Here is a 72,089-nt window from a genome sequence, read left to right as displayed (position 1 = left end):
CAGTGCAAATTTACTTAGACTTTAGTATTTCAACAACTCTTCTCTTCCAACTTGTTAGGCAATCACATGTACCTACGGGGGAAGGATGGCCAGCCACACAGGAGGGTGATTTTCACTAAGGAGGAGGAGGAAGCCGTGCTGACTGAGATGCATGCTGGACATTTCGGAGTGAAGCGCATGATTGCCAAAATCAACCTACGCTTCTTCTGGTGTGGGATTGTCAAAGATGTGGACAGCTGGGCAAGTGAAATAACATTTTGTTTATTAATACATGCTATTATATCTGAAATGATTATGATTTCAATGAATGTCATATCAGAGCACACACAGTGTTTCAATTTGTCACTTTGTGCTTATAGGTCAGTACCTGTCTCGCCTGCCAAAAGTTTGAAAGGGTGAAGACTGTGGTGCCAGAGTTGAAGCCAATCAATGTTGTTTCACCATGGCACATGATCGGTAAGTGTGTCACAATTCAAATTTTGCATTGATAAGTTATTTTGTAATGGTTGCTTTATTTGACCCCAGCAGAGTTCAGGATTATAAAATGTTTGTGTCAGTATCCTTACAAATATGAAAACTGCATACTGTATGACACAGATACAGAATAAAGTAATCTTCTCTCTAACACTTTAAATGTTAGGGGTGGACCTCATCGGACCCTTCACGAAATCCAGGAATGGCAACCGCTGGTGTCTGACGGCGACCGATTACTTCACCAAGTGGATGGAGGCAATACCCATTAAGGTCAGTAAAGGAAGAGGATGTGCTTAACTCTAAATTCCCTTCTGTAACCCATTAAAAAGGGTGCTTGGAACCAAATATTGATTTTCATGTTGTATAATACCCATCAAGGACAAGACTGGCGAGGCCACCTCCAAGGCGATGATGGACATCTTCAACACCCACGGTACTCCTGAGGTCATCTTGAGTGACCGAGGTCGTGAACTCTGGAACAAGGTAATAATATTATAGGCTATATTATGTCACCAACTATAAAATAGCCAAGTTTATTTACTGATGTGCGATTTTCTTTAGACCAACAAAGCCTTGTTTGAGGACTGGGGGGTGAAGCACTGGGTCTCATCATCCACAGACCAACGGTTTGTTTTTGTATTTTTACCATTTGTTTTTATAGTTTTTTCATGGTACAGACAAATTTCAATATCTTACAATGTCAATAGATATCCCTTTCCTACCCCCTCCTCCAGGTTTGGATGAACGGACCAACCAGACACTCAAGACTGCCATGGGCAAGTCTCTTGACGTGGTACTAGAAACGGTGGGAGGAAAACCTGAAGGTAATTCTCTTTGCCCACAACAGCAGTGTCCAGGCCTCCACCAAGTACTCGCCCTATCGCCTGCTGTACGGCCGGGAGCCGCAGCTGTTGACTGAGGTAAACAAAGCAATCGTATATACAATTATATCAAATTATTGCATATACTGAAGTCATTCAAATTTGTGATTGACTTAATGTGTTATTGTTTGTCTATTGCTATTTTTGAATAACATACTTTCAGATCACTGAAACTCCACCTGATGTGGTGGAAGTTGTCGAACCAGATCAGAATGACTTTGAGGACTTTGTTCAGGCATGGGCTGAGAAGGACGCTGGGGTCATCATCCATTAAGGTGAATATAAAAATCTCAGATAATAACTATTTGAATTTGCACACAAAATAACCTGAAGCTAGTTTAAGTTTTCCTAACACTGCCATTTATCTCTTTGTCTTCATAAGGGTTACCTCAGTGGAAGCCAACAATCTTCTCCAGTTGGACGGTCGACCACTGACAGCCCTGACGCCCTACACTTCGGTAAAGCCTGTGAAAGAAAGTATGTTAAACTTTGGTTGACATTTGAGAAAGCAAGAAATGGTAGTTATGCTGAGCTCATAAAAATGTACCTCTTCAATTTACAGTTGAAGTCGGAAGTTTAAATACACATTAGCCAAATACATTTAAACTCAGTTTTTCACAATTCCTGACATTTAATCCTAGTAAAAATTCCCTGTTTTAGGTCAGTTAGGATCACCACTTTATTTTAAGAATGTGAAATGTCAGAATAATAGTAGAGAGAATGATTTATTTAAGCTTTTATTTATTTCATCACATTCCCAGTGGGTCAGAAGTTTACGACTTGCCAAAACTATAGTTTGTTAACAAGAAATGTGTGAGTGGTTGAAAAACGAGTTTGAATGACTCCAACCTAAGTGTATGTAAACTTCCTCTCCAAATGACTTTAGGACCATCGACTGTCCGAGCCACCCAGGAGGTATCCCGTCAACCAGAGAGGGAGTTCAGATCAGTCTGATTCTCTGTGCTCTGAGTCGGAAGGGGACCAGCTTGAGGTAGGCTATACTTTCAAAAACGGTTGAAAAGTACATATCTCCCCTTCATAACACTGCACTAATCCATCAAATGTTCTCACAGGTGGCTTGTGTCGGACTGGAGGAACAGGGGCAGGTAAGTCCAGTCACTGGACTAGAAGACACTAGTGAGGTTCTCATCACTAGTGTCCAACAGGGGCAGGTAAGGCCAGCTGCTCTCTGTGGCCGGATGGAGGACCTTCGGGGGGGTCATTCTTCCGTCACACTCCTGGTTAGACAATTTTACAATTGATCATGTTCAAGCTCTTTTGCAGGTGCAGCATCCAGAAGTAGGAGGCCTCCTCGCGGTGGGCAGCATCACCATGCTGTCAGCAGTACCAACACTGGCCCAGGGGTTTGTCCAAATAGTCAATCTCAAGGCTAACCACTGGGTCACGGTAAGTAACCTTCACTGCCAGGTAGGTACTGTTAAGGTGTATGACTCCAGTGGTCATGACACCACCCCATTGAAATGTAATTTTTATAGTTGAAATAAATACTTATTTTGTTGAGCTTAGAATGTATATTTAAGGGAATTTAATAAGGGAAAATATTTGTTTTGGGGATTTTCTAAATACTTTCAATATTATTAATTTCCATGTCTGCACAAAGTAGCAAAGGATCCCAATTTCAAACTCCAAAAAAGTGTTTAAAATTCTACAAACTGGCAATAATGGATGAAAAATAGGGGTAGGGTTGAAGAGAATCGAAGGACCATGAATGTAATAAGAAACCTTAGGTACTGGCTTAAGGCCGATAGCAGAATATCCGGATGAGGCGGATGTCCAGGTTAATGGGAGTTTAATTGAAGAAGATGTCCACATTAATTGCAATTCATCTGATCACTCTTCATAACATTCTGGAGTATATGCAAATTCCCATCATAAAAACTGAGGCAGCAGACCTTTGAATCTTGGTCCACTGACCTTTCATAGGAGGGCATAAAAATGTTTATCCTAGGCTTCCCTGAATTCCTGTGTGCGTGTGTGTGTGTTTGTGTGTGTGTCTTTGTGTCTGTGTGTGTGTCTCTGTGTTTGTCTGTGTCTGTGTCTGTGTCTGTGTCTGTGGGTGTATGGCTTTGTGCATTTCTCTGTCTGTCTACCGGTCTCAACCTTTTGAGTTCTTGTATTAAATACAACCACTAGATGGAAACATTGGCTTTTGAATGATGAAGCAAGAGCCTATGGTTGCGTCTGTGCTCCTTCCATGTACTGTAGTCTGTAAAGACCATAGAGATGGGTTGGTCAATCTTTTGCACAGTGGATCTGTCTAACTTGGGGTTTTAGCATTAAATGTTCATTATTTGGCTAATAATAGGGCCCTAAGGAAAAAAAATGGGCCGGTGTGGGGTCCTCAAGATAAAAAATGGGCTGGTGTGTTAAAAATGCCAGGGCCGATTTCTGGTTCCAATCCGTCCCTGGTTACGATCTCTATACATCTCTATGGTAAATACTTTCTCTCCCTGCATCTGAGTTTGTCATCAGACAGAGCTCACTCTACTCTATTAACTGATAGACAGTTCCCTGAGCCCCGTACCCCCTGAATGTCCCCATCGTCCCCTGTCTGCATGGAAACAGACACAGCAGGACCATAGTGAGGTCTGCTCCCTATCTGTCCCTCTCCCTCAGCATTGAAACATCAGCAAAGCCATGGTTAAAGTCATCAGAGCTCACGCTAAGCTCGGTTAGGGTACAGTATTGTTCCCTGGGATACAAAAATATTACACTCTCTACTACCAGTTGATATTGACAGTTGTCGACAGCATCCCAAGTTTCCCTCAGTTGACTGTGTTCAAATCTTCATATGAACGACGCAACGCGGAGTAACTGGAGTAACTGGATACAGCCCTTAGTCGTGGTGGTTCTCTGACAAATGGTTTTAGTGAATACTTTTAATTATCTGATTATTATATAATTATTTCATTTTATATGTATTATATTATATCCAGTTTTTATTATTTATTTTGGATCCAGCGACGCAGATAGCCACAGTGCTGGGACCGCTAGATTTGTCCCTGGATCCTATTAGTAGCCTATTTGGCTAGCAAGCGAAATGGCTGAATTGAGTAAAGTGTGTTCTCCTGCTTCTACACATAGCAGTGAAAACTCCCTTGACTCTATCGCCGACCAAAAGGCCATGAAATGCATTTTATGTGACATGTTCACAGTCATCCCAGTGAAGGACTTTTCTGAAAACTTCACCTGTGTCAAATGGCACAAACTAAATGCTGCCAAGAAGAGGATCATTACTTTACTTGAGGAAATTAAACATCTGGATGAGCGTCTAATTTTGAATTAGGACCCCTCACGTTTAACCGCATTTGTTGATGCCTCTTTTCAAAGAGACGACTGTAATGGAATGTTTACGGAACTTGAGCATTTCCCTACCTTACGGCCTTCTGAACCAAGCCAAAAGTCGGATGCTATCAGCTCTACCCCTGGTGGGCATGAATGGAGTGTGATTGGATCAAGGAGGAGGAAGAGACCCGAACCCCAGCATTCCGTTTTTTTTCTCTCAGCGTTGTGATATTAAACTCTCAAATCGTTTTGAGCCAAATCGTTGTCTTCCTCAGGGCGTATGGACACCGGGTACGCAGATGCTGTAGCTTCTACACTGACGACTACCTCCACTACGAGCTACACTATGGGCTCTCGTGTTCAGGGTGCCGGGCGGCTGGCGACTACCCCACGGCAATCGGGATCTATGCGGCCTTCTCCCCAGCCGATTTCCTGTCGCTGATCGGAGATACGGTAGCGGGGGGATCCGACCGACGCTCATCATTGGAAGCTCAATGGTAAGGAATATCTCCTTGCCAGGGATTAGAACCCTATGCTATCCAGGTGCAAAAGTAAAGGATATCACTACGCTACTTCCTGGAGCCATAAACCAAAATCCACAGATGGATACTGTTATAGCACATGTGCGATTTAATGACACTAAGTTGGCTAGCTCTGAACTGCTTAAAAGTGACTTCATGGAAGTAATTGCAAAACTGAAATACCTAAACAAGCGTCCCATTATATCGCGTCCCATATCCACGATGAGACGTGGATATGGTAGATTCAGTAGGTTGCTATCACTTCAGGTCTGGCTAAAGAGCTATTGTCACTCTGTCAATGTTGTCTTTATTGATAACTTTGACACTTTTTGGAAAGAGAAAAGATTCTACAAAGAAGACGGAATTCACCCAAACTATCTTGGGGCTTATACATTGCATGGCCATTTTAAGGCTGCTCTGAGAGACTGACTGGGATATAACCTGCACTCTACCCAGGTTATCACAACCATCATTACACATAAAATTGTTTCTGATGTTAAATACTCTAGTCAAGTCAAGGAAATCTACATTATCCCTGTCTTAATTTCAATAGGATTTAAACAGCCACCAAATATATGCAGCCGCAGGCCCGTCGGGGCAAGCTTTGATAACTTAATTTCTATTCCTATGAAATCTCCTGACTTACTTATTGATCAAGTTTATAACGACCTGGTTAGGGTAAATATGGACACCCCAGCTGTTTTTAAGTCTCGCAAAGGGCTGGGTTTGTTACATTTAAATGTGCGAAGTATGATGTCAAAGATGGACTTTATCAATATCTGGATGCATGACACGAACCCAGACATTATTGTTTAATCAGAGACTTGGTTAAATTATTCAATAATGGATAAGGACATTGACATTGCTAATTACAACGGTATATTTTTTACCCAATAATTTGAATATAAAGGTACAATAATCAGACTCACTCTAAAAAAAAAGGGGTACGTGAAGGTACATTTCTGTTTCCCAGGGTACAAACGTATTTGCGTACCCTCAATAACCTCAATAACCTCAATACCATAAGGTACAATGACGAATAAGGTACAATGACGAATTTTAACTAATCCAATCAGTGTCACGCCTACTCCTGCTCCCTCCCTCCGGCGCTCGACCTCGCCGGTCTGCTAACCACCGGTCCTGGCAACCCACATTGCGCACACCTGACAACCATCATTGCGCACACCTGCTCCCCATCGTTAAGCACACCTGGACTTCATCACCACCCTTATTTCTCTCCCTTCATATAGCCCTCAGCAGCCTCAGTCATCAAGCAGTATTGGTTTTGGTTACGTTCAGTAAGTGTCTCCTGTTTTGTATTTGTTTATTATTATTATTATTAAACTCACCTTGTGCACCTGACTCCCTGCATATACGTTACAATCAGTTAGTTTGATTTTTTGCACCGGTTACTGAAATGGTTGTTCCAGTTAAATGGCTTAGTCTCCTTACAATGTTTCTAACCCAGTTATCCTAACTCTGGCTGGATTTCAGTAGGACTTGCACATCACTTTACAAGCCAGCATAATGTGACTTGCAGGTAGGGTTGCAAAACTCCCAAACGGGAGGGAATAAGCAGGAAATCCTTCAAACAAAATTTCTTGAAAATCTGTGAATGATGGGAAAGTTACCATAATTTTGCAACCCTACTTGCAGGCCTGATGTGGCTTGTATAAACCATGAGTACCAGGCCACTGTATTAAGGTTAAACTAGGCCTTAAAATAAAGCCTTATGAGATATGTAATGTATTGTCATAGAGTTTCATTTGAATGATAACTTACGCCTAGGAACTCACTTGGTGAAGGCCACAGGACTGAAAATGAATGAATTCAACAACCATGTCTCTGTTACTATCAAATACGGTCATGGGTGGTAACTATACAATTCACTCGAAAAGGCAAGAAACACTGCACAATTATATTGTAGGTGTGGCTTAGTGGGGGCATGGCTTTCAGTTAGTTATTTTTGGAGTGGAAGTGTACCAGTTTAACTGGTCTATGGTATAGGTACATTTTTGTCACTTACTAGGAACATACAGTGCATTCGGAAAGTATTCAGACCTCTTCCCTTATTCCACATTTTGTTACGTTACAGCCTTATTCTAAAATTGAATAAAAAAATAATAATCCTCATCAATCTACAAACAACACCCCATAACGACAAAGTGAAAACAGGTTTTTAGAAATGGTTGCTAATTTATTAAACATAAAAAACAGAAATACCTTATTTACATAAGTATTCAGACCCTTTGCTATAAGACTCGAAATTGAGTTCAGGTGCATCCTGTTTCCATTGATCATCCTTGAGATGTTTCTACAACTTGGAGTCCACCTGTGGTAAATTTAATTGATTGGAGATGATTTGGAAAGGCACACACCTGTCTATATACGGTCCCACAGTTGACAGAGCATGTCAGAGCAAAACCCAAGCCATGAGGTCGAAGGAATTGTCCGTAGAGCTCCGAGAGAGGATTTTGTTGATGCACAGATCTGGGGAAGGGTACCAAAAAATGTCTGCAGCACTCCACCAATCAGGCCTTTTATGGTAGAGTGGACAGACGGAAGCCACTTCTCAGTAAAAGGCACATGACAGCTCACTTGTAGTTTGCCAAAAGGCACCTAAAGGTCTCTCAGACTATGAGAAACAAGATTCTCTGGTCTGATGAAACCAAGATTGAACTCTTTGGCCTGAATGCCAATTGTCACATCTGGAGGAAACCTGGCATCATCCCTACAGTTAAGCATGGTGGTGGCAGCATCATGCTGTGGGGATGTTTTTCAGAGGCAGGGACTGGGAGACTAGTCAGGATCGAGGGAAAGATGAACGGAGCAAAGTACAGCGAGATCGTTGATAACAACCTGCTCAGGACCTCAGACTGGTGCGAAGGTTTACCTTCCAACAGAACAATGACCCTAAGCACACAGCAAAGACAATGTAGGAGTGCCTTCAGGACAAGTCTCTGAATGTCATTGAGTGGCCCAGCCAGAGCCAAGACTTGAACCCGATCAAACATCTCTGGAGAGACCTGAAAAAACTGTGCAGCGACGCTCCCCATCCAACCTGACAGAGCTTGAGAGGATCTGCAGAGAAGAATGGGAGAAACTCCCCAAATACATGTGTGCCAAGCTTGTAGCGTCATACCCAAGAAGACTCTAAGCTATAATCGCTGCCAAAGGTGCTTCAACAAAGTACTTAGTAAAGGGTCTGGATACTTACTATATATTTCCATTTTATGGGGTATTGTATGTAGATTGATGAAGGGAAAAAACAATTTAATCAATTTCAGAATAAGGCTGTAACATAACAAAATGTGGAAAAAGTCAAGGGGTCTGTATACAATCCGAATGCACTGTATGGCTATGTCACTGTGGTGGTTCCCTATTAAGGCAAATTGTACCTTTTCTAAAGTACGCTTTTGTACCTGTAGACTGTTGGAATGCATATGCAGCAGCCTCCTCTTCTCCTCTCTGTTTCCCATCTTTCCACAAGACAAGCACATATTTGGGATCCATTCTTGGGTATACCCTCAACCATGTGCTGTTTTATCACCAGAGCAGAGCACGCTGTACTGCCTGGCCTCACTGCCACATGGGAGCAGTGTGTGTGTATTTGTGTGTGGTGGGGGCATCCATCCGTGTGTGTGTTTTTGTGCATGCATGTGTGAGTCTGTTCGTCTGACTGCTAGAGAAAATACCCCAAAAATATTTTAGGTTTTGACCTATTTCAAATCTGCTACCGTACTCAACTATTTGCTAGCTAAGATGTTGACCATTCCAGACGATTTTTGTCCCTCAGAAACAGAGTTGATTCTTCAAGTTAGAGGCTGATAAGTCAGAAAAAGACTTGAATGGAAACATTGTGTGTCTGAAATATGTCCTAAAAGCAGAAAAAGCTATGTAATATTATTTATTTTAACTAGTGATGTCTTTCGTTAGGTATTGGAACAGTACATTTTGGTTTATATAAAGCAGGGGTACTCAACCGGGGGTCCGCCGCCCCCTAGGATTCCGATACTGCAGGGGGTCCGCAGAAATGTGAATATCAAAAGGAAAGTGGAACATATTTTGGGGGAGATACATTTCTGCCAACACATAGCTAACCTTTGGGGGGGGGGGGGGGGTTCTACTAAGCTAACATGGAATTGTTTTAAGATGGTCATACCAAGGATCATTTTGCTATTTGATTTGGAATTTTAGGACCCCTTTAGGTATCAAAAAATATATATACCTTTTTTGAATTAGGCTTTACTTCTATTAGCCAATAGAAATGCTTTGAATAACAGCTTAATACTGTACATGGATAAACAGACAGTTACATAAATATATCTGAAGGAAGTTTATTGAAGTGTCCTATATATGAGAGATCAGGAAACTATTTCTATATTTTTTAAACATGTATTTAACCCCTTATTTCAGGCACTAATCTATCTCCATATACACTGAGTGTACAAAACAGACTGACCAGGTGAATCCAGGTGAAAGCTATGATCCCATAGATGTCACTTGTTAAATCCACTTCAATTAGTGTAGATGAATGGCAGGAGACAGGTTAAATAATTTTTAAACCTTGAGAAAATTGAGACATGGATTGTGTATGTGTGGCATTCAGAGGGTGAATGGGCAAGACAACATTTTTACGTGCCTTTGAACGGGGTATGGCAGTAGGTGCCAGGCACACTGGTTTGTGTCAAGAACTGCAGTTCTGCTGGGTTTTTCACACTCAACAGTTTCCCGTGTGTATCAAGAATGTTCCACCACCCAAAGGACATCCAGCCAACTTGACACAACTGTGGGAAGCATTGGAGTCAACATGGCCCAGAATCCCTGTGGAGCGCTTTAGAGCCCTTGTAGAGTCCATGCCCCCAACGAATTGAGGCTGTTCTGAAGGGCAAAAGGGAGTGCAACTCAATATTAGGATGTTCCTAATGTTTTGTACACTCAGTATATACTTCCATTAGTTTTTTAAACTAGTACCCGGCTACCTTCAGACTAGTTTTGTGAGGATTGTGAGCATCCTAGAGCAAAACAACCAACATGTACGTGTTCGTCTTTCCATATATGGGTCATACTAGTTCGGACTACAGAGATAAAAATATATAATATATAATATAATGATAATATATCATATCAAATCTCTAGCTTAAACTGATGGATTTTGCTGAGGATTTTTTTATTATGCTAATTTGATTTCCGTGGGGGCGCAGACATCGACTCTAGGCAGTGGTGATTTTAGCATGTAAATCTTGGTGGGGCAATCCCAAAAAATGTGGGATGCATGCCAGCAAAGCCACTACACTACACAACACAACACTAAATAATACATTAATTGCACTTTAACTGTGACAGACGGTGCCCACAAACTGTTAGGGCCTACATAAAGCTTTCCCAACAGCAGAGTCCCAACATCCGTCCCAACACCTTATCACTGCTACATCTGGCTATCAGCGGAGCCTTGTCTGGCAGCCTCATTTACTGCCTCTTAAAAAAACATAGCTGATATGGCTGACTTGCTTAAACAAATGTGGTTGCTACTGACAATTGAGATGTACAAACTATGGCATAAGGGGATGACAAGCGGATAAGAGGCAATCCGTAATTTCGATTAAGACATTAATGAGCGAGCTACATCATTTACATTTACATTTTATCATTTAAGCCTCAGTTAGCCTTATTTTATCGAATGCTACATCGGATGTAGACAATATAACTATTTGTTCAGTGTTCTCCCTGTACACCAAGTCAGAACCGTAAGATAAATAAAGGGGGCATATAAGCAGACAATGTGTCACATTCGTTGAAGGACGGGTCAGACCAAGGCGCAGTGTGAAATGCGTACATGTTTATTACAATGATAAACACACTAACAAAACAACAAACAAACAACACGTGAAGTCCTAAGGCTAAACACGAAACAAGCCTACACACGGAACAAGATCCCACAACTAACCAGTGCCAATAGGCTGCCTAAGTATGGTCCCCAATCAGAGACAACGAGCGACAGCTGTCTACGATTGGGAATCACACCCGGCCAAACATAGACATACAATCCTAGAATGAAAACATAGAAAACACAACATAGAACACCACACCCTGACTCAACATACCAGAGTCCCATAAGTCAGGGCGTGACACAATGAAAGCTCTTACAATATTTGATGATTACATTTCTCTAAAACAGGTTATAGGCTACATATGCACCACCAAGTCAGAACAGTAGGCGAAATTAAGAGGTGAAAATAGACCAAATGATTAGGGTTAGGCACATGGGCTACTAACAGCTTTCTACACAACATACACTTAGTATTACTTTTTTAGCTACAGTATACATATCTCCCTGGCATATTACATCATTTATGCAGCAGCATACAATACATTTTTGGACTCACCTTGTTGTGCTGTGCTCACTTGAACAGGAAGGTGGTGCGGCGGTCCTTTGTGGGCAAATTCTGTCATCGAAGTCTGGCATTCTCTTGATTCATGGAGCTTACAAGACAACTGGGAACTCGGGGAAAAAACACACAGCCACTCCACTGAATAGCAGGCTAGTGATTTGCTTTGCAATGCTTGCAGTTAGCCACTGATTCCTTTCAAATCACTCATTGTTGAATTTGCGATTCCCAACTTGTTGTGTAATGTTTATGTCCAATGGCCTATGAGCACCGATACATTTTATCTATAATTTCACTTCATTATTTATCTTCATATGACAAGGATTAAAAAGGATTTGCCAATAGTTTGTCGACTTGATTCATCATGAAGACTGCTAGCTAAGATTTTGAAAGTATGATGTTGACATGATCAGTCCAATCAAAGCTACTGTAGATATATCATGATTTGATGTCATTTTATCTGTGGCCAATGACCTTGAGCCTTCTTGGATGGGCACTTCTAATGTAACTCTATGGCAGCACCCAAGGGGTTTGAATTTTCGAGCTCTACCCTTAGACTTGGCGGTGATGTAGTGTCCCCATGAGTGACAGAACACTGAGCAAATCACGGCGCAACGCTCCGTATTTTCCGCTGGCTGCCCCACCACCACAGAAAGCACTGAGCTAGGCTGAAACGCCTGCATTTTGGAGCTGATTTACTCAAGTAAACAAAAAACAGACAATGTTTGTATGCTTTTTAAAAACTCAATAATATATATATACAGTGGGGAAAAAAAGTATTTAGTCAGCCACCAATTGTGCAAGTTCTCCCACTTAAAAAGATGAGAGAGGCCTGTAATTTTCATCATATGTACACGTCAACTATGACAGACAAAATGAGAAAAAAAAATCCTGAAAATCACATTTTAGGATTTTTAGTGAATTTATTTGCAAATTATGGTGGAAAATAAGTATTTGGTCAATAACAAAAGTTTCTCAATACTTTGTTATATACCCTTTGTTGGCAATGACACAGGTCAAACGTTTTCTGTAAGTCTTCACAAGGTTTTCACACACTGTTGCTGGTATTTTGGCCCATTCCTCCATGCAGATGTCCTCTAGAGCAGTGATGTTTTGGGGGCTGTCGCTGGGCAACACGGACTTTCAACTCCCTCCAAAGATTTTCTATGGGGTTGAGATCTGGAGACTGGCTAGGCCACTCCAGGACCTTGAAATGCTTCTTACGAAGCCACTCCTTCATTGCCCGGGCAGTGTGTTTGGGATCATTGTCATGCTGAAAGACCCAGCCACGTTTCATCTTCAATGCCCTTGCTGATGGAAGGAGGTTTTCACTCAAAATCTCACGATACATGGTACCATTCATTCTTTCCTTTACACGGATCAGTCGTCCTGGTCCCTTTGCAGAAAAACAGCCCCAAAGCATGATGTTTCCACCCCCATGCTTCACAGTAGGTATGGTGTTCTTTGGATGCAACTCAGCATTCTTTGTCCTCCAAACATGACGAGTTGAGTTTTTACCAAAAAGTTATATTTTGGTTTCATCTGACCATATGACATTCTCCCAATCCTCTTCTGGATCATCCAAATGCACTCTAGCAAACTTCAGATGGGCCTGGACATGTACTGGCTTAAGCAGGGGGGACACGCCTGCACTGCAGGATTTGAGTCCCTGGTGGCGTAGTGTGTTACTGATGGTAGGCTTTGTTACTTTGGTCCCAGCTCTCTGCAGGTCATTCACTAGGTCCCCCCGTGTGGTTCAGGGATTTTTGCTCACCGTTCTAGTGATCATTTTGACCACGGGGTGAGATCTTGCGTGGAGCCCCAGATCGAGGGAGATTATCAGTGGTCTTGTATGTCTTCCATTTCCTAATAATTGCTCCCACAGTTGATTTTTTCAAACCAAGCTGCTTACCTATTGCAGATTCAGTCTTCCCAGCCTGGTGCAGGTCTACAATTTTGTTTCTGGTGTCCTTTGACAGCTCTTTGGTCTTGGCCAGAGTGGAGTTTGGAGTGTGACTGTTTGAGGTTGTGGACAGGTGTCTTTTATACTGATAACAAGTTCAAACAGGTGCCATTAATACAGGTAACGAGTGGAGGACAGAGGAGCCTCTTAAGGAAGAAGTTACAGGTCTGTGAGAGCCAGAAATCTTGCTTGTTTGTAGGTGACCAAATACTTATTTTCCACCATAATTTGCAAATAAATTCATAAAAAAATCCTACAATGTGATTTTCTGGAAAAAAAATTCTCAATTTGTCTGTCATAGTTGACGTGTACCTATGATGAAAATTACAGGCCTCTCTCATCTTTTTAAGTGGGAGAACTTGCACAATTGGTGGCTGACTAAATACTTTTTTTCCCCACTGTATATATATTTAAATTGTTTGCAAACTGATATGTGACATGTATTAATGCCAAAATAACATGCAAAACAGGCAAGCCCAAAAATAAATAAATGTTTTTTTTTGTTTGTTTGTTTGTTTTTTAGCTAAAAATGTGGGGCTCAAAACAGGTGGGGCTCACCTGCCCTGAATGACGGGTCGCCACTGACTCTAGGGGGTTTTAACCAGCTAAACAGATGCTCTTAGCGAAAATTTATTTAGAGTTACCTTTCTAGCTAATAGGCTATGTTAGAGTTTACACTAAAAATTATAATGTGGGGAAGTCCAAATAATGACAAAATACAGTATATACCAAATCTCCAAAAGGACAAATTCAAGGCAGAAAGGAGTTGGAGGACTCAACATAAAAGAGAATTATTTATTTATTTATTAGCTCACTTTAATCCATTGTTCAGGATGAGTACAGGTGACTAACGTTTTGACGTCAAGCTGACGTCTTCGTCAGTGTCGAAACGTACTCACCTGTACTCATCCTGAACAATGGATTAAAGAGAGCTAAAATAAATTATCCTCTGCCTTTTTTGTTGAGTGCTCAAACTCTTTTCTGTCTTGAATCTTCTTGGTACGCCCTTTTCATGATTTTTGGCTTTGTTGTCGAGCACCCCTCCTTTCCACTCTTATCTACCAAATCTTTTCATTTTTAAATTTTGATTAAAATGTTGATTACTTCTCCTTGCCATTATAATTATCCTGATAATAAGACAAGACGTGAAAAAAATTATAATATTACTAACGTATGATGGGGGTCCCTGGGTCGTTGGTTAGCCTCGGCAGGGGTCCCTGGGCAAAACATAGTTGAAGACCCCTGATATAAAGTATGAACATGTACAATATGTGGAAATTATGCATCAACCTCTAACATAAAGAATGTCCTTTTCAAGCACCAGTTGGTAGAGGGTTCAATTCCTGGAACCTCCCATACGTAAAATGCATGCAAGCATTACTGCTAAATGGCATATATTATTATTATTATTATTATGTTATTATTATTAAGCACCATGAAGTTATTTTATCCATTGCTTAGTCGGTTTGCACATTTAGCTGATCAACCCCAAGGTTGTGGGTTCATATCCCCTAATATTGGCTACATCCATCGACCATGGGCTAGTTTGCCAAACCCATATTAAGCTTACTCCAAGATAGTCTCTATCAAGCATGTTTTTTAGTCCCGGAGAAGGCTTACATCCAATAAACTAGCCCTGTGTGTTGTTGACTGTGTGTGGCTCTGGATAAAAGCTTTTTAAAGCTGACAAAGTAGACAACAAATGCAGAAAATGACATCTCTCAAATCTTGTTATGTGATTTGTCCTTAACCAGGGCTAACCCCTCCTACCATTATTCATATTTTCAGCACTAATTTACCTTGTCTGCAAGCCTTTCATTTGTTAGTTTTACTGTTAATTTATTGACATTTAATGTGATAATTAATGTGCTTTTATTTCCGCTCGTGTTAAATTATGGACTGAGACCAAAATGAAACAGTACAGCACACACACACTCATACACACACACACACACACACATACCCACAACATTTTAGAATGTGTGGGTTCCATCTTGGCCAAAGTTATCAGTACAATCAAGATATATTTTAGGAACTAGTAGTTATATGAAAAAAAAAAAAAAAATTCCCAATATGATGTGTTTCCTTTTTTGTGTGTGTTTTGATCCCTCTCTCGCGCGGCTGGGCCGCTCTCTGTGGTGATGCGCGGGTTCGAGTGGTGCTCCAGTGTTATTTTTGGCAGCAGCAGTGGCTCTTGAGGAGAGAGGAGACAGGGTCCAAACCCAAGACTGTTTAAAGGATTGCTGTCTGAAGGAATTGCTCTGTAATGATCAAGAGTTATTATGGCCAAACACACACAGGATAAGACTTGCATATGCACGTTTGTTTCATTTATAAACTCCATGAATGAACACCCATTTATAGGCTACATTACAGAATGGTAGCCATGGACTCCTTGCACTCTTAAGATCCCAAGATGTCAATTAGGGGCTCAGATTTCATTGCTATAGATCCACCTTTACAATTTTCAAAGATGTAGGTCTGTACCTCCAGCACTTCAACTTTGAAACACACACACTTCTTGATCTTGAAGACGCATAATCATCATATGTGAGGTATTTTGTGTTTGCTGCAAGGATCTCCACATCTCCAAGCTACGTTAACACTTCCATCCCTCTCCACTGAATGAGTTAGACATATGCAGCGTCAGGCATTCACTCCTCCTACTACACTGATGTTGAAACTTTCTGTAAAAAAGAGAGAGGTTCTCTCTGCTCTTGGTCTCATTTTATTTTATTTATGTGCGCGCCAGTGTGTCTGTGTGTTAGAGTCAGTGTATGTGTGTGTATTGGGGGGGTGTTGTGGCCGTGGCTCTGGGGGGGTGAGGCTGCTCATGGTCATGTCCCCCGCCGGACACACTGGCGCCTCGCGCTGGAGAACTTCTGAACCACCACACTCCTCCCTCCACCAAAACCATGCAAACCCCAGCTCCATGCTCCCGTTTCCAACCAAAATTAAAAATTTATCCTATCTTTCTCTCTCCCCCTCTCTCTCTTTCTCTCATTCTCTTCATCCTCTTCTGCTTTCATTTTTTTTTCTTTGACTCTCTTTCCAAATTGTAATCCACGTTTTGTTTTCCTCTCTTTGCCTCTGACATCGTGTACTTTTAAAGGCAAAGTTATCGTATCGTGTTCTCTCTCCACCTTTCTTTTTTCAGACGATTTGCCTAACTTTCACCATTCCCCCTCTCTGTCTCTCTTAAATCCCTTTCCTTTAAATGTTCCAAGGAAGTATTTAGTGGCTTGTGCTGAAAAAAGAAAAACAAGGACGGTTTGGACTTAGTAGCTAGGTTTCCATTCAATTTGCGACAGATTTTAATGCAAATATTTCTAAATTCTGCATAAAACAATATGCACCTTTTCCCACCAGAGATGTGTTTCCATCAAACAGACGTTTTGCGGATAAAAGGATGTGTGTGATGATGTAGTGCACGTAAAAAATAACTTTTGCCACATTTTCAACTCTACTGATGGTTTTGTCACAAAAACTGTTGCATTATATAGCAAATGTGCCTACCCTGGTCTTGGCACATGCGTTCTAGCCAACAGCTCACAAGTTCATAAGAGCAAGAATATTTTAATTTGTTAAACGGCAGTCAAGCATCGATCATCATGTCACCAGAATCCGACCCTCAACATTTATTGGAAAGGAGCATCAAGATCACTGTGCACTTTCACCACCCTGTGAAATTCATCTGTAGCCTAATAGCCTAAGCTGCATTGTTTCCTGAGTTGTAGTGGGAGGACCACACACCATATCATTGCGTGACTCCAAGTTTATGTGATGAGGTGATGTCGAAGGAGTCAGGCGCAGGAGGCTAAATCACAGAATAACAGGCTTTATTCCGCAAATACAGAGTTACGCAGAAATGCGTCAAAACACTCTAGTGCGCAAAACAGGCGCACTGCAAAATACAATACACACAGGGAAATAACCCGGCGATACAAAATACACAGAGCTCCACCGAGCTTCACTATCCTCCACAATAAACAATTACACACAAAGACAAGGGGGCAGAGGGAACACTTATACAGGTACTGATGAGGGGATATGAACCTGGTGTGTGTAATAAACAAGACAAAACAAATGGAATGATGAGATGAGGAGCGGCAGTGGCTAGAAGGCCGGTGACGACGAACGCCGAAGCCTGCCCGAACAAGGAGAGGTGGCAGCTTCGGAGGAAGTCGTGACAGTTTACTTCGATATGGTGGTTATTATATCAATATTTGCACATAACGGTGCTTCCACCGTATTCCGTATGACTTTACTTGCTGTGACGTCACGAGAGGCTACACAGCTTTCAGCGGGATTGCTCAAGTAGTGCAAGGAGACCAGGTTCAACCAAAACAAGGATTTTATTAAAGGTCTTGGGAAACTAACGAAAGTATAACACAATACTGTTCTCTGGTGGCTCTTTAAGGGTTAACAGTTCAGGGATGTCTCTTCCACATCCAAAATCATAACTCTCCCTCGCTCAAATAACTTTTCCCCAGTCTTACTGTCTTCCACGTTGCAGCTAGTGGCCAACCCAGCAAAACGTCCTTCCAAATGTCCCACACGTATTTCCACAGGTGCATGTATCCAAAGGTGAGTATTTCCCAAAGGTAAGTATCTCCAAATCCTTATATTCCTCATGGAAGTGGACGTGCAGCACTCTTGTCCTCCAGAGAGCCCAGGTTGGAGACCGTGTCTCTTCACCCCCCACACACTCCCTCCGTGTGTCTCTTCCCTTCCCAAACCTTCAGCTCATCAGCTCCTCATTTGTTTCAGCTGCGTGGGAAGATTGGCCATAGAGGGGTGGAGTTCCCGACCATACCAGCAGATGGAGCCATAGCTGTCTGGGTTTGCAGCCACCTCAGGGGGATGTAACGTCCCTCCAGGACACAGCCTCTCGTGACATCACATTGCATAAAAACTGTGGATGGAAACGTGGTTACTGTTCCAAAAATGTTATTGTTACGCAACAGGACAGTTAACCCACACTGCCCTCAAACCAAGGCAAGCTGCCTGCTAATTATCTATAGGCTGTTCCAACTTGTCAATTTCAAATTATTGTGTTTCACCGTCTCATTCATTCACATGGAAGTAGCCCATTTCACTGTGGCGGACAATTTCCGTTTGAAGCATTACGATGAGCCGGACAAACTTCTCTCTTTGATGAGAGCCCAAGCACTTCCCCAGTGTTTCCCGAGTATGCAGACATTTGCACAATCCAGTCAGAACAGAACCTGCACAAACTCCTTCCTCCTGGCGCATTTTCAGTCTGGTGCCCTCATTGCCTTCATTGTTGTTTTCCTTACTAATAATAATTTTGGAAATGTGTGCATTCCTATCAAAGTAAGTGCCTTATTACGTTATCATAAAAGTTTCTGTATATCGTGTTATGTCGTTTCTACTGTATGTATGGAGCATAATTTATTATTTGTGTATTCCTTTATAACCGTGAACACGCAAGGTACTAATTTCGTAACCTTAATGGTGTTATACTCAATTGTGCTTATGTAGCAAGGTACATTCTTCTACTAGTTCTGTAAAACAATGCTAATGGTGTCAGAGAAGAATGGCATTTTTCCCTTTATTCAAATTACAACTGCTCACATTCAGTTATTTGAAAAGGAAATCATTTCCCAAATATCACTATTTCTAAAACAAGCCATAGAAAGTTGGTTGCAATTAGAATGTAATCCTCCAGAAACTCCAGAACAAATACTGCAACAAATATTGTGGTTAAACTCAAATATACTAATTGATTTTAAAAAATGTAATTTTTTGAAAAAAATATTGTATAATCTTCGTAAATTATATCATAGGTAGAACTGGTGGAGTTATGTCGCACATGTAGTTAACAAAAACATATGGAAATGTCTGCTCTACCCAAAATTACAACCAAATAATTGCAGCATTACCACAAAAATGGAAGAGGAAAGTGGAAGGGGGTAAAAGTAAGGAACTTGTCTGTCGGTCCTGCATTAAAGAACATAATTGGAAAAAGAAAATTCTGATAAATAAAAAAGTATACCAGTTTAATTTAAGGACCAAAGAATTGACAGCCATCCCATATAGATTGCAATATAGTTGGGAAGAAAAATAGTTGGGAAGAAAAATATGTTTATTTTCAATTTATAATCTGTAGAAACAATGAGAATAGAAGGGTTCAGTACAGTTGAGAAATATATGGCAAGTAGATATCCAATATGGATGGTGTTAAGAGATAGATGGGAGGGGTTGAATGGTGCTGAAGGTTGGGACTAATAACAACTAATAACAACAAAATAACTAATGTAAAACATACTGTGTCCATAATAAGTATATACAGTTGAAGTTGGAAGTTTACATACACTTAGGTTGGAGTCATTTAAACTCGTTTTTCAACCACTCCACAAATATCTTGTTAACAAACTATAGTTTTGGCAAGTCGGTTAGGAAATCTACTTTGTGCATGACACAAGTGATTTTTCCAACAATTGTTTACAGACAGATTATTTAACTTATAATTCACTGTATCACAATTCCAGTGGGTCAGAAGTTTACATACACAAAGTTGACTGTGCCTTTAAACAGCTTGGAAAATTCCAGAAAATGATGTCATGGCTTTTGAAGCTTCTGATAGGCTAATTGACATCATTTTAGTTAATTGGAGGTGTACCTGTGGATTTATTTCAAGGCCTACCTTCAAACTCAGTGCCTCTTTGCTTGACATCATGGGAAAATCAAAAGAAATCAGCCAAGACCTCCAAATTGTTTTTTAGAGCTCCACAAGTCTGGTTCATCCTTGGGAGCAATTTCCAAATGCCTGAAGGTACCACGTTCATCTGTACAAACAATAGTACGCAAGTATAAACACCATGGGACCACGCAGCCATCATACCGCTCAGGAAGGAGACACGTTTTGTCTCCTAGAGATTAACGTACTTTGGTGCGAAAAGTGCAAATCAATCCCAGAAGAATAGCAAAGGACCTTGTGAAGATGCCGGAGGAAACAGGTTCAAAAGTATCTATATCCACAGTAAAACGAGTCCTATATCGACATAACCTGAAAGGCCGCTCAGCAAGGAAGAAGCCACTGCTCCAAAACCACCATAAAAAATCCAGACTACGGTTTGCAACTGCACATGGGGATAAAGATCGTACTTTTTGGAGAAATGTCCTCTGTTCTGATGAAACAAAAATAGAACTGTTAGCCCATAATGACCATCGTTATAATAATAATTATATGCCATTTAGCAGACACTTTTATCCAAAGCGACTTACAGTCATGTGTGCATACATTTTTACGTATGGGTGGTCCCGGGGATCAAACCCACTACCCTGGCGTTACAAGCGCCATGCTCTACCAATTGAGCTACAGAGGACCACGTTATGTTTGGAGGAAAAAGGGGGTGCTTGCTTGCCGAAGACACCATCCCAACCGTGAAGCACGGGCGTGGCAGCATCATGCTGTGGGGGTGCTTTGCTGCAGGAGGGACTGGTGCACTTCACAAAATAGATGGCATCATGAGGAAGGAAAATGATGTGGATATATTGAAGCAACATTTCAAGACATCAGTCAGGAAGTTCAAGCTTGGTCACAAATGGGTTTTCCAAATGGACAATGACCCCAAGCATACTCCCAAAGTTGTGGCAAAATGGCTTAAGGACAACAAAGTCAAGGTATTGGAGTGGCCATCACATAGCCCTGACCTCAATCCTATAGAAAATGTGTGGGCAGAACTGAAAATGCGTGTGCGAGCAAGGAGGCCTACAAACCTGACTCAGTTACACCAGCTCTGTCAGGAGGAATCGGCCAAAATTCACCCAACTTATTGTGGGAAGCTTGTGGAAGGCTACCCGAAACGTTTGACCCAAGTTAAACAATTTAAAGGCAATGCTACCAAATACTAATTGAGTGTATGTAAACTTCTAACCCGCTGGGAATGTGATGAAAGAAATAAAAGCTGAAATAAATCATTCTCTCTACTATTATTCTGACATTTCACATTCTTAAAATAAAATGGTGATCCTAACTGACCTAATACAGGGAATCTTTACTAGGAATACATGTCAGGAATTGTGAAAAACTGAGTTTAAATGTATTTGGCTAACTGTAGGTTGAGAACTTTGTGAAAGAGCACAGTTTGGGGGATATATAATTTAGAGGCAAACCGGGTGGACAATATGAAAATGATCGGAGAGGTTGAGGATAGAGTAAGTTCAGGAGTAAAAACAAACAAAATATAATTATTGTAAAATTGACAATGTCCATAAATGTATATAATTTAGTATGTATGAGCTGGAAGTGGAGGCCTAAGCGTTGTTGTTCACTAGTTTACTCCAATTAGGGGAGGGATTGTGTGGTTGGAATGTAATAAAGAAAAATACATTTTAAAAAAGGATATGTATATACAGTATATGTTTTTATATGTATATATGTGTATATGTATGTATGTATATGTATGTATGTATATATATATATATTTGCGAGAGAAAAGAACATATTGGGGATTGGAATTGATGCAGACAATTACATTGAAGGAAGTTATTATCTATCTGCAATATTATATCCCCTAAAAAAATGTTAACCTTTTTTTTTTTTTTTTAAAGGGCGTAAGAGAAGTCTTAGCTTGTGTTGTATCTTTTGAAGCTGCCCTGGCCTTATCATGACCATGGCCTGTGTTTTCATTTGGCCGGTTTAGCATAGGTCTGCCCTGCCCTGTACCCTTGTAGAGCCTTGTGGAGCTCTTCAGTTACTGTTTCTTACTCTTATAGCATTCATAATTGTGATTTTGTCAATGCAACTTATTGTTTTTATAGCAGTGTTATTATGTTAATTCATTGTAATATTGTTTTGTTGCTATATCCTGATATTGTATTCTACATTTAAATTTTACATTTTAGTCATTTAGCAGACACTCTTATCCAGAGCGACTTACAGTTAGTGAATACATCTTTTTTTTATACTGGCCCCCCGTGGGAATCAAACCCACAACCCTGGCGTTGCAAACGCCATGCTCTATCAACTGAGCTACATCCCTGCCGGCCATTCCCTCCCCTACCCTGGACGACGCTGGGCCAATTGTGCGCCGCCCATGAGTCTCCCGGTCGCGGCCGGCTGCGACAGAGCCTGGATTCGAACCAGGATCTCTAGTGGCACAGTTAACACTGCGATGCAGTGCCTTAGACCACTGCGCCACTCTAATTACTTATAATTCCTCTTTATTCTGTACTTTCAGAAACCACACACATTATTTGCCAACATCATAACTGGAACTGGACATCTTTCTTGCCAAAGATTGAGGCCAGTTTTTGTATGCTAGCAACGTACTGTTCGGAAAGTATTCAGACCCCTTGACTTTTTCCACATTTTGTTACGTTACAGCCTTATTCTAAAATGGATTTAATAATCATCATCAATCTAACACAATACCCCATTACAGTGCCTTGCAAAAGTATTCATCCCCCTTGGTGTTTTTCCTATTTTGTTGCATTACAAACTGTAATTTAACAGGATTTTTATTTGGATTTTAAGTAATGGACATACACAAAATAGTCCAAATTGGTGAAGTGAAATTTAAAAAAGAACTTGTTTCAAAAAATTCTAAAAGATAAATAACGGAAAAGTGGTGCGTGCATATGTATTCACCCCCTTTGCTATGAAGCCCCTAAATAATATCTGGTGCAACCAATTACCTTCAGAAGTCACATAATTAGTTAAATAAAGTCCACCTGTGTGCAATCTAAGTGTCACATGATCTGTCACATGATCTCAGTATATATACACCTGTTCTGAAAAGCCCCAGAGTCTGCAACACCACTACGCAAAGGGCACCACCAAGCAAGCGGCACCATGAAGACCAAGGAGCTCTCCAAACAGGTCGGGGAGAACGTTGTGGAGAAGTACAGATCAGGGTTGGGTTACAAAAAAATATCAGAAACTTTGAACATCCCACGGAGCACCATTAAATCCATTATTTAAAAAATGGAAAGAATATGACACCACAACACACCTGCCAAGAGAGGGCTGCCCACCAAAACTCACGGACAGGCAAGGAGGGCATTAATCAGAGAGGCAACAAAGAGACCAAAGATAACCCTGAAGGAGCTGCAAAGCTCCACAGTGGTGATTGGAGTATCTGTCCATAGGACCACTTTAAGCCGTACACTCCACAGAGCTGGGCTTTACGGAAGAGTGGCCAGAAAAAAGCTATTGCTTAAAGAAAAAAATAGGCAAACACGTTTGGTGTTCGCCAAAAGGCATGTGGGAGACTCCCCAAACATATGGAAGAAGGTACTCTGGTCAGATGAGACTAACATTGAGTTTTTTGGCAATCAAGGAAAACGCTATGTCTGGCGCAAACCCAACACCTCTCATCACCCTGAGAACACCATCCCCACAGTGAAGCATGGTGGTGGCAGCATCATGCTGTGGGGATGTTTTTCATCGGCAGGGACTGGTAAACTGGTCAGAATTGAAGGAATGATGGATGGCGTTAAATACAAGGAAATTCATGAGGGAAACCTGTTTCATTCTTCCAGAGATTTGAGTCTGGGACGGAAGTTCACCTTCCAGCAGGACAATGACCCTAAGCATACTGCTAAAGCAACACTTGAGTGGTTTAAAGGGAGACATTTAAATGTCTTGGAATGGCCTAGTCAAAGCCCAGACCGCAATCCAATTGAGAATCTGTGGTATGACTTAAAGATTGCTGTACACCAGCGGAACCCATTCAACTTGAAGGAGCTGGAGCAGTTTTGCCTTGAAGAATGGGCAAAAATCCCAGTGGCTAGATGTGCCAAGCTTATAGCGACATACCCCAAGAGACTTGCAGCTGTAATTGCTGCAAAAGGTGGCTCTACAAAGTATTGACTTTGGGGGGATGTGAATAGTTATGCACACTCAAGTTTTCATTTTTTTTGTCATATTTGTTGTTTGTTTCACCCCCAAAATGTGCACTTTCAAAGTGGGAGGCATGTTGTGTAAATCGAATGACACATACCCCCCAAATCTATTTCAATTCCAGGTTGTAAGGCAACAAAATAGGAAAAATGCCAAGTGGGGTGAATACTTTCGCAAGCCACTGTATGACAACGCGAAAACAGGTTTTTAGATAAATGTTTGCTAATTTATAAAAAAATATATATATATATATATTATTAACATAAGTATTCAGCCCCTTTGCTATGAGACTCGAAATTGAGCTGAGGTGCATCCAGTTTCCATTGATAATTCTTGAGATGTTTCTACAACTTGATTGGAGTCCACCTGTGATAAATTCAATTGATTGGACATGATTTGGAAAGGCTCACACCTGTCTATATAAGGTCCCACAGTTGACAGTGCATGTCAGAGCAAAAACCAGACCATGAGGTCGAAGGAATTGTCCGTAGAGCTCCGAGACAGGATTGTCTCGAGGCACAGATCTGGGGAAGGGTACCAAATAATTTCTGCAGCATTGAAGGTCCCCAAGAACACAGTGGCCTCCATCATTCTTAAATGGAAGATGTTTGGAACCACCAAGACTCTCCCTAGAGCTGGCCGCCCGGCCAAACTGAGCAATTGGGGGAGAAGGGCCTTGGTCAGGGAGGTGACCAAGAACCTGATGGTCACCCTGATAGAGCTCTAGAGTTCCTCTGTGGAGATGGAAGTACCTTCCAGAAGGACAACCATCTCTAGAGCACTCCACCAATCAAGCATTTATGGTAGAATGGCCAGACGGAAGCCACTCCTCAGTAAAAGGCACATGACAGCTCGCTTGGAGTTTGCCAAAAGGCACCGAAAGACTCTCAGACCATGAGAAACAAGATTGAGCTCTTTGGTCCTGAATGCCAAGTGTCACGTCTGGAGGAAACCTGGCACCATCCCTACAGTGAAACATGGTGGTGGCAGCATCATGCTGTGGGGATGTCTTTCAGCGTCAGGGACTGGGAGACTAATCAGGATTGAGGCAAATATGAAGTACAGAGAGATCCTTGATGAAAACCTGCTCCAGAGCACTCAGGACCTCAGACTGGGGCGACGGTTCACCTTCCAACAGGACAACAACCCTAAGCACACAGCCAAGACAACGCAGGAGTGGCCTCGGGACAAGTCTCTGAATGTCCTTGAGTGGCCCAGCCAGAGCCCGGACTTGAACCCGATCATACATCTCTGGAGAGACCTGAAAATAGCTGTGCAGCAACGCTCCCCATCCAACCTGATAGAGCTTGAGAGGATCTGCAGAGAAGAATGTGAGAAACTCCCCAAATACAGGTGTGCCAAGCTTGTATCGTCATACCCAAGAAGACTTGATGCTGTAATCGCTGCCAAAGATGCTTCAACAAAGTACTGAGTAAAGGGTCTGAATACTTATGTAAATATGATATTTCAGTTCTTTATTTTGAATAAATGTGCAAACATTTTTTAAAACCTATTTTTGCTTTGTCGTAATGGGTATTGTGTGTGGATTGATGAGGATTATTTTAATATATATATATATATTTTAGAATAAGGCTGTAACGTAACAAAATGTGGAAAAAGTCAAGGGGTCTGAATATTTTCCGAAGGCACTGTTCTACTTTACAGTTTTACTGGAGGTAAAAACAGCAAGAAAATACATAGGCCTATATGAAATGGTTGTCTATTTTTTTGAAGTATTGGTAGTGGTTGAAAAACAAAATACAAACACATTTTTAAAGACTGACAAGTTATTAATAGGCAAAACCCATGTTTCAATATTCATATAATGATTGTACAACAACTGCATTCCCACCCTCTACCACTTAAGGCATAGTATTATAGACACCTGTCAAGTCAGTCAGTCAGTAATTGCTGCAGATTTGCTCAGTAGTGCTTGAGCAAATGGTACTCCCCAAAGCATGGCACAAGTCACATTGCTGTTTTACAAGCTAAACACATGTATTTTGTCAACCTCCTCTGCTTCCTTCTGCTGGTGCCAGACAGGCAGACTTTGCAATGCCTCCGTGCAGCAGTTTGAGGGACTTCGGAGGAAAGATGCTGTGCAGTGAGGCGTAGGGGATTGTCTGCAGCAGGACGGCCCCCAGTGGATGCTCCTCCAGCAGCTCTCTCATGAGGTTCTCTCTGTACTTGTGGTAGGTAATCACCTCACCTATGAGGGAGTGGGGATGATGAGGAGAGGATGAGTGGAGAGGATAATGAAGGAGTGGGTAGGTGGGTGAGATATTCAGAGCGCATTCCACAAAGCTGTTTATCATGTCCGTCTTATCCACTGCCCCCATTTTGAGGTTATAGTCAAGCACACAGTCTGGTTTGATCTTTCTCTCTCCCGTCAGGTGGTCCACCTTCCCTGTGGCCGACATGGTTGCTGTATGGACAGTGGAGAGGACATGGACGTCTTGTTTGTCATGCCACTTTACTGCCAGCTGTTGACCGTTCTCCTTGAACTCCACCTCCCCTCTCTGCATCTCCGTGCTTCCGAATGCAGGCATCCCTTTCCTGTTCGACCTGACTGTGCCACAGGCCCCTGTGCTGTTGGAGAGCAGATGCTAGAAGAGTGTGGGACTGCTGTACCAATTGTCCACATACAAAGTGTGGCCCTTCCCGAGATGAGGAGCCATCATTGTGATCACCACGGACCAGGACACCCAAAGCCCCTCATAATGTTGGATGTCAGTGGTGGACCCTGTGTAGACTATAATGTCCTGGACAAATCCTGTCTTCACATTGCACATAACAAAGAACTTGACCCCAAACCTGTGCCCTTTGGACGGAATATATTGACGGAACGCCAGCCTACCCTTCCATAACATCAGGGACTTGTCGATGCATAGGTCCTTGTATGGCACAAAAACTAAACCAAATGCTGATGTCAGGCTGGTAAGAACATTTCATATTTTGTGTAAGTGGTCATTTAGGTTGGCAGTAACATTGTTGACAAAATGCAGGGATCGCAGCAGAATTAGGAAGCAGTGTTGTGAAAAGTGAGTGGCAAAGAAGGAAATTTGCAAACTTACACTACATGACCAAAAGTATGTGGACACCTGCTCGTCGAACATCTCATTCCAAAATCATGGGCATTAATATGGAGTTGGTCCCCTCTTCGCTGCTGTAACATCCTCCACTCTCTGGGAAGGCTTTCCACTAGATGTTGGAACATTGTTGCAGGGACTTGCTTCCATTCAACCACAAGAGCATTAATGAGCTCAGGCACTGATGTTGGGCGATTAGGCCTGGCTCGCAGTCAGCGTTCCAATTCATCCCAAATGTGTTTGATGGGGTTGAGGTCAGGGCTCTGTGCAGGCCAGTCAAGTTCTTCCACACTGATCTCGACAAACCATTTCTGTATGGACCTCGTTTTGTGCACGTGGCATTGTCATGCTGAAACAGGAAAGGGCCTTCCCCTAACTATTAGCACAAATTTGGAAGCACATAATCATCTAGAATGTCATTGTATGATGTAGCATTAAGATTTCCCTTCACCGGAACTAAGGGGCCTAGCCCGAACTGTGAAAAACAGCCCCAGACCATTATTCCTCCTCCACCAAACTTTACAGTTGGCACTTTGCATTCGGTCAGGTAGTGTTCTCCTGGCATCCGACAAACCCAGATTTGTCCGTCGGAGTGCTCCAGTATTCCCTTAGGGAGTTCTTCTTCACGATTCCCATGAGAAGGACTGTCACCAGGAAGGTACACATTTCACCCATTTAGCTAGCTTCCACGTCACTCCTGGCTCTCTCTTCTCCTGTAGCTCCAAGGCATAGTGATTGGTCTTATCCACTACGTCTCCCACCAGCTCCTCTGTCAGAAACAGCTTGAAGCACTCTGCCTCAGAGGGAGAGGGCAAGGGGCTTTGCAATCCAGACTGGGACTCATCAAAGCCAACAGCAGGGTCAGGAGGGGCAAGATGGCTGGCGGCCTTTCCAGCTACTACAGACCTCCTGTACTTCACCCAATGTTGGTTTGCCTCCATCACCATCAGCATCTTCAGAGGGACCTGGGACTTCGTTGGTGGGCAAGGTGTACCCAGATTCGGGCTTCTTAGTGGCCACAAGGTTGGGGGGCAGCTCCTCATTGTCACTGTCAGAATCTGATTCCTCACTTTCATACTCAGACTCATTGTCAGAATTTACAAAAATCTCCAGACTTTCTGCATTTGTGAGTTGTCTACTTTTGAAAGACATTGCTAATGCTACAGACTGCCAGCACGTGCCACTTGTATAAATAAATCAATATCAGAAAAAAGTTTGTGTGGTAATAATTTATTTATTTAATGTTTTCAAGTACTGGTGACAAATCATGCATTCCGATTCCAAAATATGTGTGTAAAATACTTTTTTGAAGGTTGTAATGATTATGATGAGCTAATGCTAAGCTAATTGCCAGCTATGTGTGGAGCCATGTTTGTTGACATCATACAATGCATTCCGGGTGTCACGTTAACGTCTGTCAGACCAAAATGAGTAAACTTCCGGAAGTGAATGATGGGAAGTGAATGACAGTAGACGACACAACCCCTTTGCATTCTGCAAACAGACCCAACTCATCTTGTCACCTCTTCTTATCTTTGGTTGACACGGAAAAACAAACATGGCTGTGCGCACTAACTACCCACCATCGGATTACTTCCGACTTTTAGAAAGTGTTTTACTCAATTATTTCAATCACGTGAGCTCACCCATTAATTGTAAATAGTAATTGCTATCAGCTAATTCATATTATGGTTTCTATCAGCAGAGAGTTAGCTAAATATGTGTTAGCTGACTCTTTCCTCCATTAGTGCTAGGACTAATGTAACCTACAGTGAGGGAAAAAAGTATTTGATCCCCTGCTGATTTAGTACGTTTGCCCACTGACAAAGAAATGATCAGTCTATAATTTTAATGGTAGGTTTATTTGAACAGTGAGAGACAGAATAACAACAAATAAATCCAGAAAAACGCATTTCATAAATGTTATAAATTGATTTGCATTTTAATGAGGGAAATAAGTATTTGACCCCCTCTCAATCAGTAAGATTTCTGGCTCCCAGGTGTCTTTTATACAGGTAACAGGCTAAGATTAGGAGCACACTCTTAAAGGGAGTTCTCCTAATCTCAGTTTGTTACCTGTATAAAAGACACCTGTCCACAGAAGCAATCAATCAATCAGATTCCAAACTCTCCACCATGGCCAAGACCAAAGAGCTCTCCAAGGATGTCAGGGACAAGATTGTAGAACTACACAAGGCTGGAATGGGCTACAAGACCATCGCTAAGCAGCTTGGTGAGAAGGTGACAACGGTGAGATTATTCGCAAATGGAAGAAACACAAAAGAACTGTCCATCTCCCTCGTCCTGGGGCTCCATGCAAGATCTCACCTCGTGGAGTTCCAATGATCATGAGAACGGTGAGGAATCAGCCCAGAACTACAAGGGAGGATCTTGTCAATGATCTCAAGGCAGCTGGGACCATAGTCACCAAGAAAACAATTGGTAACACACTACGCCGTGAAGGACTGAAATCCTGCAGCGCCCGCAAGGTCCCCCTGCTCAAGAAAGCACATATACAGGGCCGCCTGAAGTTTGCCAATGAACGTCTGAATGATTCAGAGGAGAGCTGGGTGAAAGTGTTGTGGTCAAATGAGACAAAAATCGAGCTCTTTGGCATCAACTCAACTCGCCGTGTTTGGAGGAGGAGAAATGCTGCCTATGACCCCAAGAACACCATCCCCACCGTCAAACATGGAGGTGGAAACATCATGCTTTGGGGGTGTTTTTCTGCTAAAGGACAACTTCACTGCATCAAAGGGACGATGGACGGGGCCATGTACTGTCAAATTTTGGGTGAGAACCTCCTTCCCTCAGCCAGGGCATTGAAAATGGGTCGTGGATGTGTATTCCAGCATGACAATGACCCAAAACACACGGCCAAGGCAACAAAGGAGTGGCTCAAGAAGAAGCACATTAAGGTCCTGGAGTGGCCTAGCCAGTCTCCAGACCTTAATCCCATAGATAATCTGTGGAGGGAGCTGAAGGTTCGAGTTGCCAAACGTCAGCCTTGAAACCTTAATGACTTGGAGAAGATCTGCAAAGAGGAGTGGAACAAAATCCCTCCTGAGATGAGGAACGTCTGACCTCTGTGATTGCCAACAAGGGTTTTGCCACCAAGGACTAAGTCATGTTTTGCAGAGGGGTCAAATACTTATTTCCCTCATTAAAATGCAAATCAATTCATAACATTTTTGACATGCGTTTTTCTGGATTTTTTTGTTGTTATTTCTGTCTCTCACTGTTCAAATAAACCTACCATTAAATTATAGACTGATCATGTCTTTGTCAGTGGGCAAATTTACAAAATCAGCAGGGGATCAAAAACTTTTTTCCCTCACTGTACATTTTCCAATTTGAATAAGAATTGGGCTATGATGTTGCAACTTCTGTTAATGTCTGAACATCGCATCCAAAAAGAAACTGCTCACATCGAGGACTTAACTTTGTAAAGACTGTGTTTGTGCAAAATGTTTCTGTGAAAAAACTGTGTGGCCAGTTCAAACGTTGACTGTTCCATCAATCGTAACTAGATGTTCTAATGAAGTGTTCTAATCACACCTGTGTGTTCATACAAAGGGTTAACGCAACAGTTTTTGTGACAAAACTGTCGGTAGAGTTGAAAATCCAATGGAAACTTAAGCGAAAAAGTATATTTTGTGTGCACTACGTTATCATGCACAGATTTGTATCCGCAACAAGTCAGTTTGATGGAAACACACCACTGGACCTCATGTAGTTACGGCCATGGGTTGCTTTAGAGTAGCTTAACTTCTTCCAATGTTAAGTAATTGGTAGCTTGGTGAACTATATTTTCAGAGTAGCTTCCCCAACACTGGACAGCAGGCACTTTGTATCTAATGAAGTCCATGATCTTAATTCTGGAGAAATTGTAGAGCTGTTGTTGTCTATCATTATTACCTCAACAGGCCAATTAAGCCCATTAGATTTTTGAAAATGTAAAAAAAAACAATTAAATTAAATAATCAACTGGCCGGTGTGATTTCTTTTTAGAGGGCGGGACAACCGTTGGCAAAATGAATACATTTTCGTTGTCAGGATTTGTTTACACTTGAAGGATATCCGTTCAATATGCGTGTTCAACAGAGAGACAGTTAGAGGACACAACATTGTATATGTCCCAGTATGGCGTCTGTGAGAGCATGGGCATCGCCATTGAGGCCATCTCCATTTTGAAGTAGTCCATTTTTTTCTTCTACTACTTCTATGAGTTGGTAAACAATCTGAAAGGTTGAAAACTGCCACCTATTATAGTATTATACTACAGTGGCTTACGAACGTATTCACCCCCCTTGGCATTTTTCCTATTTTGTTGCCTTACAACCTGGAATTAAAATTGATTTTTTGGGGGTTTGCATTATTTGATTTACACAACATGCCTCCCACTTTGAAGATGCACATTTTGGGGGTGAAACAAACAACAAATATGACAAAACAACTGAAGACTTGAGCGTGCATAACTATTCACCCCCCCCAAAGTCAATACTTTGTAGAGCCACCTTTTGCAGCAATTACAGCTGCAAGTCTCTTGGGGTATGTCTCTATAAGCTTGGCACATCTAGCTACTGGGATTTTTGCCCATTCTTCAAGGCAAAACTGCTCCAGCTCCTTCAAGTTGGATGGGTTCCGCTGGTGCACAGCAATCTTTAAGTCATACCCCAGATTCTCAATTGGATTGAGGTCTGGGCTTTGACTAGGCCATTCCAAGACATTTAAATGTTTCCCTTTAAACCACTTGAGTGTTGCTTTATCAGTATGCTTAGGGTCATTGTCCTGCTGGAAGTTTAACCTCCGTCCCAGTCTCAAATCTCTGGAAGACTGAAACAGGTTTCCCTCAAGAATTTCCCTGTATTTAGCGCCATCCATCATTCCTTCAATTCTGACCAGTTTACCAGTCCCTGCCGATAAAAAACATCCCCACAGCATGATGCTGCCACCACCATGCTTCACTGTGGGGATGTTGTTGTCTGGGAGATTAGAGGTGTTGGGTTTGCGCCAGACATAGCATTTTCCTTGATGGACAAAAATATACATTTTTGTCTCATCTGACCAGAGTACCTTCTTCCATATGTTTGGGGAGTCTCCCACATGCCTTTTGGTGAACACCAAACGTGTTTGCTTATTTTTTTCTTTAAGCAATGGCTTTTTTCTGCCCACTCTTCCGTAAAGCCCAGCTCTGTGGAGTGTACGGCTTAAAGTGGTCCTATGGACAGATACTCCAATCACCGCTGTGGAGCTTTGCAGCTCCTTCAGGATTATCTTTGGTCTCTTTGTTGCCTCTCTGATTAATGCCCTGCTTGCCTGGTCCGTGAGTTTTGGTGGGCGGCCCTCACTTGGCAGGTTTGTTGTGGTGCCATATTCTTTCAATCTTTTAATAATGGATTTAATGGTGCTCCATGGGATGTTCAAAGTTTCAGATATTTTTTTATAACACAACCCTGATCTGTACTTCTCCACAACTTTCTCCCTGACCTGTTTGGAGAGCTCCTTGGTCTTCATGGTGCCGCTTGCTTGGTGGTGCCCCTTGCTTAGTGGTGTTGCGGACTCTGAGGCCTTTCAGAACAGGTGTATATATACTGAAATCATGTGACAGATCATGTGACACTTAGATTGCACGCAGGTGGACTTTATTTAACTAATTATGTGACTTCTGAAGGTAATTGGTTGCACCAGATCTCATTTAGGGGCTTCATAGCAAAGGGGGTGAATACTTATGCACACACCACTTTTCCGTTATTTATTTTTATTTATTATTTTGTGTATGTCCATTACATGAAATCCAAATAAAAATCAATTCAAATTACAGGTTGTAATGCAACAAAATAGGAAAAATGCCAAGGGGGATGAATATTTTTGCAAGGTACTGTATTGGCACGGTTTGCCGGCCCTCGACTTCATCGTGCCAATATATCCTCCAAAAACCGCCTTCTCAGGATTATCACTTAATTGGCTGATCCCTCCTGATGACCTGGATGGAATTATGTGATCCTTCCTTAACCCATAGGAATCCCACCCAGTTGACTACTTAAAGTGGTGAAAGTCCTCAATGGCGCTGCCCATGCTAAAACTGGCTTTTGGGCCCTAGAGTCCTCTATCTAGCTCTGTGGTCTACAACTACCTCAGGAGGTGGTCAGGAAGATCTAACCACAATCAGTTCACAATGCGTCTTTTGATTGTCTACAACTGTCGACAAATGTGGGCACAATCAGAATGTGGAACTATGTATAAACTGAGCTTTTGTAAGGTTATTAGAGCTGTAATGGGCCCCAATTATCTCAGTGTTTTGTCCAGACTCTATTTAGTCTGTGTACTGTAAATGTATTTATCCTTGTCTATGAACCGTACTTTCCAATGAGATGAATGTGCATGTGCCTTACTATGCATTTTGAATAAAGATGAAGAAACTAATTGTATCAAACTAAATAAAATATAATACATCTCATCTACCGGTATATAAAACCAGAGTAAAGAAGCACACTGTGCATCAGCAGACCTTTAAACGTATGGCCGACTGGCGACAGCCTTTTAAAATGATGACTTAAGAAGGAAGTGGATATTCAGAGGTTTTGGCCGTTCTTATATTAGTTCAGTACCTAATTGAATTCTGAAAGAAAAATAATGAAGTTGAGGGAGTATGTATTTTTAAGTGTCATGTAGTTTTCTTAACTTAGTTTTTCCCCTGGAAGCGTTTTGTCATCCAGAGGACATTAAAAGGGAAGCATTATCTTTTTAAAGGGGCGCGGAGTCACCCACAACCTGCCCACAGTTCCTAAAAACAAAACGGGCTCATTTACGGTGCCTTTGGTGAATCTCTTTAGTTCAGCCCAGTATAACTCAGCCTATGGACAGTGCTCTCAGGACAGTTTTCTATGAATGGTTAGGCTATGAATGGTTAGGCTAGTAGGTTATGTATAAAGTATTCTTGAGCAACATGGGAGTTTCTATGGGAATAATTGAGTTTGGAGTGTTGGTATGGAATTACTTTTGAGCAGAACAATTGTGTTTTTAAGGTAATACAACTGAACTGGGTCTATTCCTTCCAAACTAAATGTTTTCTCTATTTTCCTCTTTTCTCTCTGTTTTATTCTCTCTATCTTCCTGACCTCACTGACCTCTCAGTCTTGTTGTGGTTTAGAGAGGTCAGTTCCCCCTTTCCCCTCTTCCCCTCTCTCTCAGGTCTTATCTTGTTTTTAACTATTGCCTGGTTGCTGAGCCCCTGGGCCTACTGTCGACATTCTCCCCTCGTCTCTCCCCCCTCTCTCTCCCCTTCCAACCATCGCTCCCCCCCCCTTTCTCCCTCTCTCCCCAGCCCTGTTGATAGACCCTAGTCACACCTGCAGACACATGTGCCTTTGTCCTGTGTTTAAAACCCCCGGCCCTCCTACACCCAGGGGCTGGGGAGGCTTGGGGAAGCTCTGCTCCACAGGTTCCCATCAGCTTTGTCGGTAAACTCCATTGTTTCAGCAGCTATTCAGCCATGCTAAGATAAAGGCAGGAAAGACTGACTCATTTACATATGCTGAGACATTATAACAATCTATTATCTACAGGGACAAATCTGAGTGATCTGAGTGGTAATGATGGATCATAAAGCTCTGTGAGGTTATTCAACTGTATCTCAGTTCATGTTACTCTTCTATGTTCTATCTTCTTAACTCCTAAACTAAACATGGTTTGATTGAATGTTTGCAGTGAGGCCTCGTAATGAGCTGGGTGGGGGAATAGACAGTGTTTTTAGCAGGTTGGTGAGGCATCCTTTGGATATTTTGGACACCCAGTATCCTAGTTGAATCAGGAAATAGGGTATACATGTTATACGGGTGTGAGTCTGGGGTAGGGGGTAGTAGGAGAGAGAGAGAGAGAAATATGGTACAGTTTGACCAGATTCTCCGTTTTTTGCCTGACATATATTTATCTTTTTATGACCGTATTTTAAGCTTCGTAGCTTTTGAAATATGAAAAGTACAAATAAAGTTAAGGTTACCAGTTACCACCACTACTGTTGTGCTAACCGGCTGGGGTAGCTATATAAAACAGGGAGCAAAATACCAGTTGCACAAGACTACTTAAAAGCCATTGACCCTCCTCTACCCCACTACCCCCTGTCCCAACTCTGCGTTTCCTGACACGCCCTCCCTACCCATTCCCCCACAGCCTTTTATATGTTGTGGACCGCATAGAGCAGTGCGGAGGGAGCACAGCACCCACTTCAGACCACTATAAACATGTCACTCCCTGATGACAGACTGGGCCTGGGGATGTTTTACAGAAATGGACCTCAACTACAGCTCGTTAGAAGAGTTAAATTGGAACCTTGAGGCATGGGAAGGGAAGTGTAAATGGAAGAGTAGGACAGGGGAATCAGTATGGGTTTGGGGGGTAATGTAATGTAATGTTGAAATTGTTTCACTGTATAACACACTGTGCAAACACGTATTTTCTCACTAATCTGGGCATTACGCTCATGGTATAAAATGTGAATTGAGTCTCACATGTATCATCCTAAATCATAAGATAAATAGTTTGGACTCAAATAACCAATTTTTGTAATCCCATAAACTGCTTTGTGCTTCCTTCCATCCACCAACCATATTACCCTTCCTTTCCTTTCTAAAGAAAAGGTATTTAGTACCTTGTTATTGACAACACTAATGTCCATGTTCCTCAGTCTTCTCCCTCAGCACCTGTTGTACATAACCTCTCTTGACAATCACTTAATTCTAACTAAACCTCAGTAATCCATGCCTTCAGGCAGGTCCTCTCCTATGCATAACCTATTCCCTCCAGTCCACATCCTCATGTTTTTCGTCCTTTATCTCTCTCTAACTTTAATTTTAGCCTTTTGTTTGAGCACCTCCCTCAATAAACAATGCAATTACTTCCCTCCTTCCTCCCATTCCCTCCTTCCCTCACATAACTGGACCATTGCTAGGTCTAATTAACTCTGTGAGGCTGGAGAGAGGCCTGATTGTCTCCGGGGTAACTACAGTGGTGTAACTACAGTGGCGCTGTCAAAGGGGTTATTGTGTCGACCAGAGAGTAAATCTCAGTCGACCGCTTTGTTTGTGGCGCCGGCAAGAAGATAATTAAGGTATTTTGGTTAAGAGGGGGAGGCAAGGAGATCAAGGTGGAGGGGAAAACATGTAGTAAGATTATGACATTAGAAAGAGGGATTTAGAGGAGAGAGGGATGGAAAGATGAGTTTAACGTGTAATTTCTATGCAGCATTTTACCTTAAGACTTTTGGTAACACTTGCTACCTCTGCAATATAAACCTTCATGGAACTAAGTGGTGAGATGAGACTTAGGGGTCTGGAAAAATGTAAATAACACCAATGAAAGTAAATTGCATAGTTTTTTACTGAAGCACCATTCCATGTCATGACTTCCAAACCATGACACTCATTCATACTCCTCTACCAAGATCATGCTGAATTATTATTTACATAATTAAATTATTTAGCTAATTTCACATTCTGCAAACTTTCAAACTGTAAAAGTCTTCTAGATGTTCAATCACAAAATATCCAGAGTTTAATATCCAAAATATCCATCATGCATTAGTGATAAATGTAGGATATGATCTGATCACTGTCTTACTTTAACTTAAGCGTCTTAATATTATTGTTGCAAGTGTCATTTTCATTACAGTTAGTTGTAAAGAGGTTTATCAACAAAACAGAAAAAGGTAGAAAAATAACACAGCTCTAGAATCAGCCAAGCACAATACACTCAATATACAATACACTCAAGGCTTTCATCAACTATCAACGTGGCAGGTATGCAGACTTCACAATAGAAAGGTTATGTAGAAATAGTAGTTTTCAGAAACAACTAACTTCAAGATCTATAAATAAATCTTCAAACACTATAGTACCAACAACAACATCTTAGTAATAATCAATAAATAAAAGAAACAAAAAAATCTTAATTTACTAAATTATCATCAATGGCCAGCTTTAACTATCTTGCCATTTATTAGGCAATAATACATTGTCTGCACAATGCAAGATCCTCTTTAATTCATACACACATTTGGAAACCCAAAAACAAAACGTATGCAGTATCAGATTAAACCACTATTTATCTGTTTCTTACTGAAGTAATAAAGTACAAAATGAAACTTATGGAGGAAGCAATACCCCATAAACTCCCTCATACTCGCTACACTCATTTTCTTCTTTGCTTCCAAGTCATTGTACCACTGCTCTTGCAGATTGAATTTCACCAGTGGTTGTTTTACTGAAAATGAAGAAATGTTTTGTGTGGTGTCTGTGTATACATGTGTACGTGTGTGTCTGTGGTCCACAGAATGTGTATTTCCAACCTGCCTGCCCGGTTATCTTGAACTATGTCAAATGCATTCTTTGGCAAACAATGTCAGAGTGTGGGCAGTATGTACTAATACAAAATAATAATACATAGTAAACTTTGCAGCACAACAACGCTGCCACAACTACCCCTATAAGACAACACATACGATTAAGTTAGATCTCCAGCAGTCCACTGATTGTTTCCACCCCATTGCCTGAACCAGTGTTCTTCTTCTCTCCTTTGTTAGTAGGGTCACCAGGGACTCCTCCATTATTCTGCACGGCCATGTTGGGCTTATTGGGGTCTGCCGTCTCCTCGTTCCTGGGGTCCTGGGCCTCTCCCTCCCCGGTCTTTCCCTGCTGCAGGGCAGACTCTGCGTGCGTCTTCTGGTGCTTGCTGAGGTGGTCACTGCGGGTGAATTTCTTGTTACACAGCAGGCAGGTGAACTTCTTCTCCCGCGTGTGCGTGCGGACATGCCTCTCCAGTTCGTCGGAGCGTGTGAAGCGTTTCCCACAGAACAGCCAGTTGCAGACGAAGGGTCTCTCCCCAGTGTGCCAGCGGAGGTGGGCCTTGAGATGCGAGGCCTTCCCATAGACTTTCCCACACCCTGGGATGTGGCAGCTATGGACAGGCTTCTTCCTCAGGGATGCAGCCGAGGCCCCCAGCCGCTCCAACTCCTGGCAGTTGGGACAGTCACAGGAGGACCTGCCAGTGGTGGTTCCTCCATACCCTCGTGATCCAGCCGCAGGCTTCAGGCCCATCTGACTCTCTATCAGCCCCCCGCCGGACACCTGCTTGGGCTTGTACATGTCCTGAGGCAGCATGTGCTGGGAGGACTGGAGGAGGTGTGATGAGGAGCCCAGGCCCACAGAGGGGTACTGAGCTGGGTTGAGGGAGGTGAATTCTGAGGCGTAGCTGGGCAGCTGGGGGCTGAGGGAGGCTTGGGGAGGGACGGTCTGGAGGGAGCCCTGGAGGCCGTCGGTCTGGGGCTGGGCAGCACTCAACCAGTTGGTGTTGGTGTGGACGTCCCACCAGGAGGATGTGGCGTTGGAGGGGGTGGCGGTGATGCCGGGGTGGATGCCAGCTTTGTACCAGGAGCAGTAGGGGTGGGTCATGTCCAGGGAGGTGTAGACGCTGGCCAGACAGTCGGCCGTGGTGTGGGCCTTGGACACCAGCAAGGACTGGTCCTGGGACATGGAGGTCTGGAAGGAGTGGGAGAAGGCGTTGTACTCAGACGTGTACCCCCCAGAAGACGGTGGTGGACTCTCAATGGGCGTGAGTAGCCCCCCTCCGGAGCTGAACGACCCAGTGTAGGAGTTCTCAATGCTCTCCCCTCCTTCTCTGCTGTTCTTCTGGAGCTCTGAGGTCGTGCCGTACTGCTTCTTGCCTGGAGCGGTGCTGCCGGGGCCTGCCTTTCCGAGTGTGGCCGAGTCCCTCATGGGGCTGGTGCTTCCAAACTTGTTGCAGGTAGCAGATAGCATGGCAAGAGGATTGGAGCCATAACGAGCTTCCTCCTAGAGAGATGAGGAGACAGGAGGGATTAGACACAGGAAATGGCTGCTACTACTGCTGTTTGAGTCAGTGTCAACACTAATCAAAACAGTATGGCAGGCTGTTTTTTCTGCTTTCCCCTCTCATTCGTTTTCAGCTGAATTGAAATGAAATGACTTTCTTGATATAGGCTGCTTGTTTTGGCAAATAGACTGAAGAATGAAAGAAAAGGGAAAAGAGGAATTAAATGTGATAAGAACGTGAATTTAAAAACACACTATCGATGTAAACAATGTTGTTTTCAGCCCCAGTAACTGTGTCAGTTATAAGATAAATCTTGCCAAATATGTTAGTCCCCAATGGTCACCATGGCATTCGAGACGGTTAGAATGATTTATGCCCAGCAACAATGGCACATTGTTTCACAAACTCACTCTCTCCCAATTGTCCTGTCTGAACATTATATTATATAAAGATGTGTCAATCAGCAGACAAAGATAGGTTATTCCAACTACAGTCCCAACTACTTTTGAAGAGCTTGCCTTGATTTGAGCAGGCCGCGCATGATATGGCCCAAATCATATAATTTGAGATCCGCACGTGAAGTGCGAAAAAGTGCAGGTCAAATCAAATCAACAGATTCCAATTTAGGCACCCAGGGTCAGTCTAGAGTCTCCAGATTATCCCAGCAGCCTGGTTCCTCTCTAGGTTTCTTCCTAGGTTCCTGCCTTTCTAGGGAGTTTTTCCTAGCCATCGTGCTTTTACATCTGCATTGCTTGCTGTTTGGGGTTTTAGACTATCTGCTGATGTAAAAAGGGCTTTATAAATAAATGTGATTGATGTAACCTAGTAAATGTAAATCTGGCACACTCAAATTAGTATGATATGTTACATTTGGTATGGACAGTAGGCTGCTTAAGTCATCTAGCAACGAAAGGTTGCGTGTTTGAATCTTATCACTGACAATTTAAGCATTCTAGCTAATTTGTAACTTTACAACTACTTAGCACTTTTTAGCTACTTTGCAACTACTTAGCATGCTAGCTAACCCTTCCCCTAACCTTAACCTTAACCTTAACCTTAACTCTTAACCCTAAACCCTAACCCAGGGTTTCCCAAACTCGGTCCTCGGGACCCCAAGGGGTGCACATTTTGTTTTTTGCCCTAGAACTACACAGCTGATTCAAAAAAATCAACTAATCATCAAGCTTTGATAATTTTAAACAGCTGTAAGGTGTTAGGGCAAAAAAACGACATGTGCACCCCTTGGGGTCCCGAGAACCGAGTTTGGGAAACGCTGCCCTAACTTAAAGTAGTATATCATACTAAAGCAGTCGAACGTAGAATATCATACTAAAGCAGTCGAGCGATCAATATGTAGGATACTATACGTCCTACAATTTGTATTTTATTGTACAACCTCTATTACAGTTGTAGGCCAATGTAATGTAACCTAACGTAAAGTGACATATCATACTAAATGGAGTGGCACAGATTTTAGGAAAATATCATATGTTTTGCTCTGAGACCAGGTTGCTCAAGAAACCTCCAACATGTATAGTGTACATCAAGTCTTAGGACTTTCAGGCTGATACAGTGCCTTCACAAAGTATTCATACACCTTGATTTATTCCACATTTTGTTGTGTTACAGCCTGAATTCAAAATTGATTACATTTATATTTTTTCTCACCCATCTACACACAATACCCCATATGACAGAGTGAAAACATGTTTTTAGAAATGTTTTAAAATTTATTTAAATGAAATACAGAAATATCTCATTTACATAAGTATTCACACCCCTGAGGAAATACTTTGTAGAAACACCTTTGGCAGGAATTACAGCTGTGAGTTTTACTGGGTAAGTCTCAAAGAGCTTTCCGCATCTCGATTGTGAAACATTTTCCCATTATTCTTTTCAAAAGTCTTCAAGCTCTGTCAAATTGGTTGTTGATCATTGCTAGACAACCATTTTCAGTCTTGCCATAGATTTTCAAGTCGATTTTAGTCAAAAATGTAACTCAGCCACTCAGGAACATTTACCGTCTTCTTGGTAAGCAACTCCAGTGTAGATGTGGCCTTGTGTTTTAGGTTATTGTCCTGCTGAAAGGTGAATTAATCCTGGTGGAAAGCAGACTGAACCAGGTTTTCCTTTAGGATTTTGCCTGTGCTTAGCTCCATCCCATTAATTTTTTATCCTGAAAAACTCTGCAGTCCTTAATGATTACAACATACCCATAACATGATGCAGCCAACACTTTGCTTGAAAATATGGAGAGAGGTACTCAATAATGGGTTGTATTGGATTAAATATAACAATTTGTATTTTGGACAAAAAGTTAATTAATTTGACACATTCTTTTCAGTACTACTTTAGTGCTTTGTTGTAAACGGGATGAATATTTTAGAATATTTGTATTCTGTACAGGCTTCCTTCTTTTCACTCTGTAAATTAGGTTAGTATTGTGGACAGTGGCGACCCGTCATTCAGGGCAGGTGCCAAAGCCCCACCTGTTTTGAGCCTGGCCTGTTTAGTAAAAAATATATATATTTTTTACATTGTTTGCAAATTGATGTGTGACACATATTAATAACAAAATAAAAATAAAAAATGGTATTAATACGTGTGACATATCAGTTTGCAAACAATGTGAAAAAAGTTATAATAATCATCATTGAGTTAATAAAGCCGCATACAAACTTGGTCTCTTTTTTGCTTTCTTGAGTAAGGCAGCTCCAAAATGCAGCTGTTTCAGCCTAGCTCAGGGCTTTCTGTGGTGGTGGGGTAGCCAGCGGAAAAATATGGAGCGTAGAGGTTGGTAATGTTCTCTAGTTGCGCCGTGATTGGCTCAGTGTTCTGTCACTCATGGGGACACTACGTCACTGCAAAATCTAAGGGTAGAGCTCGAAAATTCAAACCCCTTGAGTGCTGCCATAGGGTTACAATATAAGTGCCCATCCAAGAAGGCTCAAGGTCATTGGCCACAGATAAAATGACATCAAATCACGTTATATCTACAGTAGCTTTGATTGGACTGATCATGTCAACATCATACTTTCAAAATCTTAGCTAGCAAGCTAGCAGTTATCATCATGAATCAAATCAACAATCTACTGGCAAATCCTTTTCAATCCTTGTCATATGAAGAGAAACAATGAAGATAAATTATATATAAAACATATCGGTGCTCATCGGCCATCGGCCATTGGACATAAACATTACACAACAACTTGGAAATCGCAAATTCAACAATGAGTGGCTTGGAACGAATCAGTGGCTAACTGCAAGCATTGCAAAGCAATCACTAGCCTGCTATTCAGTGGAGTGGGTGTGTGGTCCCAAGTCTGGGTTTAAGGGTCTCTTTTCCAAGCTTAAAGGGATAAGCATTCAACATTGGCCATGCTGTCCAGCATTACTTCTGCCACGCTCAAAACAACTGGAAACCTGGAACTGGGAAATCTGACTACAGTGCATTCAAGACAACTGGGAACTCAGCACCATAAATCCAGAGAATGCCAGACTTTGATGACAAAATTTGCCCACGAAGGACCGCCGTGCCACCTTCCAGTTCAAGTGAGCACAGCACAACAAGGCGAGTCCAAAAATGTATTGTATGCTGCTGCATAAACACCACCACCACCATGCTTGACCTTTGGTATGATGTTCTTACTGTGGAATGCAGTGTTTGGTTTTCGCCAGGCATAATGGGACCCATCTCGTCCAAAAAGTTGACTCAAGTTTGCCAAAAAGCACCTGGATGATCATCAAGACTCTTGGAAGAACGTTCTATGGACAGATGATTCAAAAGTATAACTTTTTGGATTACATGGTTCCAGTAATGCCTGGCGAAAACCAAACTCTGCATTCCACAGTAAGAACATCATACCAAAGGTCAAGCATGGTGGTGGTGGTGTGATGGTTTGGGGATGCTTTGCTGCCTCAGGACCTGGATGACTTGCCTTAATAGAAGGAACCATGAATTCTGCTCTGTATCAGAGAATTCTACAGGAGAATGTCAGACCATCCGTCTGTGAGCTGAAGCTGAAACGCAGCTGGGTCATGCAGCAAGACAATGATCCAAAACACACAATCAAGTCTACATGAAAATTGCTAAAAAGCAACAAATTGGATGTTTTGGAATGGCCTAGTCAAAGTCCAGACCTAATCCCAATTGAGATGTTGTGGCAGGACTTGAAACGAGCAGTTCATGCTTGAAAACCCACACGTCACTGAGTTAAAGCAGTTCTGCATGGAAGAGTGGGCCAAAATTTCTCCACAGCGACGTGAGAGACTGATCAACAACTACAGAAAGCTTTTGGTTGGAGTCATTGCAGCAAAAGGTGGCACAACCAGTTATTGAGTGTAAGGGGGCATTACTTTTTCACACAGGGGATTTGGGTGTTGCATAACTTTGTTTATGTAATAAATATGTAATTGTTGTGTTATTTGTTCACTTATGTTCCCTTTATCTAATATTAGGTTTGGGTTGAAGATCTGATAACATTCAGTATCACAAATATGCAAAACTAGAGAAAATTAGAAAGGGGGCAAATACTTTTTCATAGAACTGTATGTATACTGTAGCTAAGAAAGTAATACTAAGTGTATGTTGTGTAGTAAGCTGTTAGCTGTTGGTGGTGCACATGTAGCCTATAGCCTGTTATAGAGAAATGTTATCATCGAATATTGTAAGAGCTTTCATTGTCTGCTTGTATGCCCCCTTTATTTATCCTACAGTTCTGACTTGGTGTACAGGGAGAACACTGTAAGAATGGCCCATGTTCTGAATACTGTCGCTGTACATTTCAAAAGTGCTGAACAAATAGTTATATTGACTACGTCTGTCCTAGCTCGCTCATTAATGTCCAAAATACGGATTGCCTCTTATCCGCTCGTCGTCCCCTTATGCCATAGTTTGTAAATCTCAATTGTCAGTAGCAACCACATTTGTTTAAGCAAGTCATCCATGTTAGCTATGTTTGGGGTTTTTTAAAGCAGTAAATGATGCTGAATGAACTGTTTCGCTGTCAGACAAGGCTCCGCTGATAGCCAGGTGTAGCAGTGCTAAGGTGTTGGGACTCTGCTGTTGAGACAGCTTTATGTAGCTGTGGGCACCGTTTGTCACCATTATAGTGCAATTAATGTATTGTTTAGTGTTGTGTTGTGGCTTTGCTGGCATTTATTTGTTTGTTTTTGTTCGCCCCACCAAGATTGACATGCTAAAATTGCCACTGATTGTGGAGTCACTACAATGTTGTTGATCCATCCTCAGTTTTCTCCTATCACAGCCATTAAACTATTTTAAACTGTTTTAAAGTCACCATTGGCCTCATGGTGAAATACCTGAGCAATTTCCTTTCTCTCCGGGAACTGAGTTAGGAAGGATGTCTGTATCTTTGTAGTGACTGGGTGTATTGATACACCATCCAAAGTGTAATCAATAACTTCAACATGCTCAAAGGGATATTCAATGTCTGCTGTTTTTTTTTACACACCTATCAATAGGTGCCCTTTGCAAGGCATTGGTATTTGTGGTTGAATCTGTGTTTGAAATCCACTGCTTGACTGAGGGACCTTACAGATAATTGTATGTGTGGGATACAGAGATGAGGTCGTCATTCAAAAATCATATTAAATCACTATTATTGCACAGAGTGAGTCCATGCAACTTATTATGTGACTTGTTAAGCAAATTTGTACTCTTGAATTTATTCAGGATTGTCATAACAAAGGGGTTGAACACTTATTGACTTCAGACATTTCAGCTTTCATTTTTCATGTTTAATTACTTTGACATTATGGGGTATTGTGTGTAGGCCAGTGACCAAAAACATCTCAATTTAATCCATTTTAAAATCAGGCTTTAACACAACAAAATGTGGAAAAAGTCAAGTGGTGTGGATACTTTCCGAAGGCACTGTATTTCAGCATGTGGTGGGCCTAGGTCTATGTAGCCTACTCGATTAATGGGCAGAGCTCTCTTCTATTGCTGATAATGAATGTTTGGTTATCGTCAGCCGATACAAGTTATTACACTTCAGACCATTTAGGCCTCTAGTCTCTTCCTTACAGAAGCAACAAAGTCCCCGCGGGCCCTGCGCGGGGGGTTGAGGGTTGATTTCCCCATCTCCCTGCGAAGCGCCTGCGGTCTATTTGGCGTATCCTGTTGCCTTAGCTCCCGTTTCCAGGTTAATTGCAGTCAATCACTGAGTTAAATGGGGTAATGCGTCTTTTCAAAGTTTTCAATCCCCTCCCCGTCTGAGTCTTAACTTTTATGTCCCGCGCTTTAGTTTTGATGACCGGCGGAGATGTAGGCTAATACTTTAATTGCAGTGGAATCAAGTCTGTCCCGATTCCCGTCTACATCTTCTTATTGGAAGGGTTGGAGAGAGAGATTGCGTTGCGTGCAAATTAATGTAGCGTTGCTTGTTGATTTTGTTGTTGACTGATTTGTCAGGCATGTAGGCCTCCAGTCTGTCTTCCAATCAGTAGGCCTAACCAAACTTTTCAGTAAGAATTATATTTGATGTTAACCATCTCTTCGGTCATGTAGAGTTTCATGTTGGCCGTGTTTTCCTATGCCTGCTACATCAACCAACGTGCGTACGGTAACATTATCAGTTTTGATAAGCTAAGCCTAAACATAAAAGCACTGGTCTATGACTGACATGTATAACACGCATGCCAAATGGTCACTATATTACCTACACTTTAATGCTGTTGATGACCCTCAAAATAAATTCCCTGCTTATGGCAGAATTTTAGTCAGAGAACGCAGTTACGCACACCGATTCTGACAGATGGCGAGCCAATAGTTATATTTAGACGATAGCCTATATGTTTTCACAATCTAATATTGTATTATAAAAGCCTATTTATTGTCTAATGACAACAGTGCAACGTTCTTTCTCTTTTTATCCTTCATTACCTCAAGAACATAGCCTAACGACATGACTGATCGATCCTTCAAGGAGCGCACTGATCAGACAGATAGAGTAGCCTACCAGAGCGCATTAAGTATACCTCAACACGCAGTTCATGAAAATACAGCAGCAATTGGCGCCTAACTGTAAAACAACTTAAAAGTTCATTCAAAAACACATACAAGTATATTCCATACCTCCAGAATAGATGCAGCCATCCCTGAGAAACAAAAGTCGAGAGGGAAGTTGTATAGACGGTTCTCTTCTCTGCTCGTGGTCCGGGGACGGTTTGGTAGAACTCTGGCACGAGCGCACAGACGTCTTTGGAGAGAGAGCGAGAGAGAGAGAGCTCGCCCCTTAATTACAGGCTCCGCGCGCTTTGAAGATTCGCTGAGAGGCAATAAAGGAGAGAGGGAAGGAAACGGGATTGAGGGCATTGGAGGAGAAGAGAAGACATCCCACCTCCCAAAATTCAGATTGACAAATCCAGATTAATCTTGGGGGAATGGGTGGTTGGCTATTATGGGGGCTATTTTGAATGAATAGATAAAGACTTCATCAATTGTCAGGTAATTTACACCCTGCTGGCATCAAAGCGACCACCTTGCTCATTCAGGTTCACAATATAGAAACGCATGCGTTCTGTCAGCGTCAACATTATATAGGTAGCCTATATATAGCCTACCTGCTAATATTAAGCCTAATAATGTTGACCATCTTTGGCGATAATGATGCACTGATAGAAAAGGCCTACATATGTTTAGTGGTAAAAGCATGCGTTATGGTCTCCCTATAGGTTTACTCTTCAAATATAACAACACAATAATACCATAATAGTAAAACGCCTACTACTTCAACTGTAGCCTACCCCTTACAATTAATAATACCATGGGGTCGAGGCTACTATGATCAATAATAATAATAATAATAATAATAATAATAATAATAATAATAATAATAATAATAATGATAATAATAATAATAATGTTGTTAATAGCAGATAGATAATGATGTAAAGCTGCTTGCTTTGGATATTGTTGTTGTGATACTCATCCAGAAAGCAAAGGAACATGCAGGCCACGAATAAATCAAGAAATTAAGCGGTTTGCATCACAGGTTTTATTGTTGAGTATTCTGAAATGCAGTTAAATGCTTTTGTAGGCATTATCTCTAATGATTGAAAGGATTAAATTGCTCGAAATGACAAATAAATAAAACAAATATTGCATGAAATAAAATACATAAATTATTTTCTCATCAAATAAAATAAAATAAATTCCGACCACGGCTTTTAAACTAATGGTTGGAGTAAAAACAAGAGTTTGTTTCCTCTTGCAGGCCTAAGTCTCCAGAAAGAAAAGCCCTGACGATTTGAATAGCTAGACCCACATGTGGAAATATTTACTTACTCCAACATAGCTGTAGGCCTATTTAAATCCATCTTCAGATCTGTTGCGACACTATTTCTCCGTGATTTTATATTGAAAATAGCTGTGATAGTAGGCTACCTCATACAAAACCTGTGGCTTTCTTGAAACGTATATTTTATAGAGCATAATTTTCACCACCTGTCCTCCTTTATTAGGGGCTCTATTAAATCAGATCCGCTTTAGCCGAGATCTGCATAGTGGTTGGGTGTCGGGGGTGGAACTGCGTTATAGCTAGCTGTCAACTCCACAAGCCGCTCCTGGCATTAAAGCTGACATTGTTGGCTGCACTGCGATGCATTAAGAGACATCGAATGCAACGTTGTTTACAAGTTCTACACCTCGATTAGGATGATACAAATCCTCATTATTTCGTTTAATGATTTTTCAATTTAAGCGTCATCATTTCTATATAGCATACACTTTCTCGTTCTGAACTTCTAACAGGGGCGGGTGTGGCTTCATGACAATGATCGCAAGAGCAGCTGCTCACCGATTTGAAGGCTCCAATGCAGTTCCACATCCAACACCACCAAAACATCCGCTGTGTGGTTGGCCGGTTAACGCTTCATCTGATTGAATCTAGGTCTAACTTTGATTTCTATTCATACTTGAATGTCATTATTTACGGTTTCAGGCATACAAATAACGATAGCGACGCAATTATTTAGGCTATAGGAGATTGAGATGATGTTTTCAGACTAGCACATTTTCATTTGAAATGTAGGCCAATCACCATTGCAGGTCACTCAGAATCCAATGTGTTTCTTAATTTAGGCTACATAAATCTGAGGAAAGTAACTTAAATTGTTCCTAGCAAGGGCCAAATTGTGGTGTAGTTATTGGGGGGGATGAACAGTAGACAGTGTGTCCGCATTTCCTGCAATTCTACACAGTTTGATATTACTTTTAATGCCTCTCTTGAGAGGTACAGTGAGGGAAAAAAAGTATTTGATCCCCTGCTGATTTTGTACATTTGCCCACTGACAAAGACATGATCAGTCTATAATTTTAATGGTAGGTTTATTTGAACAGTGAGAGACAGAATAACAACAAAAAAATCCAGAAAAACGCATGTCAAAAATGTTATAAATTGATTTGCATTTTAATGAGGGAAATAAGTATTTGACCCCCTCTCAATCAGTAAGATTTCTGGCTCCCAGGTGTCTTTTATACAGGTAACGAGCTGAGATTAGGAGCACACTATTAAAGGGAGTGCTCCTAATCTCAGTTTGTTACCTGTATAAAAGACACCTGTCCACAGAAGCAATCAATCAATCAGATTCCAAACTCTCCACCATGGCCAAGACCAAAGAGCTCTCCAAGGATGTCAGGGACAAGATTGTAGACCTACACAAGGCTGGAATGGGCTACAAGACCATCGGCAAGGAGCTTGGTGAGAATGTGACAACAGTTCGTGCGATTATTCGCAAATGGAATAAACACAAAATAACTGTCAATCTCCCTCGGCCTGGGGCTCCATGCAAGATCTCACCTCGTGAAGTTGCAATGATCATGAGAACGGTGAGGAATCAGCCCAGAACTACACAGGAGGATCATGTCAATGATCTCAAGGCAGCTGGGACCATAGTCACCAAGAAAACAATTGGTAACACACTACGCCGTGTAGGACTGAAATCCTGCAGCGCCCGCAAGGTCCCCCTGCTCAAGAAAGCACATATACAGGCCAATCTGAAGTTTGCCAATGAACATCTGAATGATTCAGAGGAGAACTGGGTGAAAGTGTTGTGGTCAGATGAGACCAAAATGTAGCTTTTTGGCATCAACTCAACTCGCCGTGTTTGAAGGAGGAGGAATGCTGCCTATGACCCCAAGAACACCATCTCCACCATCAAACATGGAGATGGAAACATTATGCTTGGGGGTGTTTTTCTGCTAAGGGGACAGGACAACTTCACAGCATCAAAGGGACGATGGACGGGGCCATGTACCGTCAAATCTTGCGTGAGAACCTCCTTCCCTCAGCCAGGGCATTGAAAATGGGTTGTGGATGGGTATTCCAGCATGACAATAACCCAAAACACACGGCCAAGGCAACAAAGGAGTGGCTCAAGAAGAAGCACATTAAGGTCCTGGAGTGGCCTAGGCAGTCTCCAGACCTTTATCCCATAGGAAATCTGTGGAGGGAGCTGAAGGTTCGAGTTGCCAAACGTCAGCCTCGAAACCTTAATGACTTGGAGAAGATCTGCAAAGAGGAGTGGGACAAAATCCCTCCTGAGATGTGTGCAAACATGGAGGCCAACTACAAGAAACGTCTGACCTCTGTGATTGCCAACAAGGGTTTTGCCACCAAGTACTAAGTCATGTTTTGCAGAGGGGTCAAATACTTATTTCCCTCATTAAAATGCAAATCAATTCATAACATTTTTGACATGCGTTTTTCTGGATTTTGTTGTTGTTATTCTGTCTCTCACTGTTCAAATAAACCTACCATTAAAATTATAGACTGATCATGTCTTTGTCAGTGGGCAAACGTACAAAATCAGCAGGGGATCAAATACTTTTTCCCCTCACTGTATTTTGAGGGGTATTGAAGTAGTATTTTGAAAACACAGTATAAGTGGAAGGATAAGTGGAAGAATAAGTCGTCATCATCATTAATTCATATTTTTCAAGGCAAATATTAAGAAGACACAAAAGATTAACACTGATTTTTATTATAGTTGGAGTTTGCCTACCTTATGTCCAGTCCACTTTTTTTTAAATATAGTAATTGAGTGTGAACATGCCATGGACAAAGACTGACACTTGTCAGTGACAGAAGTGTAGACAACGATGTGGTACTGTTTTGGTGCCTTCGTTTTAGCCTGCCAGGGTTGCCGGGTCAGCGCCAGCGGCGCATTCATCTTGCTAACCGCCCCTCTCCATAGACAGAACAGCGTAGTGGAGGAGACGCAGTGCATCCGAACAGAGCCGGACTATCGTCCCCCAACCCCACCACCCCCACAAAAAAAATCGAATTCTTTTTTAGGAAAACTGCTAACTTCCTGCATTTCAACACATTTTGCCATGGGGCAGAGAGAAAAAATTGCTGTTTTATAATGCTATTCTACACGTTTTGTCATGAGGCTGAGAGAAAACGAAGCAGTTTTAAAGCTAATTTCCTGCAAATCTATACATTTTGACATTGATTCTGAAGTGTTCATATGCTACTTGGGGGCTCCAAACCCACAGATATATACAATAATATTGATTTTAAGGAAATTATTGTGGGGGATGAATACACCTGTTTTGAATATTGGGGGGGGGGGACATGTCCCCCCATCTCCCGTGGTAATTTCACCTATGGTTAATAGCATTTTATACCCACCAGAAAAGTGTTTTAACTCAACCCCCTTGTGCTCCCTCCATTCCTCAGTGCACTTGCTGTGTTGTTGCAGGTTGTAACTCTACGCTAGTTATTTGATCCAACATGTCTTTATCACTCTCTAACCAGTGTAGTCGGTAAAATGCAATGTCATTTTTTCATTGGAGATGACCACTTTGTCAAAATAAGCATTCTTTTTTTCAAAATGAATTAATATGAATATAAGAAAAAACGTGCATCCCTTAAATCAGAAAGCAATGCAATGCTGACACCATATACAGTGCCTTCAGAGAGTATTCATACCAGAGCATGTGAACAGAGTTGAGCGGTTGGAAATCCTGTTCATCGCTCATGGAGCAGTCCTTGTACACCGCTCCGGCGCCCTATGTACTATCCTACTGCTTCTCTAAAAACCGCTCTGCCCTAACAAAAAAAACAAAAAAACTGCCGCTCCAAATTCGCTCCATTCATTAAAACCACAATTTAACCTACACCCATCTATTTTTGTGACTACCCGGACCTACCAATTGTTTTTTAAGTATTGAAACCAAACCATATGGATTTGAATGAAAAGTATTTGAACATCATTTCATATAGGCTACATGTCATACTAAAAAGCACATAAACACTCTAAATATGTCAGGAGCCAGACAGGGAGCCTATTATTTAGGCTATAGTATTTCAAGGATTTCAAGGTCTACAAAGAAATACATTGTGAAGCACTTGCTAGTGTGACACAATAGGCTGGTAGGAACATAAAGTGCTCAGCATTTAAACAACATTTCGTTGTATTTAATCATTATGGTCTATAAATTGCGCATATAGGCTGTGACTTACTTAGAATTAAATACAAATACAACGACTTATTAGTGCCTTTGAATTCATTTTTAGAATTCATTTTTAGAAACTCGAGTTTTGCCAGTCTGTGGCTTCAGGCTCATGCGATGGTGCCTGGAGAGCCGGCCAGCAGCGGATAATATGCCACTCTTGCAAGGCTGGGCAGAGATGCAGTTTATTTATTTATTTTTATATAGGTAGACCTAAAGGTTTTTAGGCAAAATAACCCAATCAAAACGTAAAACTCCTTGAACGTGGGAATATGCCAGTCCTATTGGGCCAAAATCAATTATGGCCTATTGTGTAGATGATATAACTAAAATGAACGAAACATTTAATTTAAGAGATCTGATTTTGAGTTTATAAATACTTTGCTACAATGACACGCTTAGTACCCACCTCTTTCCTTTCTTTTAGCATGTGCACATAGTAAGGACACCATCATACTTTTGGGATATGAGTCTTTTCAGATTCCACAATGATTCTTTAGTTGTGGACACTACATCACTGCACTCCCTCTTTTGCTCTTGGTCTTTATCTTTGAAAGTCACCTTGATTTAGCACCTGTTTCATCCGTTTCTTTATGAAAATATTTAGCGAACTTCATGACAGTAGCTAAAGCAAGGGGCTATTGCAGCAAACAAGTAGACTACAAATGCTGGAGTGCTACTGGAAGTGAGCGCTACTGGAGCGAAATTGGAGCGGGCGAGAAGGCGTCGCTCCAGCCTTTGGGAAGCTCGCTCCACGCTCCAGTCAAAATTGGCAAGCTCTGCTCCAGCACATACTCTGATTCATACCCCTTGACTTATTCTACATTGTGTTGTGTTACAGCCTGAATTCAAAATGGATTCAATATTTATTTTTTCTCACCCATCTCCACACAATACACCATAATGACAAAGTGAAAACATGTTAGAAAAAGAAACACAGAAATATATTAATTTGCATAAGTATTCACAACCCTGAATCACCTTTGACAGCAATTACAGCTGTGAGTCTCTAAGAGCTTTCCACACCTCGATTGTGCAACATTTGCCCATTATTCTTTTCAAAAGTCTTAAAGCTCTGTCAAATTGGTTGTTGATCATTGCTAAACAACCATTTTCAGGTCTTGCCATACATTTTCAAGTCAATTTAAGTCAATTTAATGCAAACGTAATACACTCCTGTCACCCATGCCAAAAATCTGTACTGCTGTTAAACTGCTGAACATTGGTAATCTCCCCATTCAGTATGTTTCATATCATCACACTAATACGACAATGGGCCTCAGGATCCTGTCATGTATATCCATATTGCTATTGATAAAATGCAAGTGTGTTCGATGTCCATAGCTTATGCCTGTCCATACCATAACCCCACCACCACCATGGGGCACTCTGTTCACAACGTTGACATCAGCAAACCGCTCACTCACACAACGCCATACACGTTGTCTGCCATCTGTCCGGTATACTGTCTGCCCCTGTGTTTATACTGAAGGCTACGATTCATCCATGAAGAGCAGACTTCTCCAGTGTGCCAGTGGCCATCGAAGGTGAGCATTTGCCCAATAAAGTCAGTTACGACGCTGAACTGCAGTCAGGTCAAGACCCTGGTGAGGACGAAGAGCACGCAGATGAGCTTCCCTGAGACGGTGTCTGACAGTTTGTGAAGACTTTGATTGTGCAAACCCAGTTTCATCAGCTGTCTGGGTGGCTGGTCTCAGACGATCCCTCCGGTGAAGAAGCCGAACGTAGAGATCCTGGGCTGGCTTGGTTACACGTGGTCTGCGGTTGTGAGGCCGGTTGGACGTACTGCCAAATTCTCTAAAACGAGGTTGAGGCGGCATATGGTACAAAAATGTACATGAAATTCTCTGGCAACAGCTCTGGTGGACATACCTGCAGTCAGCATGCCAATTGCACGCTCTCTCAAAACTTTTTCAGAGTGGCCTTTTATTGTCCCCGGCACAAGGTGCACCCGTGTAATGATCATGCTGTTTAACCTCTACGGGATCAGTGTCCCGTATACGGGACGGTTGAGCTAGTGTGCGCTAATGTGATTAGCATGTCTGTTGTAAGTAACAGCAAACTTTCCAGGACATAGACATGTCTTATATGGGCAGAAAGCTTACATTCTTGTTGTAACTGCACGGTCCAATTTACAGTAGCTATTACAGTGAAAAAATACCATGCTATTGTTTGAGGAGAGTGCACAACAACAAAAAACTTAGCACAGCAACTGGTTTGATACATTCACCTCTTAAGGTAAATAATGTTCTTATATTCAGTAATCTTGCTCTGATTTGTCATCCTAAGGGTCCCAGAGATAAAATGTAGCATAGTTTTGTTTGATAAAATCAATTTTTATATTCAAATGTAGGAACTGGGTTCTACAGTTTGAAACCATGCTGTCTCTGGCTCCTCACCCACCCCGCCCGGCCATCTAGATGTGTGAAAGTGAGTGTATAAGCTAATGTATGACATTCCTGGGAGTGTGTAAACTTACATTTTGTATTACCATATAATTTTTGTATGTTCTCTATAGTTATGTACTTGAAAATGTATCAATTGACCAATTCGGCACATTTGGGTAGACTTGATACAAAATAGTCCAGTATTGCAATGCTTCGCTGGATCAATCTGAAACTTTGCACACACACTGCTGCCATCTAGTGGCCTAAACTGCAATATGATATTGTGGCCTTTCTTTTGCATTTCAAAGATGATGGAACAAAAAAACAAAAACATGTTTTTTTGTTTGTATTATCTTTTACCAGATCTAATGTGTTATATTCGCCTACATTAATTTCAAATTTCCACAAACTTCAAAGTGTTTCCTTTCAAATGGTATCAAGAATATGAGTATCCTTGCTAAAAGCAGTTAGATTTGGGTATGTCATTTTAGGCGAACATTGAAAAAAAGGGTCCGATCCTTAAGAGGTTAATCAGTTTCTTGATACACCACACCTGTCAGGTGGATGGATTATCTTGGCAAATGATAAATGCTCACTAACAGGGATGTAAACAAATTTATGCACAAAATTTGAGAGAAAGCTTTTTGTGTATATGGAACATTTCTGGGATATTTTCTTTCAGCTCATGAAACATGGGACCAACACTTTACATGTTGCGTTCATATTTCTGTTCAGTATATATATTAATTAACTTGCTATACCTGGCATGATTTAAGTGGAGAGAATACAGGTACAGTATACTTTCTGTATTTAAAATATATACCACTGTGTTTATACTGAAGGCTACAATAGCTGAATTGATTAGTCTATACATTTATTGGAGAAATAAACAGTCTTAGTTTCAGTATAGTCTTCTACAGGCTAGTCACGTTTCCACCGTCGTTGTGGGTGTCTCTTTTCTCAAAAAGAGAAGACAGAAGATTAGAATTGTTGTAAAAAATAAACATAGAATTTGAGTCCTTATTTTCAATTACAATGGTCAGAGGACGGCTTGTCTTCTGAAGAGTCTGTCTGGCCCTCACATGAACACACCACTATATTTAGCAGTCTGCTCTCCAACTGACCTTCACTCTTTATTTTCTTATACCAACCAGAGGCAGTGGATACAAAGACTGGGATGGATATGAACACACACACACAAATAAACGTGCATGCACACGCACATGCAGAAATGCACACACATCGAACGCACACACACACACAATTAATTACCTATGATTTGCTTGAAATACTTGCTATGTGTCATAACATAAGTCACAGTTTGACACATAGTAGTGCACAAATAATATGAAGAACCTTGTAAATAACATTATAATGCCAAACAAAGAGATCAAGCTGGAATCTAACTAAAGTCTTGAGAAAAAGTGGAGGGGAATTTTCAATCATATATTTCACTCATATGTACTCTACAAACAAACAGTATATCCATCATATGTGGCAAACAAACTCCTGACACTAAGGGATTCAACTCTCCTCTCATTAACGTCTATGGCCTCTTAGTGGTGTTTCTCCTTTAACTTAGTTTTCCTTTCCTTTCTGTGTCCATTAATACTAGGCATTTTACATTAAAGTGAAATGATAGGGTAAGGTATAGCATCTATACCAGAGGAAGTGTTGGTATAGTCTGCTTTCTGCACGTTTACAAGAGTTTTTAGTCATCTACAATCTCTGGTGTGTTCTAATTTAAAGTTCCCTTCAAACACCAGTCAGTCACAGCTATAATTAGACATTGTGTTAAATAGCTCTCCAGAAATCTGTTTCAGTTGTATTTTCTATTTTTGTTTTGGGGTTTGGCTTTTAGGGGTACGGTTAAAGTAGGCAATGGAGATTGGGGAGGGGTCGGGACACAGCATTAGAGAGTTGGATTTCTACTGAAAATATCTGTTTGATGTGAGCAGTTATTGGTAACCATAAAAACCATCAACAAGAAAATGTCAAGTTCCTCCCAGATTCAGAGCAACTTACAGCTTCTTCTTAATGCTTTTTTGATGCTTGAAGCCCCATCTATGTATGCAATGCAGGATAATCAGGATACAAAGGGTAGATTATGGATTTGGCAATTTGCCACTCATTTAATCTATCCTGACTCCCAAACTAACTGTAAAGTGATGCCAGCATGTCTGAATGCTTGGCCTTGCTTCTGCACCTTCCATGCGGCATGCACCAAATGGCTTTAACTGTCTTCTGCATTGGTTGAATTGGCTCCCGATGTAATTATGACATTAGGAACAGCAGCCAACGGAACTGATGGAATCAGAATCAAATCGAATCAATTCTCTCGCCCTCTCTCCCTCTCCCCCTCGGTCTGTAGCCCTCAGAAAATTGTTAATAACACTGCAATGTAGGGGGGAAATTATTAGATGTGTTTAACTTGCTTGTTGATGGAAATGTGGTGGTAGGGGATCAGGGACAGACAGGCAGCATGACTTGTGTGTTATTTTTCCACCCTGTGGGGTCAATGAATCAGAGGCATGTCAATAGAAAATGAGAGCGATAGAAAGAGAGCAGAGACAGGGAGAGAGAGATAATCTTTAAGATATGGAAAACTGAAACATTGTTACATGACAATGGCAGATCTATTCTTATAAACATTTTTGATATTAGTCTATAGTTACACACCCTGAGCTGTATAATTATTCTTTGACACTAACATGACTAATTGTTTGCAATTAAATGCTGAGTGTGTCTGTATCTAGTCTGCAGCATGTTAGTGGTTTTCTCTAATGCAGGTGTTCCCAACCTTTTTCCCCCAGGTCCACCTTTTCACATTTGAATTTTATTAGGGGGTCAGCAGCGAAGCTGGTGAAACGCTATTGTATGTCTTCTGGTTCATTATTAGGGGTCCAAGGGATTATTATTTTCCATTTTTGGAGAGCTATAGCTCTTAAATGGTAAAACCTGCAGAGACCAAACTTGGTGGGATGGTGTAGGTTCATGGCCGAATACATCTGGTTACACGTGGTGCAACCCGGCCAAATTGTGGCGCTATAAACAACCTTTGACTTCAACACGTCAGTCCTGCCTCCTCGTTTGACCTAGGGTATCGTAATTTGGTACAAAGGGTCCTCTCTACCCAAGGAACACATTTTCCTCTAGGACCGATGACGTCACCATGATGGATCATCCGCCATTTTGAAAATGGTGTACATTTTCTACATTTTTAAACAACATCTCCTCAGACACCACTAAACCGATGTCTCTGAAACTTGGTTTACAGCATCTATAGACCAAGATCTTTATATGGTCCTCTGTAGCTCAGCTGGTAGAGCACGGCGCTTGTAACGCCAAGGTAGTGGGTTCGATCCCCGGGACCACCCATACACAAAAATGTATGCACGCACGACTGTAAGTCGCTTTGGATAAAAGCGTCTGCTAAATGGCATATTATTATTATTATATGTTCCATCAATTCAGTTGATGTCTTAAACGTCATGGCCGACGTGAGCCAATGAATTTGAGTGAGATTGGGCCTGACAATTCAAGTCTTTCAGACGCTCTTGGAGGGAATTGATCCCCCTGCTGCCTATGCATCTCAATACTTTACAATGTTTCATAAAGGATCACTTCAAATGTCACCTTTTAACTTTGACCTTTCACTACAGACAGAGGGACATCCATAGCTGATGTGAGTAAGACTTTTAAGCAGGTCAGCATTCACCAGCACTTGTACACTACCCACATGGATAAAAAAGTATATGATTGGTGTAAGAGCCAGGCATGGAATCAAGACCGGCGTCATGTCGGGACTGATGGTCTGTTTACATTTCTACCGTTGTGGCTAGATGGAGTTGGCCTACAGCTCCATCTAGTGGTCGCTTCGGGGACAACAGTTGTTGACAACTGTAGCTAAGCCTAACCCTCACCCTTTTCCTAACCTGTTACATTATTTCACCTAACCTGCTGTGTTAATTCTCCTAACCTGCCACATTATCCTAACCTGCTATGTAAACAAACCATCAGTGTCACCACACCGTAACCCTCAAGATCCAGACCAAGACTTTCTAAGACCCAGACCAAGGACCAGTGTATCGAGGCCATGACCAGACCAGCTTAAAAATTAGATCCAGTAGAGTAAACTTCAGTAGAGTATAGTTCTGTACAGTACAGTTCAGTATAGTATAGTTCAGTTCAGTACATTTCCATAAAGTACAGTATAGTATAGTACAGTAGAGTAAGGTACAGTACAATAATGTACAGTACAGTATAGTTCAGTTCAGTTCATTACAGTAGAGCACAGTAGAGTATAGTACAGTATAGTACAGTACAGTAACGTACAGTACAGTACAATAATGTACAGTAGAGTACAGGACAGTAAAGTACAGTATGGTTCTGTACAGCACAGTATAGTTCAGCACAGTACATTACAGAACAGAAATGTACAACACAGTAGAGCACAGTATAGTAGAGAGTAGAGTACAGTACATTATAGACATCTATGTTTGGGCCAAATATACATCTATGTTTGTGCTCTTGGAGGGTTGGAGCCACTTGCAGGCTATGCATGTCAATACCCTACACTTTTTGCAAAAGTGTGCACTTGTCCGCTACCCACACGGTAGTCCTCTGTACAGTAGCTCAGTTGGTAGGGCATGGCGCTTGCAATGCCAGGATAGTGGGTTCGATTCTCTCGACCACCCAAATGTAAAGAATGTATGCACGCATGACTAAGTTGCTTTGAATGAAAACAACCTGCTAAATGGCATATATTACATTATTATATGTTATAAGATTTGTGTAAATGCAAGAGATTGAATCAACCTAGAACTTGCAATTCATACATACAGTGGGGAAAAAAAGTATTTAGTCAGCCACCAATTGTGCAAGTTCTCCCACTTAAAAAGATGAGAGAGGCCTGTAATTTTCATCATAGGTACACGTCAACTATGACAGACAAAATGAGAAAAGAAATTCCAGAAAATCACATTGTAGGATTTTTAATGAATTTATTTGCAAATTATGGTGGAAAATAAGTATTTGGTCAATAACAAAAAAGTTTCTCAATACTTTGTTATATACCCTTTGTTGGCAATGACACAGGTCAAACGTTTTCTGTAAGTCTTCACAAGGTTTTCACACACTGTTGCTGGTATTTTGGCCCATTCCTCCATGCAGATCTCCTCTAGAGCAGTGATGTTTTGGGGCTGTCGCTGGGCAACACGGATTTTCAACTCCCTCCAAAGATTTTCTATGGGGGTTGAGATCTGGAGACTGGCTAGGCCACTCCAGGACCTTGAAATGCTTCTTACGAAGCCACTCCTTCGTTGCCCGGGCGGTGTGTTTGGGATCATTGTCATGCTGAAAGACCCAGCCACGTTTCATCTTCAATGCCCTTGCTGATGGAAGGAGATTTTCACTCAAAATCTCACGATACATGGCCCCATTCATTCTTTCCTTTACACGGATCAGTCGTCCTGGTCCCTTTGCAGAAAAACAGCCCCAAAGCATGATGTTTCCACCCCCATGCTTCACAGTAGGTATGGTGTTCTTTGGATGCAACTCAGCATTCTTTGTACTCCAAACACGACGAGTTGAGTTTTTACCAAAAAGTTATATTTTGGTTTCATCTGACCATATGACATTCTCCCAATCCTCTTCTGGATCATCCAAATGCACTCTAGCAAACTTCAGACGGGCCTGGACATGTACTGGCTTAAGCAGGGGGACACAGCAGGATTTGAGTCCCTGGCGGCGTAGTGTGTTACTGATGGTAGGCTTTGTTACTTTGGTCCCAGCTCTCTGCAGGTCATTCACTAGGTCCCCCCGCGTGGTTCTGGGATTTTTACTCACCGTTCTTGTGATCATTTTGACCCCACAGGGTGAGATCTTGCGTGGAGCCCCAGATCGAGGGAGATTATCAGTGGTGTTGTATGTCTTCCATTTCCTAATAATTGCTCCCACTGTTGATTTCTTCAAACCAAGCTGCTTACCTATTGCAGATTCAGTCTTCCCAGCCTGGTGCAGGTCTACAATTTTGTTTCTGGTGTCCTTTGACAGCTCTTTGGTCTTGGCCATAGTGGAGTTTGGAGTGTGACTGTTTGAGGTTGTGGACAGGTGTATTTTATACTGATAACAAGTTCAAACAGGTGCCATTAATACAGGAAACGAGGGGAGGACAGAGGAGCCTCTTAAAGAAGAAGTTACAGGGCTGTGAGAGCCAGAAATCTTGCTTGTTTGTAGGTGACCAAATACTTATTTTCCACCATAATTTGCAAATAAATTCATTAAAAATCCTACAATGTGATTTTCTGGATTTTTTTTTCTCAATTTGTCTGTCATAGTTGACGTGTACCTATGATGAAAATTACAGGCATCTCTCATCTTTTTAAGTGGGAGAACTTGCACAATTGGTGGCTGACTAAATACTTTTTTTCCCCACTGTACATGCATTCTGTTCCATAGTGTTCAACCCTGACTTTTGCCATGAGGTGAGCTTGCCTTCGTCTTTTAATACATGGCAGCCCATGCGGCCCGGGTTAAAATCCCACCATTGTCACTTTCAGATAGACATCCCTAGACAGTGAGGGATTGTTGGTTTTGTACCTGAACCTAATTTTATGACTTGTAAAATAAAGCATAATGTTTGAGAAAGTGAAAGGGTGAAAAGGGCGAAAAGGGCGAAAAGGGCTTGGATCGTCGCTGCTTGCAGCTATTTTTAGGGTTCCATGCCCGTTTCGCCCTTATTTTAGGGATTATTATTGCATTTTTTATATTTGGAGAGCTATAGCTCAGAAATGGTAAGACCTACAGAGACCAGAGGATATGAGCCGAGTGGAGCTGGAGTGAAGCGAGGAGCATAGCATGCGGAATTTGTCCGGCTATGGTACTTCTCTGCCACGAGCTCTGGGCATGCTTTGCAGAGCATTTTTCATTTCCTTCATCACTGTTCTTTTGATTAGGCCTATTCTGTTGTATTTATTTAGCCTACCCCACAACTAATGAGCAGAGATGTTGATATGAGTCCACCAGGTTATAGGTCACACAGCCTGTGTGATTGATAGAAAGACAAAGAATGAGCCCATGCAGCAGCACCGGAGACGTTTAGATTTTTATATAGGCTATTGTTTTAAAAAAGAGCAGTCTAAGTTTGTAACAGTGCTAAAATTGTCTATTAACTGTCAAATATGTGAGCGCAACAGAGCCACAGTTACAACTGAAGTATCTGATCATCAATAGATTAGAGAAAAAGCGAGCTGTTTTTTAACACAGCGGCCGCATATCACCAGATAGGTCCTTGTTTAGCATGTTGAAATGTTGAAGCTTCTTACGATAGCCTACTTCAAAACCAATTGTTACATGTGGTGGTTGTTCAATTATATTTTCTAACAAAAAATGAAAGAATTTGGAACTGCAGTTTCTTTTTCCTATGAGCGCTGAGCGATATTTTGCATGATGAGTGGGATTTTCCAACCGCTCAACTCCACTGACATACTCTGACAGAGACCAAACATGGTGGGATGGTTAAGTTGGTGGGCAATTATATCTGATTACACGTGGTGCAACTCGGCCAAATGGGGCCGCTTTAAACTACCTTTAATTTCAAAAGGTCAGCCCCGCCTCCTCGCTTGACCTAGAGTGTAGAAATGGAACAAATTTGCCCCTAGGACCATTGATGCACGCATGATGGTAAATTGCTTTGGATAAAACAAACCTGCTAAATGGCATCTATTACATTATTATACAGTATGTTATAGGATTTGTGTAAGTGCAAGAGATTGAGTCAAGACTGGAACCTGCAATTCATACATACATAAATATATACATACAGTCCCTTCAAGTATTTAAACCCCTTGACTTTTTCGACATTTTGTTGTGTTACAGCGTGGGATTAAAATTGATATAATTTTCTTTTTTTTGTCTTTCTTTAAAGTAGCCACCCTTTGCCTTGATGACAGCGTTGCACAATATTGGCATTCTATCAACCAGCTTCACCTGGAATGCTTTTCCAAGTGCTGAGCACTTGTTGGCAGAATTTCCTTCACTCTGCGTTCCAACTCATCCCAAACCATCTCAATTGGGTTGAGGACGGGTGATTGTGGAGGCCAGGTCATCTGATGCAGCACTCCATCACTCTCCTTCTTGGTCAAATAGCCCTTGCACAACCTGGAGGTGTGTTTTGGGTCATTGTGCTGTTGAAAAACAAATGATAGTCACACTAAGCGCAACCCAGATGGGATGGCGTATCGCTGCAGAATGCTGTGGTGAATTCTAATTAAATCACTGACAGTGTCACCAGCAAAGCACCCCCACACCATCACACCTCCTCCTTCATGCTTCACAATGGGAACCACACATGCGAAGATTATCTGTTCACCTACTCTGCGTCTCACAAAGACACGGCGGTCGGAACCAAAAATATCAAATTTGGACTCATCAGACCAAATCAAATCAAATTTTGTTTGTCACATACACGTGTTTAGCAGATGTTATTGGGGGTGTAGCGAAATGCTTGTGCTTCTAGCTCCAACATTGCAGTAATATCTAACAAGTAAAATCTAACAATTTCACAACATATACCCAATACACACAAATCTAAGTAAGGAATGGAATTCAAGAATATATACATATATGGACAAGCAATGACAGAGCGGCATGGACTAAGATACAGTAGAATATTATAGAATACAGTATATAAAGTGGGGAGAACAAGTATTTGATACACAGCCGATTTTGCAGGTTTTACTACTTACAAAGCATGTAGAGGTCTGTAATTTTTATCATAGGTACACTTCAACTGTGAGAGACGGAATCTAAAACAAAAATCCAGAAAATCACATTGTATGATTTTTAAGTAATTCATTTGCATTTTATTGCATGACATAAGTATTTGATACATCAGAAAAGCAGAACTTAATATTTTGTACAGAAACCTTTGTTTGCAATTACAGAGATCATATGTTTCCTGTAGGTCTTGACCAGTTTTGCACACACTGCAGCAGGGATTTTGGCCCACTCCTCCATACAGACCTTCTACAGATCCTTCAGGTTTCGGGGCTGTCGCTGGGCAATACGGACTTTCAGCTCCCTCCAAAGATTTTCTATTGGGTTCAGGTCTGGAGACTGGCTACTCCAGGACCTTGAGATGCTTCTTACGGAGCCACTCCTTAGTTGCCCTGGCTGTGTGTTTCGGGTCGTTGTCATGCTGGAAGACCCAGTCACAACCCATCTTCAATGCTCTTACTGAAGGATTCGGGGATTCGATCCATCAACGGTCTGGGATGGTATGAGCATTTGTAGATGAAAGTGCATAATTGGCGTACATTCATGTCGTAAATAGACAAGATATTGAGTTTCTTAAACAAAGGTGCAGATGGAGCCAGGTAATTAGAGGAGGTGGCTAGTCTTGCAAATGTATGATTTTTATGTAATGAATTTGCATTTTATTGCATGATATAAGTATTTGATCACCTACCAACCAGTAAGAATTCCGGCTCTCACAGACCTGTTAGTTTATCTTTAAGAAGCCCTCCTGTTCTCCACTCATTACCTGTATTAACTGCACCTGTTTGAACTCGTTACCTGTGTAAAAGACACCTGTCCACACACTCAATCAAACAGACTCCAACCTCTCCACAATGGCCAAGACCAGAGAGCTGTGTAAGGACATCAGGGATAAAATTGTAGACCTGCACAAGGCTGGGATGGGCTACAGGACAATAGACAAGCAGCTTGGGGAGAAGGCAACAACTGTTGGCGCAATTATTAGAAAAAGGAAGAAGTTCAAGATGACGGTCAATCACCCTCGGTCTGGGGCTCCATGCAAGATCTCACCTCGTGGGGCATCAATGATCATGAGGAAGGTGAGGGATCAGCCCAGAACTACACGGCAGGACCTGGTCAATGACCTGAAGAGAGCTGGGACCACAGTCTCAAAGAAAACCATTAGTAACACACTACGCCGTCATGGATTAAAATCCTGCAGCGCATGCAAGGTCCCCCTGCTCAAGCCAGCGCATGTCCAGGCACGTCTGAAGTTTGCCAATGACCATCTGGATGATCCAGAGGAGGAATGGGAGAAGGTCATGTTGTCTGATGAGACAAAAATATAGCTTTTTGGTCTAAACTCCACTCGCCGTGTTTGGAGGAAGAAAAAGTATGAGTACAACCCCAAGAACACCATCCCAACTGTGAAGCATGGAGGTGGAAAAATAATTATTTGGGGATGCTTTTCTGCAAAGGGGACAGGACGACTGCACCGTATTGAGATGAGGATGGATGGGGCCATGTATCGCAAGATCTTGGCCAACAACCTCCTTCCCTCAGTAAGAGCATTGAAGATGGGTCGTGGCTGGGTCTTCCAGCATGACAACGACCCGAAACAAACAGTCAGGGCAACTAAGGAGTGGCTCCTTAAGAAGCATCTCAAGGTCCTGGAGTGGCCTAGCCAGTCTCCAGACCTGAACCCAATAGAAAATCTTTGGAGGGAGCTGAAAGTCCGTATTACCCAGCGACAGCCCCGAAACCTGAAGGATCTGGAGAAGGTCTGTATGGAGGAGTGGGCCAAAATCCCTGCTGCAGTGTGTGCAAACCTGGTCAAGACCTACAGGAAACGTATGATCTCTGTAATTGCAAACAAAGGTTTCTGTACCAAATATTAACTTCTGCTTTTCTTATGTCATGCAATAAAATGCAAATTAATTACTTTAAAATCATACAATGTGATTTTCTGGATTTTTGTTTTAGATTCCATCTCTCACAGTTGAAGTGTACCTATGATAAATTAAATTACAGACCTCTACATGCTTTGTAAGTAGGAAAACCTGCAAAATCGGCAGTGCATCAAATACTTGTTCTCCCCACTGTACATATGAGATGAGTAGTGCAAGATATGTAAACATTATTAAAGTGACCAGTGTTCCATTTCTTAAAGTGGCCAGTGATTTCAATAGGTTTCAGCAGCCTCTAATGTGCTAGTGATGGCTATTTAACAGTCTGATGGCCTTGAGATAGAAGCTGTTTTTCATTCTCTCGGTCCCAGCTTTGATGCACCTGTACTGACCTTGCCTTCTGGATGATAGCTGGGTGAACAGGCAGTGGCTCGGGTGGTTGACGCCCTTGATTATCTTTTTGGCCTTCCTGTGACGTTGGGTGCTGTAGGTGGCGGGTAGTTTGCCCCCGGTAATGCATTCGGCAGACTGCACCACCCTCTGGAGAGCCCTGCGGTTGCGGGCGGTGCAGTTGCCGTACCAGGCGGTGATACAGCCCGACAGGATGCTCTCAATTGTGCATCTGTAAAAGTTTATGAGGGTTTTAGGTGCCAAGACACATTTCTTCAGCCTCCTGAGGTTGAAGAGGCTCTGTTGCACCTTCTTCACCACACTGTCTGCGTGGGTGGACCATTTCAGTTTGTCAGTGTTGTGTATGCCAAGGAACTTGAAGCTTTTACCTAGGGGGGTGCACCCTCTGCTGTTTCCTGAAGTCCACGATCATCTCCTTTGTTTTGTTGACGTTGAGTGAGAGGTTATTTTCCTGGCACCACACTCCCAGGGCCCTCACCTCCTCCCTGTAGGATGTCTCCTCATTGTTGGTAATCAAGCCTACTACTGTTGTGTCGTCTGCAAACTTGATGATTGAGTTGGAGGCGTGCTTGGCCACGCAGTCATGGGTGAACAGTGAGTACACAAGGGGGCTGAGCACGCACCCTTGTGGGGCCCCAGCGAAGTGGAGATGTTGTTTCCTACCTTCACCATCTGGGGGCGGCCCGTCAGGAAGTCCAGGATCCAGTTGCAAAGGGCGGGGTTCAAACCCAGGGCCTTGAGCTTAATGATGATCTTGGAGGGCACTATGGTGTTGAATGCTGAGCTATAGTCAATGAAAAGCATTCTTACATATGTATTCCTCTTGTCCAGATGCGATAGGGCAGTGTGCAGTGTAATGGCGATTGCATCGTCTGTGGATCTATTGGGGCAGTAAGCAAATTGAAGTGGGTCTAGGGTGACAGGAAAGGTAGAGGTGATATGATCCTTGACTAGTCTCTCAAAGCAGATGACAGAGGTGAGTGCTACGGGGCAATAGTCATTTAGTTCAGTTACCTTTGCTTTCTTGGGTACATGAAAATGGTGGCCATCTTGAAGCATGTGGGGACAGCAAACTGGGAAAGGGAGAGATTGAATATGTCCGTAAACACACCAGCCAGCTGGTCTGTGCATGCTCTGAGGACACGGCTAGGGATACCTTCTGGGCCGGCAGCCTTGCGGGGGTTAACATGCTTAAATGTTTACTCATGTCAGCCACGGAGAAGGAGAGGCCACAGTCCTTGGTAGTGGGCCACGTCGATGGCACTGTGTTATCCTCAAAGCGGGCGAAGAAGGTGTTTAGCTTGTCTGGAAGCGAGACGTCGGTGTCAGCGACGTGGCTTGTTGTCCTTTTGTATTCCGTTATTGTCTGTAGACCCTGCATTGAATAGTCCTTAGCACGGGTACTTCCTGTTTGAGTTTCTGCCTATAGGAAGGGAGGAGCAAAATGGAGTCGTGGTCAGATTTGCAGAAAGGAGGGCGGGGGAGGGCCTTATAACCATCCCGGAAGTTCGAATAGCAATGGTCGAGGATTTTAGCAGCCTGAGTACAAGTGTCGATATGTTGATAGAACTTCGGCAGCCTGGTCCTCAAATGTGCTTTTTTAAAATCCCTGGCTACAATAAATGGAGCCTCAGGACAGATTTCCACCAGTCTAATGTCCATTGCTCGTGTTTCTTGGCCCAAGCAAGTCTCTTCTTATTATTGGTGTCCTTTAGCAGTGGTTTCTTTGCAGCAATTCGACCATGAAGGCCTGATTCACGCAGTCTCCTCTGAACAGTTGATGTTGAGATCTGTGAAGCATTTATTTGGGCCGCAATTTGAGGTGCAGTTAACTCTAATGAAGTTATTCTCTGCAGCAGAGGTAACCCTAGGTCTTCCATTCCATACACTTGAAGAAACTTTCAAAGTTCTTGACATTTTCCGGATTGACTGACCTTCATGTCTTAAAGTAATGATGGACTGTCGTTTCGCTTTGCTTATTTGAGCTGTTCTTATGGACTTGGTCTTCTACCAAATAGGGCTGTCTTCTGTATACCACCCCTACCTTGTCACAACACAACTGATCGGCTCAAACGCATTAAGAAGGAAAGAAATTCCACAAATTAACTTTTAACAAGGCACACCTGTTAATTGAAATGCATTCCAGGTGACTACCTCATGAAGCTGGTTGAGAGAATGCCAAGTGTGCAAAGCTGTCATCAAGGCAAAGGGTGGCTACTTTGAAGAATCTCAATATATATTTTGTTGTGTTTAACACTTTTTTGGTTACTACATGATTCCATGTGTTATTACATAGTTTTGATGTCTTCACTATTATTCTACAATGTAGAAAATAGTAAAAATAAAGAAAAAATGTGGACTGGTACTGTATGGTTAGAATCACCTTTGGCAGTGATTACAGCTGTGAGTCTTTCTGGGTAAGTCTCTAAGAGCTTTGCACACCTGGATTTTTTCAATATTTAAAAATTCTTCAAGCTCTGTCAAGTCGGTTGTTGGTCAGTGCTAGACAGCCATTTTCAAGTCTTAACATAGATCTTCAAGCCGATTTAAGTCAAAACTGTAATTAGACCACTCAGGGACATTCAATGTCATCTTGGTAAGCAACTTCAGTGTATATTTGGCCTTGTGTTTTAGGTTATTGTCCTGCTGAAAGGTGAATTTGTCTCGCAGTGTCTGTTGGAAAGCAGACTGAACAAGATTTTCATCTAGGATTTTGCATGTGTTTAGCTCTATTCCATTTATTTGTATCTTTAACTCCCTAGTCGTTGCCGATGACATGCATTCTCATAACATGATGCAGCCCCACCATGCTTGAAAATATAAAGAGTTGTACTCAGTGATGTGTTGGATTTGCCCCAAATATAACACTTTGTATTCAGGACATAAAGTTAATTTCTTTGTGGTTTCCTTCCTCTCTGGCAACTGAGTTAGGAAGGATGTCTGTATATTAGTAGTGACTGAATGTATTGATACACCATCCAAAGTATAATTAATATCTTCACCATGCTCTAAGGGATATTCTTTGTCAGATTTTATTTGTTAATGCCATCTATCAATAGGTGCCCTTCTTTGCAAGGCATTGGAAAACCTCCCTGGTCTTTGTAGTTGAATCTGTGTTTGAAATTCACTGCTCGACTGAGGGACCTTACAGATAATTGTATGTGTGGGGTACAGAGATTAGGTAGTCATTAAAAAATCATGTGTGTGTCCATGCAACTTATTATGTGACTTGTCAAGTAAATATTTACTCCTGAACTTATTTAAGCTTGCCATAACAAAGGTGTTGAATACTTACTGACTCAAGACATTTCAGCATTACATTTTTTATTAATTTGTAAAAACATAATTCCACTTTGACATTATGGGATATTGTGTGTAGGCCAGTGACACAAAATCTAAATTTCATCCATTTTAAATTCAGTCTGTAACACAACAAAATGTGGAAAAAAATCAAGGGATGTGAATACTTTCTGAAGACACTGTATTCCTCGTGTTATCTTTCCATAATTTTCTCTCTGCATTGTTGGGAAGGGCCCGTAAGTAAACATTTCACTGTTAGTCCACACCTGTTGTTTACGAAGCATGTGACAATCTTTATTTTATTTTGATTAATTGTTTGGTCCTAACATTGGAAATAACATTGTGTGTGTGTGTGTGTGTGTGTGTGTGTGTGTGTGTGTTGTAACGGCTTTGACTTGAGGTTATTGTTTGTAGGGGTGCCAGGTAGGTTGTGCCTACCAGAGAAAATATTGATTTCTCCTTTTTGTTTGTGAGGGAATGAGTCCTGTCCGGTCCGTCAAGTCTACACCACTACAAAGGACTCATGTAAAAGTCAGTATGGAAATACACTTTTCATAAACACTTAAAACATTGGAAATAACTTCAAAACCACTGTTCTTTTGCATTTGTGGTACTATTACAATAATCACACAATCAATAAGTCACAAAACAATAATATCCTGGGTTCACTGGTAAATGACCCGTACCTTGGGCCTAAAAAGTGTCCAGCCCGGTAAATTAGTGCAATGTTTGTCCGTTCATAAAGTGTAGCGTAAACCCAGTCTCAATCATACAATCAAAATCTCAAACTCGTTTACCACGCAACCATAAAGAGTATCAGAAATCTCAGTAGTCAACTACAACTGACCATATAAATCAACACGGTATAAATCACACTAAAACAAATGAAATACCGTATGCAAAAAAAGTTGTGTCAGTTGGTCATTCAGACAATCCAATCTGCCAACAAATCTCCAGCTGAGAAAGAAGAAATTAGTGGATCCGATCGTGATTAAACTTGAGAAAAGGCTACAAAGCACACAAAAGCCATGAAGAAACAGCGGAGACCAACTGAGATGTGTAGTCCAAAGGAAGAAATTAGTGGATCCGATCCTGGGTAAACTTGAGACAAGGCTACAGAGCACACTTTTAAAAACAACAAAACAAACGGAGTAAAGAAGCTTCGGAACTGAGGGTTGAACACGTCCTCATTTGCACCACCATCACAACCCACTTTTGCTCAGCTGATATTTAATAGGGAATTAAAGGGGAAGCACCCCATCGGCAGCAGAAGCACTGAGACCGTTCAGACAAATTCAGGGCCGTCACACACACCCTCCCCTGGAAAAAGCTGACCATCGCCCTGGAAGGCACATCTTGGTCTGGGAAACCGAGAAAAGTCTCCTCATCACTTTACTCTACAAAAATATTAATGACTTTGCGGCTCTCACGCTCCTCAGCTGAGGGGTAACAGGCCTTAAGGCGTGAGACTTCTGGGTCTGGGAATCCGAGAAAAGTCTCCTCATCACTTTCCTCTTCAAAGATATCCAGGACCTTGTGGCGCTCAATCTTCTCCATTTCCTCAGCCGAGGGTTAACAGGCCTTAAGGTGTGAGACATGGACAACGCAGATATCTTCACCTGTGTCCTCGTTCACCACTCGGTAGTTCAGAGGGCCCATCTGCTCCGCAATCCTATATGGTCCTTGCCATTTAAGAAGAATTGTTCCGTTTATGAGTATGGATGAGAGCGAAGCCATCCCCGATCACTAACCTGGAACTGCATGTCTCTTCTTATCATGATTTGTCTTCTGCTTGAGACGGGCCTTGATCATGTTCTTTGAGACAAGAGCTCTCAAGTCGTGGAGATGGACTACCTGGTCATAGCATGCAGAGTCTGGAGTAACCTGCTGGGGCTGTAGCACCATATCCAAGGTTCCTCGGAGGGGACGACTCAAGTTCAGATCTGCAGGGGTGACTCCAGTGGACTCTTGCACAGCAGAATTCAGGGCAAATCGAAACTCGTGAAGGTGCTTGTCCCAGTGTTTGTGCTGGGTCCCTACATAGGAAGCAACCATTGTCTTCAAGGTTCACCCTCTTGGTGAGGTTGGTCTGTGGGTGATAGGCCGTGGTCAACTTCTGTCTCAGGTTCCATCTTTGGCAGGTCTCCTCAAAGAAATCAGAGACGAATTGGGAACCTCGGTCAGACAGGATGTGATCAGGCACTCTCCAGCAAGTCAGGATCACTTTCGTGAGTATGTTAGAGACTGTCCTTGCTGTGGCCTGACAATGGGCAAAGAGCTCCACCTACTTGGAATAGTAATCAACAAAAACAAGCATGTACACATTCTGATTCGAGCTCCTAGGAAATGGACCCATCAAATCCACTTCTAACATTTCCCAAGGTAGGGTAACCACAGTTTGCTGCAACTTTCCAGCAGTCTTTCTGCCTTCTGGTTTGTACATTTGACAAACCTAACAGTTTCGGATGTGTGACTTCACATCCATGCTCATATGTGGCCAGTACAGTAATGCTTGCGACCGCTTGTAGGTTTTGAACCTGCCCAAATGACCAGCTAACGGGTCTTCATGGAAATGTTGCAGCAGTTGAAGGCGTAGAGGTTCAGGTATGTACATTAGGTAGAGTGTTCTGTGAGGTAGTTGTACAAGTCGGTAGACTTTGTCTTCAATTATGGTCAGCTTTGTGGTAGGATTGACCATCTTCTCTCCATCTTCCAGGATAGTCTCGTACAAAGCCTGTACTTCTGGATCTTCCTGTAGGGCCTTCGATATGGCCTCCTCAGAGATGGGAAAGTCAGTTTTGGGTGAGTCTCACCTGCTAGACAGGACAGTAGCACATGTAAGATGAGTGCCCCTGTTACAATCAGCAGGAGCTCTGGATAAGGCATCTGGAACAGTGTTGTACTTTCCTTTCCTGTATTCTACAGCAAAGGTGAACTCTTGCAACCGTAGAGCCCATCTGATGAGTCTGGTGCTTGGTTTGTTGGTCTTGATCACCCACACAAGGGAGGAGTGGTCAGTGTCGACAGTGAAGTATCTTCCTTCCAGGTAGTACCTCCACTTTTCCAAAGCCCAGACAACTGCAAGGCACTCTTGCTTGGTTGTGGAATAGTTCCGTTCTGCTTCATTCAATGTCCGACTGGCGAACGCTCGCACTTCTTTAGTGCCAAGTCCAACATCAACAAAAGGACAGTCAAAGTTGGGATGACCTAAAATGAGAGGTGTGACAAGGTGTCATTTCAGGGTTTCAAATGAGGTCTGGCGCTCTGCCGTCCATCGGAACCTCGCTCCAATACGTTGAGTGGTTCTGCCACCAGGGAGAAGTTTGACATAAACCAATGGTACCATCCAGCCATCCCAAGGAACAGTTGAAGGGCCTTGAGGGTGGTTGGCACAGGGAAGTCTTGTACAGTCTTGTTCTGTTCAGGATCCACATGGTTGCCGTCAGAAGTCACAATATGGCCAAAGAACTTCAGGGAGG

The 72,089-nt window shown here is 42.0% G+C and overlaps 1 protein-coding gene across 1 annotated transcript; it reads right to left on the bottom strand.

The window, feature by feature from the left end:
* Nucleotides 1-36,875: 36,875 nt before the first annotated feature.
* On the bottom strand, nt 36,876-46,521 carry LOC121578695 (transcription factor Sp7-like). Its single transcript, XM_041893082.1, has 2 exons — nt 46,443-46,521; nt 36,876-39,342 (listed from the first exon to the last, which is right to left on the bottom strand). Exons 1-2 carry the CDS (start codon nt 46,461-46,463, stop codon nt 38,002-38,004), a joined length of 1,362 nt encoding a protein of 453 aa, XP_041749016.1. The 5' UTR covers nt 46,464-46,521; the 3' UTR covers nt 36,876-38,001.
* Nucleotides 46,522-72,089: the final 25,568 nt, after the last annotated feature.

The sequence above is a fragment of the Coregonus clupeaformis genome, chromosome 12 (genome assembly GCF_020615455.1).
Source record: "Coregonus clupeaformis isolate EN_2021a chromosome 12, ASM2061545v1, whole genome shotgun sequence".
NCBI lineage: Eukaryota > Metazoa > Chordata > Actinopteri > Salmoniformes > Salmonidae > Coregonus > Coregonus clupeaformis.
The sequence above is the reverse complement of the archived record's forward strand: the minus strand, read 5'-3'. Positions and strand labels throughout refer to the sequence as shown.

What these genes read in the sequence shown, in the direction of transcription:
- LOC121578695 (XM_041893082.1), bottom strand. Translation starts at nt 46,463, where the DNA reads ATGGCTGCATCTATTCTGGAG. An exon ending in TGGCTGCATCTATTCTGGAG is followed by an intron (nt 39,343 to 46,442) that starts GTATGGAATATA and finishes TCATCTCTCTAG; the next exon opens with GAGGAAGCTCGTTATGGCTC.